Source organism: Rutidosis leptorrhynchoides, chromosome 2 (assembly GCF_046630445.1).
Source record: "Rutidosis leptorrhynchoides isolate AG116_Rl617_1_P2 chromosome 2, CSIRO_AGI_Rlap_v1, whole genome shotgun sequence".
In the NCBI taxonomy this organism is placed as follows: Eukaryota; Viridiplantae; Streptophyta; class Magnoliopsida; order Asterales; family Asteraceae; genus Rutidosis; species Rutidosis leptorrhynchoides.
The window spans coordinates 170153712-170225800 of NC_092334.1; the positions used below are offsets into that span (position 1 = coordinate 170153712).

The window sequence follows — 72089 nt, forward strand, 5'->3', positions numbered from 1 at the left end:
TATGATTTGTATAGATTTGTTAAACATTTCCCGCAGCTAAAAAGATCAAAAATATCGAATCTTGTTTTACCCATAACTTCTTCATTTTAAATCCATTTTGAGTGAATCAAATTGCTATGGTTTCATATTGAACTCTAATTTAAGAATCAAAACAGAAAAATTATAGGTTTATAGATGGAAATTTAAGTTACATGTCAATTACTAAAGAGGTAGTCATTTCCGTCGAAAGAACGACATCTTGATGACCATTTTGAAAAACATACTTTCACTTTGAGTTTAACCAAGATTTTTGGATATAGTTTCATGTTAATATGAAAAATCATTTTCCCAGAAGAACAACTTTTAAATCAAAGTTTATCATAGTTTTTAATTATCCAAACCAAAACAGCCCCCGGTTTCACTACGACGGCGTATATCCGATTTTATGGTGTTCATCGTGTTTCCAGGTTTTAAATCATTAAGTTAGCATATCATATAGATATAGAACATGTATTTAGTTGATTTTAAAAGTCAAGTTAGAAGGATTAACTTTTGTTTGCGAACAAGTTTAGAATTAACTAAACTATGTTCTAGTGATTACAAGTTTAAACCTTCAAATAAGATAGCTTTATATGTATGAATCGAATGATGTTATGAACATCATTACTACCTCAAGTTTTCTGGATAAAACTACTGGAAATGAGAAAAATGGATCTAGCTTCAAAGGATCCTTGGATGGCTTGAAAGTTCTTGAAGCAGAATCATGACACGAAAACAGTTCAAGTAAGATTTTCACTCGAAATAAGATTGTTATAGTTGTAGAAATTGAATCAACGTTTGAATATGAATATTACCTTGAATTAGAAAGATAACCTACTTTAAATAACAAAGGTTCCTTGATCTTAGATGATTACTTGGAATGGATTAGAAAGCTTGGAAGTAAACTTGCAAACTTGGTAGAATTCTTGATTTTTATGAAACTATACTTATGGAATTTATGAAGAACACTTAGAACTTGAAGATGGAACTTGAGAGAGATCAATTAGATGAGGAAAATTGAAGAATGAAAGTGTTTGTAGGTGTTTTTGGTCGTTGGTATATGGATTAGATATAAAGGATATGTAATTTTGTTTTCATGTAAATAAGTCATGAATGATTACTAATATTTTTGTAATTTTATGAGATATTTCATGCTAGTTGCCAAATGATGGTTTCCACATGTGTTAGGTGACTCACATGGGCTGCTAAAATCTGATCATTGGAGTGTATATACCAATAGTACATACATCTAAAAGCTGTGTATTGTACGAGTACGAATACGGGTGCATACGAGTAGAATTGTTGATGAAACTGAACGAGGATGTAATTGTAAGCATTTTTGTTAAGTAGAAGTACTTTGATATATGTCTTGAAGTCTTTCAAAAGTGTAAGAATACATATCAAAACACAACATGTATATACATTCTAATGGAGTCGTTAAGTCTTCGTTAGTCGTTACATGTAAGTGTTGTTTTGAAACCTTTAAGTTAATGATCTCAAATAATGTTGTTAACCCAATATTTATTATATCAAATGAGATGTTAAATTATTATATTATCATGATATTATGATGTATGAATATCTCTTAATATGATATATGCATTAAAATATCGTTACAACGATAATCGTTACATATAAGTCTCGTTTCGTAATTCTTGAGTTAGTAGTCTTGTTTTTAAATATGTAGTTCATTGTTAACACACTTAATGATATATTTAAATATCATTTTATCATGTTAAATATAGTGTATCAATATCTTAATATGATACATAAGTATTTAGTAGACGTTATCATAACGATAATCATTATATATATCATTTCGAGTTTCTTAACTTAGTAATCTCATTTCTTATGTATATCACACATTGTTAATATATTTAGTGAGATACTTACTCATCATAATCTTATTTCAACCATATATATATGTCTATATATACCACAACATGTAGTTTTTACAATTTTGTAACGTTCGTGAATCACCGGTCAACTTGGGTGATCAATTGTCTATATGAAACTTATTTCATTTCATCAAGTCTTAACAAGTTTGATTGCTTAAAATGTTGGAAACATTTAGTCATGTAAATTTCAATCTCAATTAATATATATAAACATGGAAAAGTTCGGGTCACTACAGTACCTACCCGTTAAATAAATTTCGTCCCGAAATTTATAGCTGTTGAAGGTGTTGACGAATCTTCTGGAAAGAGATGCGGGTATTTCTTCTTCATCTGATCTTCATGCTCCCAGGTGAACTCGGGTCCTCTACGAGCATTCCATCGAACTTTAACAATCGGTATCTTATTTTGCTTAAGTCTCTTAACCTCACGATCCATTATTTCGACGGGTTCTTCAATGAATTGAAGTTTTTCATTGATTTGGATTTCGTCCAACGGAATAGTGAGATCTTGTTTAGCAAAACATTTCTTCAAATTCAAGACGTGGAAAGTGTTATGTACAGCCGTGAGTTGTTGAGGTAGCTCCAGTTGGTAAGCTACTGGTCCGACATGATCTATAATCTTGAATGGTCCAATGTACCTTGGATTTAGTTTCCCCCGTTTACCAAATCGAACAACGCCTTTCCAAGGTGAAACCTTAAGCATGACCATTTCTCCAATTTTAAACTCTATATCTTTTCTTTTACTGTCCGCGTAGCTCTTTTGTCGACTCTTTTCTCGGTAGTTTCTTGTATTATCTCTGGACCCGTAATCTGTCTATCCCCCACTTCATTCCAACAAATCGGAGACCTGCACTTTCTACCATAAAGTGCCTCAAACGGCGTCATCTCAATACTAGAATGATAACTGTTGTTGTAGGAAAATTCCGCTAACGGTAGGTGTCGATCCCAACTGTTTCCGAAATCAATAACACATGCTCGTAGCATGTCTTCAAGCGTTTGTATCGTCCTTTCGCTCTGTCCATCAGTTTGTGGATGATAGGCAGTACTCATGTCTAGATGAGTCCCCAATGCTTGTTGCAACGTCTGCCAGAACCTTGAAACAAATCTACCATCCCTATCAGAGATAATAGAGACAGGTATTCCATGTCTGGAGACAACCTCCTTCAAATACAATCACGCCAACTTCTCCATTTTGTCATCTTCTCTCATTGGCAGGAAGTGTGCTGACTTGGTGAGACGATCAACTATTACCCAAATAGTATCATAACCACTTGCAGTCCTTGGCAATTTAGTAATGAAATCCATGGTAATGTTTTCCCATTTCCATTCTGGGATTTCAAGTTGTTGTAGTAGACCTGATGGTTTCTGATGTTCATCTTTGACCTTAGAACACGTCAAACATTCTCCTACATATTTAGCAATATCGGCTTTCATACCCGGCCACCAAAAGTGTTTCTTGAGATCTTTATACATCTTCCCCGCTCCGGGATGTATTGAATATCTGGTTTTATGTGCTTCTTTAAGTACCATTTCTCTCACATCTCCAAACCTTGGTACCCAAATTTTATCAGCCCTATATCGGGTTCCGTTTTCCCGAATATTAAGATGTTTCACTGATCCTTTGGGTATCTCATTCTTCAATTTTCCTTCTTTTACAACCCCCTGTTGCGCCTCCTTTATTTGAGTAGTAAGGTTAGTATGAATAATTATATTCATAGCTTTTACTCGTATAGGTTCTCTGTCCTTTCTACTGAAAGCATCGGCTACCACATTCGCCTTCCCCGGGTGGTATCGAATCTCAAAATCATAATCATTCAACAGTTCAATCCACCTGCGTTGTCTCATATTCAGTTGCTTCTGATTAAATATATGTTGGAGACTTTTGTGGTCGGTATATATAATACTTTTGACTCTATATAAATAATGCCTCCAAGTCTTTAATGCAAAAACAATAGCACCCAATTCCAAATCGTGAGTTGTATAATTTTGCTCGTCAATCTTCAATTATCTAGACGCATAAGCAATCACCTTCGCTCGTTGCATTAATACACAACCGAGACCTTGCTTTGATGCGTCACAATAAATCACAAAATCATCATTCCCTTCAGGCAATGACAATATAGGTGCCGTAGTTAGCTTTTTCTTCAATAACTGAAACGCCTTCTCTTGTTCATCCTTCCATTCAAATTTCTTCCCTTTATGCGTTAATGCAGTCAAGGGTTTTGCTATTTTGGAGAAATCTTGGATGAATCTTCTGTAGTAACCAGCCAATCCTAAAAATTGACGTATATGCTTAGGAGTTTTTGGGGTTTCCCACTTTTCAACGGTTTCGATCTTTGTCGGGTCCACCTGGATACCTTCTTTGTTCACTATGTGACCGAGGAATTGAACTTCTTCCAACCAAAATGCACACTTTGAAAACTTAAAGTACAGTTTTTCTTTCCTCAATACTTCTAGCACTTTTCTCAAATGTTCTTCGTGTTCTTGATCATTCTTTGAGTAAATAAGTATGTCATCGATGAAAACAATGACAAACTTGTCAAGATATGGCCCACACACTCGGTTCATAAGGTCCATGAACACAGCTGGTGCGTTAGTCAATCCAAACGGCATAACCATAAACTCGTAATGACCATAACGTGTCCTAAAAGCAGTTTTTGGAATATCATCCTCCTTTACTCGTATTTGATGATATCCAGAACGTAAATCAATTTTCGAATAAACCGACGAGCCTTGTAGTTGATCAAATAAGTCGTCAATTCTCGGCAGTGGATAACGGTTTTTAATGGTAAGTTTATTCAACTCTCTGTAGTCAATACACAACCTAAATGTACCATCCTTCTTCTTGACAAACAAAACAGGAGCTCCCCACGGTGATGTGCTTGGTCGAATGAAACCACGCTCTAAAAGTTCTTGTAATTGGCTCTGAAGTTCCTTCATTTCACTGGGTGCGAGTCTGTATGGAGCACGAGCTATTGGTGTATCTCCCGGTACAAGGTCTATTTGAAATTCAACGGATCGATGTGGGGGTAATCCCGGTAATTCTTTCGAAAATACATCGGGAAATTCTTTTGCGACGGGAACATCACTGATGTTCTTTTCTTCAGGTTTAACTTCCTCGATGTGTGCTAGAATGACGTAACAACCTTTTCTTATTAGTTTTTGAGCCTTCAAACTACTAATAAGATTTAATTTCGCGTTGTTCTTTTCTCCGTACACCATTAAAGGTTTTCCTTTTTCTTGCATAATGCGAATCGCATTTTTGTAACAAATGACCTCTGCTCTCACCTTTTTCAACCAGTCCATGCCAATTATTACATCAAAACTCCCTAACTCGACTGGTATTAAATCAATTTTAAACGTTTCATCCCCCAGTTTAATTTCTCTCTCCCGACATATATTATCTGCTGAAATTAATTTACCGTTTGCTAATTCGAGTAAAAATTTACTATCCAACGGCGTCAATGGACAACTTAATTTAGCACAAAAATCTCTACTCATATAGCTTCTATCCGCCCCCGAATCAAATAAAATGTAAGCAGATTTATTGTCAATAAGAAACGTACCCGTAACAAGCTCCGGGTCTTCCTGTGCCTCTGCCGCATTAATATTGAAAACTCTTCCGCGGCCTTGTCCATTCGTGTTCTCCTGGTTCGGGCAATTTCTAATAATGTGGCCCGGTTTTCCACATTTATAACAAACTACATTGGCATAACTTTCTCCGACACTACTTGCTCCGCCATTACTCTTTCCGACTCCATTTGTTCCTTTCGTTCTGTTAACCCCTGGTCCGTAGACCTCACACTTCGCCGCGCTATGACCATTTCTTTTACACTTGTTGCAAAATTTGGTGCAGAACCCCGAGTGATACTTTTCACACCTTTGGCATAGCTGCTTCTGATTGTTGTTGTTGTTGCGGTTGTTATTGTTGTTGGGATGATTATTGTAGTTGTTGTTATTGTTGTTGTGCCGTTTGTTGTAGTTGCGATTGATGTTGCGATTGTTGGGATAGTTGTTGTTGTTTTGGTGACTCTTATCACCGTTTTCCTCCCACTTTCTTTTGACTAGCTTCACGTTGGCCTCTTCGGCCGCCTGTTCTTTAATTCTTCCCTCAATCTGGTTCACTAGTTTGTGAGCCATTCTACATGCCTTTTGTATGGAGGCAGGCTCGTGTGAACTTATATCTTCTTGGATTCTCTCCGGTAACCCTTTCACAAACGCATCGATCTTCTCTTCCTCATCTTCAAATGCTCTCGGACACAATAGGCACAATTCTGTGAATCGTCTTTCGTACGAAGTAATATCGAATCCCTGTGTTCGTAACCCTCTAAGTTCTGACTTGAGCTTATTGACCTCGGTTCTGGGACGGTACTTCTCGTTCATCAAGTGCTTGAATGCTGACCACGGTAGCGCGTAAACAGTATCTTATCCCACTTGCTCTAGATAGGTATTCCACCATGTTAACGCAATACCTATGAAGGTATGCGTAGCGTACTTCACTTTGTCTCCTTCAGCACACTTACTTATGACAAACACCGATTCAACTTTCTCGGTCCACCGTTTCAATCTGATTGGTCTTTCGGTCCCATCAAATTCTGAAGGTTTGCAGGCAGTGAATTCCTTGTAGGAGCATCCTACATGATTTCTTGCGCCATTAGCTGTATTGCTAGATTCAGAGTTATTGTTGGTATGTAGCGCGACCTGTACTGCGGCTATGTTTGAAGCAAGAAAGGCACGAAATTCCTCTTCGCTCATATTCAAGGTGTGTCGAGTAGTCGGTGCCATTTCCTTCAAAATAGTCAAATGAAACAAGTTAATCATACAGAATATTAAGAGTAGTCAATAGTATCTCGTAGCATAATATAAACTCATTTATAAAAGCTTTTTCTTCATATTAGCATTTTATAAGTTTAAATTCGGGTACTACCTACCCGTTAAGTTCATACTTAGTAGCTAATATACAATTCAACTACTACAATTCCATATGAAAAACTGATTATAATAATATATCACATACAAATATTTTTCAAACTTACAACTTCGCTACATTACATATAACATGAAATATAGTACACTATGATACAGGACAGTTTTGAAGATAAGTCTAGTTAATACGCAAGTTGTTCAGCAAAGAAAATAAAGACACGTAATTCATAAGTCCAGAAACAAGTCATGCATTCTGGTTTTACTAAGACGACTTCCCATCCTTGGTCTTGTGGAAAATAACCATTATGACCATTGGCTAGGCAGCATGTTGTAATGTCGTCAAAAGGATGAGGGTTTCGTAATGTCCAACAGCCCTGTAATATTCTAAAAACCTAGTTTCTCACCCCAACTACTGAATCCGTCACTTGTGGGAAAGTTTTATTTAAAAGCTGCAATCCAATGTTCTTTTTCTCACTTTGGTAAGAAGCGAACAGCACTGACCCGTAAGCATAACATGCTTCTTTATGTTGCATGTTAGAAGCTCTTTCTAATTCACGAAATCCTATGTTGGGATATGTTGAGTCAAAATAAGTTCTTAACCCGTAGCGTAAAATTGCATTTGGGTTCCCCGCATTTAACGCTTTAAAGAAAACACGGCGTAACTTAAAGTCTCCCCAATGTGATATACCCCACCTATCAAAGGAAAGCCTTTTATAAACTAAGGCATTTCTGGAAAGTCTTTCAAATGTTTGACAGGTTTATTTCGCCATAACTAAATGTGCTGATGAATTCTGACCGACTCTGGACAAGATTTCCTCAATCATATCCTCTGGTAGGTCTTCTAAAATATTCGGTTGTCTACCCTTAACGTCCATTTTGTTTTTATACTGTAAAATAGACAAGGATTAGATTCGTAATAACAAACAATACAAGAAATTTTTACATAGAACATAAAAGTACAAGCACACTACAATACATTTATTACACAACATGCTCACACCCCTCTAATCTGAATCACTGGTTTCTTCTTCTTCGGACTTGGTTCTTTTTCCTAATCTTCTAGGGATATATGATGTTCCTCTAGTACGAGTCATCGTTTTCCACATTGGTTTAGAAAAACCTAGTGGTTTAGAGGTTCCCGGGTTATTGTCACAATATTGAAAATACGGGTGTTGACGGTACATATAAAGTTCATCGGGGTCGGAATCCGATTTCTCTATTTTGATGCCTTTTCCCTTATTATTTTCTTTTGCCTCATTAAATTGGGTCGGGGTAATTTATATAACATCATCGGAATCCTCATCAGGATCCGATTCATCGGAAAATTGGTAATTTTCCCAATATTTTGCTTCCTTAGCGGAAACACCATTGACCATTATTAACTTTGGTCCATTGGTTGAGGATTTTCTTTTATTTGACTGGTTTTCTGTGGTTCCTACTATTCCCCCCTCCGGAACCTCTTCTTCTTCCGGTTCCTCTTTTTCTGATTCCTCTTCTTCCGGTTCCGTTTCCTCTTCTTCCGGTTCTTCGGGAACTTGTGAATCTTGCCAATATATATTTGACTCTTCGTTATTATTAGGTGAGTCAATGGGATTTGTGCTAGAGGTAGACATCTATCACACAATATCAAACATGTTAAGAGATTAATATATCACATAATATTTACATGTTAATAATATATAGTTTCCAACAAAAATGTTAAGCAATCATTTTTAAAGAAAATACGGTCGAAGTCCAGACTCACTAATGCATCCTAAAAAACTCGATAAGACACACTAATGAAAATTTTCTGGTTCTCTAAGACCAACGCTCTGATACCAACTGAAATGTCTCGTTCATATTGATTATAAACGTCCCATATTAATTGATTTCGTTGCGAGGTTTTGACCTCTATATGAGACGTTTTTCAAAGACTGCATTCATTTTTAAAACAACCATAACCTTTATTTTATCAATAAAGGTTTTAAAAACATTGCGTAGATTATCAAATAATGATAATCTAAAATATACTGTTTACACACGACCATTACATAATGGTTTACAATAGAAATATATTACATCGACATATGTTTCTTGAATGCAGTTTTTACACAATATCATACAAACATGGACTCCAAATCTTGTCCTTATTTTAGTATGAAACAGCGAAAGCTCTTAGTATTCACCTGAGAATAAACATGCTTTAAACGTCAACAAAAATGTTGGTGAGTTATAGGTTTAACCTATATATATCAAATCGTAACAATAGACAACAAGATTTCATATTTCAATACACATCCCATACATAGAGATAAAAATCATTCATATGGTGAACACCTGGTAACCGACATTAACAAGATGCATATATAAGAATATCCCCATCATTCCGGGACACCCTTCGGATATGATATAAATTTCGAAGTACTAAAGCATCCGGTACTTTGGATGGGGTTTGTTAGGCCCAATAGATCTATCTTTAGGATTCGCGTCAATTAGGGTGTCTGTTCCCTAATTCTTAGATTACCAGACTTAATAAAAAGGGGCATATTCGATTTCGATAATTCAACCATAGAATGTAGTTTCACGTACTTGTGTCTATTTTGTAAATCATTTATAAAACCTGCATGTATTCTCATCCCAAAAATATTAGATTTTAAAAGTGGGACTATAACTCACTTTCACATATATTTCCTTCCTCGAAAATAAGACTTGGCCACGGATCGATTCACGAACCTATACAAATATGTACATATATATCAAAGTATGATCAAAATATAATTCCAACCATTTTTATTATGTTTTAAAGATTTGAGTGTATTAAGTCAGCTGTCCTCGTTAGTAACCTACAACTAGTTGTCCAAAGTTAGATGTACAGAAATAAATCGATATATATTATCTTGAATCAATCCACGACCCAGTGTATACACGTCTCAGGCTAGATCACAACTCAAAGTATATATATTTTTGGAATCCACCTCAACCCTGTATAGCTAACTCCAACATTACTGCATATAGAGTGTCTATGGTTGTTCCAAATAATATATATACATGGGTCGATATGATATGTCAAAATATTTGCATACGTGTCTATGGTATTCCAAGATTACATAATATATTAGAATACATGTATAATACAATATAAGTTAGCTAGGATATGATTTGTATAGATTTGTTAAACATTTCCCGCAGCTAAAAAGATCAAAAATATCCAATCTTGTTTTACCCATAACTTCTTCATTTTAAATCCGTTTTGAGTGAATCAAATTGATATGGTTTCATATTGAACTCTAATTTAAGAATCCAAACAGAAAAAATTATAGGTTTATAGTCGGAAATTTAAGTTACATGTCAATTACTAAAGAGGTAGTCATTTCCGTCGAAAGAACGACATCTTGATGACCATTTTGGAAAACATACTTTCACTTTGAGTTTAACCAAGATTTTTGGATATAGTTTCATGTTAATATGAAAAATCATTTTCCCAGAAGAACAACGTTTAAATCAAAGTTTATCATAGTTTTTAATTATCCAAACCAAAACAGCCCCCGGTTTCACTACGACGGCGTATATCCGATTTTATGGTGTTCATCGTGTTTCCAGGTTTTAAATCATTAAGTTAGCATATCATATAGATATAGAACATGTGTTTAGTTGATTTTAAAAGTCAAGTTAGAGGGATTAACGTTTGTTTGCGAACAAGTTTAGAATTAACTAAACTATGTTCTAGTGATTACAAGTTTAAACCTTCGAATAAGATAGCTTTATATGTATGAATCGAATGATGTTATGAACATCATTACTACCTCAAGTTTTCTGAATAAAACTACTGGAAATGAGAAAAATGGATCTAGCTTCAAAGGATCCTTGGATGGCTTGAATGTTCTTGAAGCAGAATCATGACACGAAAACAGTTCAAGTAAGATTTTCACTCGAAATAAGATTGTTATAGTTGTAGAAATTGAATCAAAGTTTGAATATGAATATTACCTTGAATTAGAAAGATAACCTACTATAAATAACAAAGGTTACTTGATCTTAGATGATTACTTGGAATGGATTAGAAAGCTTGGAAGTAAACTTGCAAACTTGGTAGTATTCTTGATTTTTATGAAACTATACTTATGGAATTTATGAAGAACACTTAGAACTTGAAGATGGAACTTGAGAGAGATCAATTAGATGAAGAAAATTAAAGAATGAAAGTGTTTGTAGGTGTTTTTGGTCGTTGGTATATGGATTAGATATAAAGGATATGTAATTTTGTTTTCATGTAAATAAGTCATGAATGATTACTAATATTTTTGTAATTTTATGAGATATTTCATTCTAGTTGCCAAATGATGGTTCCCACATGTGTTAGTTGACTCACATGGGCTTCTAAGAGCTGATCATTGGAGTGTATATACCAATAGTACATACATCTAAAAGCTGTGTATTGTACGAGTTCGAATACGGGTGCATACGAGTAGAATTGTTGATGAAACTGAACGAGGATGTAATTGTAAGCATTTTTGTTAAGTAGAAGTACTTTGATATGTGTCTTGAAGTCTTTCAAAAGTGTAAGAATACATATCAAAACACAACATGTATATACATTCTAATGGAGTCGTTAAGTCTTCGTTAGTCGGTACATGTAAGTGTTGTTTGGAAACCTTTAAGTTAACGATCTCAAATAATGTTGTTAACCTAATGTTTATTATATCAAATGAGATGTTAAATTATTATATTATCATGATATTATGATGTATGAATATCTCTTGATATGATATATGCATTAAAATATCGTTACAACGATAATCGTTACATATAAGTCTCGTTTCGTAATTCTTGAGTTAGTAGTCTTGTTTTTACATATGTAGTTCATTGTTAACATACTTAATGATATATTTAAATATCATTTTATCATGTTAAATATAGTGTATCAATATCTTAATATGATACATATGTATTTAGTAGACGTTATCATAACGATAATCGTTATATATATCATTTCGAGTTTCTTAACTTAGTAATCTCATTTCTTATGTGTATCACACATTGTTAATATATTTAGTGAGATACTTACTCATCATAATATTATGTCAACCATATATATATGTCTATATATACCACAACATGTAGTTTTTACAATTTTGTAACGTTCGTGAATCACCGATCAACTTGGGTGATCAATTGTCTATATGAAACTTATTTCATTTAATCAAGTCTTAACAAGTTTGATTGCTTAACATGTTGGAAACATTTAGTCATGTAAATATCAATCTCAATTAATATATATAAACATGGAAAAGTTCGGGTCACTACAACTAATATAGAAGTACAAAATGATAACATAAAGAACACTATGAGAAATTTAAATGACTCTTGTAGTTGTCAAAAACTCTTCATTGTGCCTCTTCATCCTTCTTCCTCATCATCCCGAGCTACCTCGGTAGTCATCACAAATGCTCGGCATTTAGCATCTCCCGTGTTATCCTTTTTCTTTGGGTACTAGTTGCGAAAATGCCCTTTTTCTCCACAGTCATAGCAAGTAGGAACGGTTGTGTTGGCTTTTGTTGCAGGTGTACCAGTTGAAGGAACTTCAACCCTACAAGTCTTGGCTATATGACCAATCTTCTTGCACTTGGTGCACTCAGCCTTGCACCACCCAGAATGGTGTCTCTCACAACGCTTACAATAAGGTTGTTTCCCAGAATAACCTCCTCTTGAATTTTCGGCAACTTTCTTATTTGAACCTTGGTTTGATTCCTGGGTAGGCTCAAATTTCCTTTTTCCTTCACCAGTCTTAGCCTCGGCTTGTTTATTAATCGCGGCCTTTCTCCTCTTAGCCATCATCAAGTTTTGAGCCATAAGTATCACTGCATCTAAGGTCTCTTTACTAGCAGCAATAACATTTCCTTGAATCTCGTCAGGAAGACCTTCTATGTATCGCTCGATCTTCTTTTGTTCAGTGGGCACCATGTCCGGGCACAATGAAACCAACTCTATTAACCTATTGGTATAAGCTTCAATATTGGTACCATTGACCTTCAATTCCCAAAACTCGACCTCTAGCTTTTGGATTTGGTTCCTTGGGCAAAACTTATCAGTCATCATTCTTTTCACAACGGCCGATGGAATAGCATTAGCAGCATCTAGCCCTACAGTTTGGGCATAAGCATTCCACCAAGTCAAAGCAAGACCACTTAGTGTATGAGTGGCATACTTCACTCGGTCGACCTCCGCGCAGTTACAGATGCGAAAGATTGATTCGAGTTTTTCGAACCAACGAGTCAATTCGACCTCTTCTTCATTTCCATTGAAGGATGGAGGCTTACAGTTCTTAAACTCCATGTAGGTGCATGATGTAGGTGGGTTTCCTTGGTTTTTCCCTTGATTATTGTTTCCTTGGGCGGCAGCAAACAGTTGTTGAAATTGTGCGGGACTTAAAGTAACATTTGGAAGAGCGTTAGCACCACAAGTTGGATGAGCCATTGATCTTCAATACACAAAACAGTATTAGTTGAAGAGTTATGGTGCACTAGGTAGTAACACCAATTGATAAGAAAAGGTAGTATGTGTTAGTTAGTGATAATGATGGTGAAGCAAGTGAGTAATTGGGTGTGCGGATAGATCCTTCAGTGTCGGATCCTTCGGTGTCCGAAACGATGACCGGGTGATGACTAGACATCCTAGAGAAGGAGTACTAACTAGATTCTAAAGCACGGTATGACAGCAAAGATATAAGGAGAGCATAGTAAGGCAAGCATAGAAATGAGGATCGCACTTTAAACTAAGGCAAGAATATAGACAAATAAGTAAGGTGCTTAAACTAAGGCAGGAAAGGTTATAGTCCTATAGATTGTTAATGCACCTAACTAGCATATAAGGCACACATAAAATGAAATCCTGGTTATCTATAACAACCTGGCTCTGATACCACTCTGTCATACCCCCAAATAGGGCCGGGGAAAATATGACTTCACAATATCACAACACAAGTATGTATAAACGAGAACAACTCTAAATGAGACGTTTTAGCAAAATTTGAATTTGCAGTGGAAATATAATAATGTTTTACATAATGAAATTCAAATGATAAGTCTAATATGTGGACTCCAATGCAACAGCTAACTAAACATCATAGGGCGGCACACAAGCTAATCTTCACCTGAGATAAACATGCTTAAAATGTCAACATAAAGGTTGAGTGAACATCATAGGTTTAACAATATTAATAAGTTTTAGACCACAAGATTTAGTTCAAAACATCAAAATATTCAATATGCTATGAGTTATAATATCGAACTAAACATTAACCCCTGACACTGTACGGGTGTCGGTAATCATTATTCTGTACCCCCTTGACGATCACGCCAATGGGTAGAGACGTCACTCCCAATAGGTCTACTCACAATAATTAAACTTTCAAAATTTCAATTCCAGCAATTAACGATATTATAGCGGGGATTTGCATGTAACAATAAATACATGTTTAATAAAAGTCTCACGAAGTTGCATATCAAATAGTTTAGGTACTTGTGTCTAAATTGTAAATCATTTAAAAGCAAGCATGTGTCTCACCCTAAAAGTTGTAAAACAGTTAATAAATAGTAAAAAGCGGGGCTATGAAGTTCACCTTAGTAGCAAGTAAGATATTCCACGCAAGAAGTATGAACGGAGTATGTAATCGAAGATCTCAACCTAGAGATATAACGTTTAATTAGTTAATGTCTAATAGACATAAAGTTAGTTTATTAATATAGCAAACTATATTAACAGTGACGGTTTTCAAGAAAAGTTCCTATTTCTCAAAAGTTTCTATTTTTGGAAACCTACTATTTATGGAAAGCTTCCACTTATAGTAAGTTTCTTGTTTAATAAGTTCGGGTTATAATTCTTCACAAAGATTTTGTACAATCTCGCCCAAACTTCGTTGCTATCATGCAAGTCACTCGAATGATCAGTTGTTACCGGGCGCCCAGGATTCTTGACCAGAATCTAAGTCATGGCATTCGAAATCCACAAGCAGTTCCTATTAGGCAACAAGGACCACCCTAGGCCACAAGTAGCGGTGATGTTTGTAGTCTTTGTACGTTATCTTTAATTATAACCTTCACCTTATAAGTGTATATACATAACAAATTATTAATGTACTTATTAATTATATATATATATATATATATATATATATATATATATATATATATATATATATATATATATATATATATATATATATATATTTATATATATATATGATAATATACTTAGTGTAATTAAAGTGTTACCATATAGATAAGTGTATAAGTTATAATAATAATAATAGTAGTAGTATTCTTTAATTAATCAACTATTAAGTAATCTCATTAATACATGTGTTATACATATATCCATTCCTACATGTTACATATACATATAATCTTTATTATTATATTATTTATATGTTTATAGCTATACTATATATGTATATATTTTATGTATGTGTTACATATATATTAGTGTAAAGGTGATACATATATATATACACACATATAACTACTTATCATCTTTGTAATTTCTTATAATATATACATGATACATATACACACTCATACATACATACACATGTACATATACATACATATATACTCATACATATACACGTATGTATACATCTAAATATATACACAAGCATATACCTACCTATATATATGTACATACATACGTATGCATGCATGCATGCACATGTATTATTATTATTATCACTTATTATTCCACCATCAAATATTACTAACCATTATTCATACTCACATAAAATTATAACTTTTTATCATGTTCAAGTCCATGAATCATAATACTTAATCATATTCATCAACCCTAATCTTTTTAATCATAATCATAATCTATTTATCATAATTGTAACCTTATTCATTATCTTTTATTATGAACATGTTCATCATATCTATAAACCTTTATCTATTGTAATTAACAATCTTGATCATAACTATATTCATACTTATAATACATCTTATAATCATTATATTAACTCATTCATTATTCATATTCACCTAACATCAAGATCATACTTATAACATAATACATAATCATTATTATTACCTATTCGAAATTCATAATCAAACCTAATTCATTAATCATAATCATTATTCTTAATATCTAACATATTATTAATACTTCATAATCATACTTAACCTTATTACTTTTAATTTAACAATTTTATTAATCAACAACATAATCTTTTATGATACTTTTAACCTTATTCATACATGATTCATACTTATTAACATAATACTTAACATAACACTTAAAGTAACTTAAGAGATTAAAAGCAAGATTGAATTAGGGTTTAGGTATACCTTTAGAAGGTGAAGATCAAGAACAAGATGATGAATGAAAACTGAAACAGGAACAGATTTAGCAGCAATATCACGATCAAATACGAGTTTCTTGGGCTGTTTTGGTTCGCAGAAACAGCAAGAACACAGTAGCAATTTCGCCCCAAAACATATGGTTTTTCTTGGGTATTCTTTGCTCGACAGAAACAGCAAACAGCAGCACTCCTGGGACTGCTTTGATGGCGAATAACAGAAGGAAAACAAGGGCTGTTGGTAGTCGATTGACAGCTGCAATTAGCAGCCTGTTGGGCTTCGAAAAAGGCAGCAGGAAGTTAACTAAACAGACTGTGAAGGGTGACGAATGAGAGCTGTTTTGAGGGGCTGTTTGCTTGGGGTTTGCAACAACAAAAGGGGTGACTTCGTGGTGGTGGTAGGCTGCAACGATGGCAGCAGGTGGTGGTGTGGGTTGGTTGTTGAAAATCGAAGGTTGGAGGGTGGTGGTTATAGTCGATGGTGGTGTTATTGTGGGGGGTGGGGGGTGGGGGGGGGGGGGTTTAGGCTGCCGAAAATAAGCACAAAAGGGGAAGGTTTGTGTGGTTTTTGGGTATGCAAGCTATGAATGAAAATCAAGAGGACCAAGGTTCCTTTTATAGAATGGCCATTTGAATCCTAATCAAACAAGGTTACTAGGGGATTACTTGGAGATAAAGGAGTAAGATTCAAGAATTAGATTAGAATAGAAATTATTAATTTGAACCCACTTAGGACTAGTTACTTAGTAGACAAGTTTCTCTTCTCCTTTTTTTTTTATAAAAACCGACCCATTTTTATTATATGTATTTTTATTATATTTTTTTCGGCATATTGTACATAAATACATATTTATATTTTTTTTTACTGTAAATATAATATTTATACATTTTATTTTGATCATAATAATAACATTAATAATAATAATAGTTATTAGGGTTTGGGTTTAATATTTAATATTAAATGGTATTAGGGTTTAGTATTTAATGTAGAGGGTTAAGTTTAGGGTTTTAAATAATATTAGGGTTTTAGTATTAAATTAGTCCATTTACTATATCCGGATAACAACTCTAGTTATAATGTACAAACAAACAATGAACCCTAGGGGCATTTCTATCATTTCATGAAGGAAAAATGAGGGTTGTTATACAAAATTTGTCATTTCTTGCTCTAGAGCTCGTTTCTTACCCCAAAACTTACCAAATCAAGTACACTAAACATCAATAAACACAAACTCACAAGATTTTGACACAAACAACATCAAAATCAACCATTTTGACCCCAATTGCACTTTTAATAAACTTAGCACAAAAACTCCATTTTCTTAAAGATTAGAGTTTGAAACACTTTGATTCTTGCCTCAATAGATTATGTAAATCGTAAGGGACAAGATGATACAAAAAATTTGAGCTCTAGAACACAAATTAAGAATCTAAGGTTAGAGATTGAAGAAGAAGAGAATACGGGTGTGTTTGTGAATTTTCTAGAGAGATAGAGAAAATGAGAGAAGAAGGGTTGCACAATACACTTATTTGGGGTTAAAATGCCATACCCCACAATACACGGGTATTTATCAGTTATCTGATAACTTTTGTACTTAATTTAACTGTCATAACGGAGTCCAAATTAATTAAACGGACATGTTTTGTGATCCTTGTCACAAACTAGTTTTAACCAAATAATAAAATAATATTAAACATTTAATTAAAATAAAGGCATAAATAATCTCACAATTATGCCTAAGGGTAAAAAGGTCATCTTACGCCTAGGTCCGATCTGAGGATGTTACAGATAGTTATGAATTGTGCGTGGGAATTGGACTAAAGCCCTTGAATGGCTATGTTTATATGAAGGAAAATCTAACTTAGTTGACTGGAGATCTCAAGATCTGAGTTCAATAGGATAACCTGCTTGTATGAACTGGTGAAGTCACTGTGGGGGAGTTAATTACTAAACTAGCAACCCCTACACCTTTTAAAGGGAGTTTACTAATTAAAGAGTAGACTTCCTAGTTCATTCCTAAAAGTGACAAGTAAGAGGATAAGTGTAACAGACTGAAACCCGGGCTAGTTGTAAGTTGCCTATTTTGCCCTTAGGGTTTGTGCTTAGTCTTAAGTGCTTTTATTTTAATTATTTTATTAGTGTTTTATTATAATTGTGTTGTGACCAGTTTGTGACAAGGGTCACAGAACAGGTTGGTTTATTTAATTTGGACTCCGTTAGGACCGCCTAAGGAGATACGAAAGGTTATCAGATAAGATAACTGGTAAATACCCGTGTGTTGTGGGGTATGGGTTTTAATACCCACTTAAGAGTGTAAACTGCTTCTATTTTCTCATTTCTAGACTTTTCTCAAACAAGTACGTACCAAACTCATCTCATCTCAAACCCTAATTGATCTAAGTCTTAAATTGGATTATGAGGCTTTAAGGATTGATTCATATCATCCTTGTGATCATTTATCCAGGTTTGTTAGCTTGAATTCGTGCTTTAATTCATAGAAATTGGGTTTTGGGTGTAAATGGGTTTTTGATGAATTTTGAGCTTGAATCTTCATATTATGTGTTTGTATGTGTTAATTGATGTTAGAAATAGGTTGTATATATGTTTAGTAGCTTCCATGTGCTTAAAAACGGATCAAAAACACTCAAAAATAGAGTTTTGGGCGAAAAATGCTCAAAATCAGCGTAAGAAGTTCGAAACCCAGTTGCTACAGTATTTTGCTACAGTATTTTACTACAGTACCCGAACTGCTACAGTGTTACTATTTGCTACAGTACCGAGTTGGTACAGTGCTCGAGTTGCTACAGTACCGAGTTGGTACAGTGCTCGAGTTGCTACAGTGCACGAGTTGCTACAGTGTCACTATTTACTACAGTACGAGTTGCTACAGTGTCACTATTTGCTACAGTACCGAGTTGGTACAGTGCTCGAGTTACTACAGTACACGAGTTGCTACAGTGTCACTATTTGCTACAGTACCGAGTTGCTACAGTGTCACTAATTGCTACAGTACTTTTATGAAATTGAAACGGGCGTAACTTTCAAAACGTAACTCCGTTTTTGATGAATAAACTACCGTTAGAATCGTAATAAAGAATACTTTTTAATGGTGAACTTTTAAGAAACTAGATCAAACTATTTTTAGGCTGGAAAAGGAGTTTTAGTGTGTATGTCGTGTTTTGCACGCACCTGTATGCCATTATTGAGTGGAGTCATGATGTAGACTCATAAAATTATGAATATATGGTGTTATGACCTAGTTAATCGTATGAAATGATTATATTATTTATTGGATATGTATATTAACTTTGTTTGTGTTATTCTCAGGTTATAAGGACAAGGAGGAAGCTCAGAAATAATAACTGAGCAGTTGCTGGTAATTGGTGAGTGGGTCTATCTCCGGATAGAGTTTAAGTAGCATATCATGCTACTGTGGTTGACTCTTTTACCATGCATAGTGTAGAAATTGCCATGTTAGAATAATATAGTATGCCTGATGTTGTATGTGAATTATGTGTACACTGTGTGAATGGCACCAGTCGGGCCTAGGGAGACTGGGGACTCGAGACAGTGCCTAGGAGAGGTTAGAGTCCGTATGAGATCAACCGTGCCTAGGGGAGGTTGGGTCCATAGGCTACTGATTGTAGAGTATAGTGTGAATGATGCATCCCCTGCATCTGGATAACTATACTGTGAATTGAGTAGCAGGGACTATCGGTAGACTCAAGTCCGATCAGCTAGGAGTCGTGTGCTCGTACAAGCCGCCGATCCTCGTATTGTCTTATTGTATGTTAGTTGATAGTTAGCATGTGTTGTTGTTAGTATATAGCTTGTGTGTGACTTAAGCTATATCTGTTAGATAGATTCCATTCACTTAGCGGTGCGCTAATCCCCCACATATTCTCCCCTTGCAGGTTTAGGTACTGCCAGTCGGGAAGGGTGCTATTGCAAAAGACATGTTTGACAACCCAACTCTGATGTGGACTTTTGTATAAATAATGTTTTGTGATAACGTAACACCGTTGTGTAAACTTAAACGTAATGACGTGACTTATATTGTGTTTGTTAATAAAGTCTTCCGCTGTGTATTTAAAAAAAAAAAAAATGGCCAGTGTTACAATAAGCCTATAGCTTTTAATGATTCAACTGAGATAACCATGTGTTGTTACTTAGTAGCCACTGAGTGGCAAATCACCTATGTGAGAGAGAAGTGTGGTCGCTTCGAAGGGTATTGTTAGGGCACAATATGTAATGGCTCTCGCAGAACTAGGCAAGTGTTTCAGGACCATAATGAACACGACTATGAGGACTTGACATTGTCAGGGAGAGTCTTGTGTGAAGCGTATTGTCACATACATAAATGGCAGACGAGTTCAAAGACATCACCATCTACTCAGAGCTAGTAGACTAAGTGCGTTTCATGAACGAAGGTTCAAAGGGTAACACCTACCTATCGTATGCAAGATTCAACCGCTGGAAATTTTGTTGAAACATGTGTGTCTTTATCGATTTCAATTCACGTTAGAAAATCTATGCGAAATGAGATTCACACCAACTTTGGATTATATGGTTATGTGGTCGGTGGCTAAGGCTTCATAACAGAATAATATGTATCCAAAAGTGATTTTAAGTGAATGAGATATCCATGCTTAAAGAGATGTAAAATTGAGCAAATATGAATGAGAAATCATGTTATTGGTTATCAATTTAATTCATGTGGGTGATTGTTGAAAATAATATATGCTCGAATGACAATTGATGATGAAATAATTGCAAAGTTATCACTTAATGTAAACTTTTACAAGTAGTAACTTATGTGACGTTTCATATTACATAACATATGAAATTAATTCATAGTTTATTGTAATTAAAATCTAGTTGATTGTGATTAAACATTAACTTTTCACATTCCCTCCTCTATGGTAACTCTATATAATAGATATGATTTTCTATTATCTAGAGAATGGAAATGATGAACATTAGGCTCAAAAGTTAAACACACATATAAAAAGATTAGTTGTCATAAGCTCATTAATTTTTGTTCTAATTTATTGACAAGTTTGGCTAAGTGAGAAACAAGACGTTTGGGTTAGCTTATGAATGACTAGTTAGCAATATTTTCGGGCAAGTGTTCAAGTCCGACAATACTACTGCTTCGTCCGTTGTACCTTGGGAAACAGACGACGTGTAGACGGCGGCACTGTTTTAAGGGAACCGTGTTAAACAGGGCCTCGGCTTCTCTTGGTGAGATGATTCATATATCATTTTGTGTATCCTTTGACTACACCATTTTCAAGGTATGTGAATTTCATTATGTTTGATTTCTTATTTTCATGAATATATATATATATATATATATATATATATATATATATATATATATATATATATATATATATATATATATATATATATATATATATATATATCGGATACGGATGGGCAGCTTCTCTACTCACTGGGGATTTTTTTTCCCCGCTCCAACTTCGAATTCTTGGAAATAATCCCCGATTCTATGATTTAAGGTTAGGAGTTTCATTCTTTGCATGATCCCCAAGCTTCTGATACGAATGAATAAGAGACTGAAGCAGAGTTGAATTACTAATTAGACTATATATATATATATATATATATATATATATATATATATATATATATATATATATATATATATATATTTGGGTACTATTTCCTACAATACTTAGGATATGTCATATTTAAGAAACTAGATGGAGGCCCGGAGTGGCCCACTTTGTTGGGCCAAGTAAATTGGGGGCGGAAAAAGGGAAAAAAGGGGGGGAAATGACTAAAAGACAAAATAACTGAAGTTGTGATGATGTCACTCAATTACTATTCATTATTGTTGGCTATTATAAGAAACTAGTAGAGTGGACCGCGCTTCGCGGCGGTGTGTATTTTTTTTTTAATTTTGTGATATAGTTGCGTTTTTATTGTCTTCCGAAACATCTACATACCATAAAGTGAAAATGATTATACACGATGAACAATAATGATGGCGGTAAAGACTAAAGACCATAATAAGAACTAAAAAAGACTCATACATGCTGATATATATATATATATATATATATATATATATATATATATATATATATATATATATATATATATATATATATATATATACACGGAGGAGTCTCAAAAGTGTCATCATCATCAGTTTCTTTATCATTGTCATCATCATTATCATCTTCTTTAATCTCAGCAAATTCAGTAATATTATCACGCATATCGTTTACTAATTCCAATGCCTTGCTTATCAAATGAAATACAAAGCTTAAATGTTCTTCAAATCACAATTCAGAACGCAAACAATACCTACACATAAGGTGCAACAAAACTATAGTTAGTCAATAGCTAAATAATTCAATTGTAGCAAACATAAATGAAAACAGTGCAAGAGTTACTTGTGACGGGTCCATGTACAACGTCATCAACAACCTATAAACACAATAAACACAATAACACCAAAGAGTACCGGTATATAATTACAACTATCTAGATAATGAGATATACCAAAAATGCCAAAATTATAGCAACAAAGTTCACAACCGGAACTCATGATATCGACTACAAAATTACCTCTGACATCATTAAACGGTTGATACCACATCAATTAAAACTGACATCATTTAGGATGGCATATTTCTTAAAAGTCAAGCTATTGATTAAATTAATTAAGACTAATAAAACCTTGATGTGTTGTCAATAATTGATCCAATGGCCTCTCTTCTGTATAACAGCATCTATCTTTTACTTGGAGATTTCCCAAATGATAGTATGACACTTGAAGATTTGGTACTCCCTGTTCATATTACATCTAATCTAAATATTTAAAGAATGGTAATTATTTTTAAAAACAAAAAAAAACAAAACCGAGCATGTTATTTTTTGTTATTATTATTTTTTTGGGACGATAAAAAAACCGAGCATGTTATAGTCACAAACTTTAACAGCAAGCAGTATTATAACACATGTTATTTATTCAATTGTGCACGGTTCTATATTTTTTGTGATTTCCTTAACTTTGGTGTCTTGAAACGGGAAGAACAGACAAACGCTAATTGTCATGCTGTGTAAGTTATTAGTTCAATGACAGGTCCAACGGGTCAAGTAAAGTTTCAAATGGATAACTTCTTACATGTTGCATCAGATGGGCTCAAAATAGCTTTTCTCCATTTATTTATATATTATTAGTAATTAGTATTAGTATGCTAAAATATGATCATAAACACTATGTTATTGTAAGACCCAAATACTTCATTGTACATATGTGAAATTAAGTTATTCAAGTTGTGGGGTTTTCTTTGTATATTTTAAAAAGAGAAAAGAATTCTGCCCAGGCTATCTGCGCGCCGCGCCATTACAGGCTGACAGCTCATCACTTGCTTTTAAGTTAGATATTTTAAGGGCTTTTTGGTAATTACACTTGGGATCCGACTTTAAGGCTTGGGGTCAGTTGTTGGAGCCTCATTTACTCCATTTTCAACAACCCTTATCACTCCCAATTTATTCTAGAGAGAGAGTAAGATCCTAGTGTGAGAAAGCTCAAAATAAGGAAGAATAAGCTTGAATCGGGTCTAAGTGCAAGCTTTAAAGTTGTTCATCTTCCCTCTAGCTACGTTTTGGTGGTAGTGATATGCTCTAATCTTGATTTCTTGATTTTATTTTGATTAAGTGTTAGGGTTTGGGGTAGATGATGAACTTAAAACCCATTTGTGGGTGAATTGGGGGTTTTGGGTGAAATTGGGTCGAGTAGACTCAAAGATGACTAACTAGAGTTTACAAAGTGTTGAATTGATGTTTATGAACATAAATTAGTTAGTAAATTGCTAGCACACCTATATATATGTAAATGGGCGTTGTGTGGGTTAGTGGATGACCCGAAATGGGCGTGTTGACTTTAAATGGTCAAATGGGTCAAAATGGACCTAAGTTAGTTAATGTTTGTGATTAATGCATAAACCTAGTGTTGAAATGTGTTTTAAACCTATCTTGGCTAATGTTAGGGTTTTGGGCGTGAGTTGACCCAATTTTAGGGTTAAGTGTTCAAATGGGTCAAAATGACCTAGTGATGATGAGTGTTGCGAGTTTGACCAACTTGAATGGATGTTGATTATGTGTACATTGTAATAGGTGTGTTAACTTGAAGTTTCAAGCTTGGTTTATCGATTCATCGAAGGCGTAAGGTGAGTGGAATGATTATACATGTGTGTGTATATAATGTATTTACTTGTGCGAGATTCGATGTGGGTTTCAAGTTCGGGCGATTGATACCACATCGGGTTAATATATGATATGGGCTTTAAGTTCGGGCGATCGATACCATATCATTATGTGTGGGCGTAAAGTGTGTGTTTTAAGTTCGGGCGATCGATACCACATTTTGCGTGACGGGTGGGTTTAAAGTTCGGGCGATCGATACCACTCCGGGGTTAGTGTTATAATTCGTTGTACGCTAACGGTTGTTGGGAACACCGATGGGAAATTCGAAGTACCATTCCTTTGTACTATTGGTTAACCATGGTTATGTGTTGTAGCGTGGCACTTTATATTATTCGAGTTATATATGCTATTTGTTTGTGCTAGCTTGTGATCTTGGTGATTTAGCGTTATACCTTGCGTTGGTACGTCATTTAATTTGCTAGCATGAATGAGGTAATTGTGTATGTGATTGCAAGTAAGTAGGTTATGTATGTATGTGTATAATTATTGCATTCACTAAGCGTTAGCTTACCCCCTCGTTGTTTACCTTTTTAGGTTCCGGCTTAGATAAGGACAACGGTTTTCGCTTGGATTAGTGGCTCGGGGATTATAGCTTTTGGAAGTTCAACCGAGACTTGGGTAGTTTAACCCCAAACACCATGCTCGATGTGTCGTTTGGCATTTAAACTTTTTGTGGTCGAAACTCGCGTTATGTATTAAACTTGTAATTTGGGTCGTGTGGGCCCCACTTCGTAAAACTAATTTTATTAAAGGAACGTGTTAGTTTTACATGTATGAGTATGTGGGTGAAAGCGTTGTCTGATTATGCCGGGAAAAGGTCAAACATTTTCGTGTAACTGACTTCCGGGGACAGCGGGTTGTCCAGGTGATTCTGCGCGCCGCGCGAATACCTGGCGAGCCGTGCCACCAACTGAACAGATTAATTTTTTATTTTATTTCACATTTTACGCGGGTTGTTCGTGGTTTGGTTTGGGTTGTTACAAGTGGTATCAGAGCATGGTCTAAGGGATTTAGGTGACTTGAGATAGGCGCCTAGACTTAGACTTTTGAGTCGTTGAACTATATGCGGGACTTGTAGGATTACGGGTCGGTGCGGGTTTTGATTAGTTCTTTTATGCATAGGTGAACTAAGTATGCTATATATATTGATGTTACTAATCATGTGTTATTGTTTTGAACATCAAGCGAGATGGTTGTGATACGTTTGAGCGTGGCATGACATGTGAGCGTAATAGTGAGTCGCGACCACTATCACGGTTGCAAGTCAAGTCAAGCAAGGACGTGCGACAAGTATTGAGCTAGATGTGGGTTGTGTGTGCGGTTATATGCATAGGTGTATATGTGTATTACTTTGTTGGTGTTGTCTAATCCATTTTAAATCTTTAGAATGAAGACGAGAAATGGAACGGATACGAATGGCGATGGTGGTCCTTCTCATACGGAGGGAGCGGACGAAATGACCACCAAAATAGAGGCCGCTCTAGAAAGCTATGTTTCGATCTCTCGAAAGGTTAAGCAAATACTCGAAGAGTCGGTTTCGGAACAAATTGTCGACATGATTCAAGAACGAATGACTAATGCCGTTAAAGAAGAAGTTGAGAGGAGGTTTCCTAGACCACAAAATGTGGGCGAATTGGAGTTTAGCTATAAGAACTTCTTGGCGACTAAGCCTCCTCACTTTCACGGGGATCCCGACCCCTTGAAAAGTGCGGCTTGGATCTCCGATGTTGAAGGTTGTTTTCGCACGACCGAGTGCCCACCCGAGAAAAAGACTAGGCTTGCTACTAGTTTGTTGAGGTTCCATGCTAAAGATTGGCTCGATGATAAAATTGATATGGTGGGTGATGCGGCCTTTGTGGGGTTGTCTTGGGCGGAGTTTAAGGAGTTTTTCCTCGAATATCGTACGCAAGCGGATCTTTCCAAATTGCGCAACGAGTTAAGGAACATGCGCCAAGGGTCTTTGGACCTAAACACTCTCAAAACCAACTTTCTCGCCAAAGCGCGTTTTTGCCCCGAGTATGTGGGTAACGATCAATTGTTAATGGAAGACTTTCATGCGACCTTTGGAGATAATTTGAAGGGTAAAATTAGTATTGGTCATGTTGAGACTTTTGCAAAGCTTTTGGCGGTGGCGAAGGGGTTTGAAGCGCAAGCTCCGAGTCCGGTTAGATATGCACCAAGTAAAAGAAAGTTCGAAGCTTCTAGTTTTTCGAACAAGAAGAGTAAGGGAGCAACCGAAAGTGTCGGTAGCGTGAAGATGGGTGTTTCTAGTGGTCACATGGTCACATGTTTCAATTGTGGGCAAAAGGGTCACTACTTCCGTGATTGCCCAAAACCGTCTACTAATACAATCACGTGTTTTAATTGTCAAAAAGAAGGGCACCGGAAGTCGGAGTCCCCCGAACTCCGAAATGATCAAGTTAAGAGAATAGAGAAGGCGGCGGGGTCGGCTAGGGGACGTAATTATTTGATGACCAATGACGAAGCCAAGCAATCCAATGAAGTCGTCTCAGGTACTTTCATGGTTAACTCTAGTTCGGCAAGGATTCTATTTGATAGCGGTGCAAATTTATCGTTTGTGTCTCCAAAATTTGTGCCTAAACTTAATAAACCATTAGCTAAGTTAAGTCGTCCGGTAGAAGTCGAAATAGCGGATGGCAAGACGGTGCTAGTGGTTGATGTGTGTAAGGATTGTAATGTTGTGTTTGGTTCCAAGAACTTTAAAATTGATCTCATTCCGATGACTTTGGGTGATTTTGATATCGTGGTTGGTATGGATTGGCTCGATTATAATAGAGCCGATATTGCATGCCATGAGAAGTCTATTCGTGTGAAGACCCCAAGTGGGGAAGAGTTAATTATTCATGGTGATAAGCGTAGAAGACTTGTGCCGATATGCACTTTTGCACGGGCACGTCGTTTCCTTTTTAGTGGTGGCATGGCTTTTCTTGCCCATGTTGTTGATACTCGTGATGAGCCACCACCCATTCGCGAGATTCCGGTGGTTAGTGAATTCGAAGACGTTTTTCCGGATGAGTTACCGGGTGTTCCGGTGGAAAGACAAGTTGAATTTCGCATTGAGTTGGTTCCGGGAGCTACTCCCATTGCTAAAACACCTTATCGTTTAGCGCCGACGGAAATGCAAGAATTGTTAAATCAAACCCAAGAGTTACTTGAGAAGGGTTTTATTCGACCGAGTGCTTCGCCTTGGGGGCGCTCCGGTTTTATTCGTGAAAAAGAAAGACGGAAGTATGCGTATGTGCATTGATTATCGGGAGTTGAACAAAGTGACAATCAAGAACCGTTATCCATTGCCTAGGATTGACGATTTATTTGATCAACTCCAAGGTGCGACATACTTCTCTAAAATTGACCTACGGTCCGGCTATCACCAAATGCGGGTCCGTGAGGAAGATATTGAGAAAACGACTTTTCGTACGCGTTATGGGCATTTTGAGTTTGTAGTTATGCCTTTTGGTCTTACGAATGCACCGGCGGCATTCATGGATCTTATGAACCGAGTGTGCCAACCTATGTTGGACAAGTCGGTAATTGTGTTCATTGACGATATTCTTGTCTACTCTAAGGGTATGAAGGAACACGAACATCATTTACGCGATGTGTTGAAGACACTGAGAAAAGAGAAGTTATATGCTAAGTTCTCGAAATGTGAATTTTGGCTAAGGGAAGTTCAATTCCTTGGCCATATTGTGAACAGTGATGGTATTCAAGTGGATCCGGGGAAGATAGAAACGGTGAAAAGTTGGGGACAACCGACTACGCCTACAGAAATCCGAAGTTTGCTCGGATTGGCCGGTTATTATCGTCAGTTTATCCAAGATTTTTCAAAGATTGCTTCCCCTTTAACTAAGTTGACAAGGAAGAATAGGAAGTTCAATTAGGAGAACGAGCAAGAAATCGCTTTTCAATTGTTGAAAGAGAAATTGTGTCAAGCTCCGGTCTTAGTGTTGCCGGAAGGTGTAGATGATATGACGGTTTATTGTGATGCTTCTTTGAATGGGCTCGGGTGTGTTCTAATGCAACGAGGTAAAGTCATCGCTTACGCCTCTCGTCAATTAAAGGAACACGAAAAGAGATACCCGACTCACGATCTCGAATTAGCGGCGGTGGTCCATGCTTTGAAAATTTGGTGCCATTACTTGTATGGTGTCAAGTGTACGATTTATTCGGATCACAAGAGTTTGAAACATCTTTTTAATCAACGGGATTTGAATTATCGTCAACGTAGATGGATGGATGTAGTGAAAGATTATGATTGTTAAATACTTTACCATCCGGGCAAGGCGAATGTAGTCGCGGATGCGTTAAGTCGAAAGAGTCAACATCCAGCGTTACGATTGGGATTGTTACGTATGATTATTACTAACGATTTCCTTGAAAAACTTGGTGTGATTCAAATAGAGGCTTACGTTCACAACAAGCATGCGGAACGAATTGTGGGGTAATCGGAATTCATTACGATGGGTTCGTGTGGTTTGTTGTCTTTTCAAGAAAGAGTGTGGGTGCCTAAGATGGGTGATTTCCGAAAGGTGCTTCTTGATGAGGCGCACAAGTAGTATTCCATACATCCGGGTGCGACGAAGATGTACCATGATTTGAGGAAAGATTATTGGTGGCCGGGCATGAAACGCGACGTTGTTAAGTAGGTTGAGCAATGCGTCACGTGTTTGCAAGTTAAAGCCGAACACCAAAAGCCGTATGGTAAGTTGCAACCGCTAGAAATTCCGATGTGAAAGTGCGAGCATATTACCATGGATTTTATTACCAAGTTGCCGAAAACGGCAAGAACCCAATTTGACACTATTTGGGTGATTGTCGATAGATTGATGAAGAGTGCATTGTTTCTTCCTATTAAAGAAGCAATTACATCGGAGGCACTCGCGAAGATGTTCATTAAGGAGGTGATATCGAGACACGGCGTTCCCGCGTCTATTGTTTCGGATCGGGACACGCGTTTTACTTCTCGATTTTGGAAGAAGTTTCATGAAGATATGGGTACGAGGGTGAATATGAGCACGACGTACCATCCTCAAACGGACGGTCAAACCGAACGTACGAATCAAACGTTGGAAGATATGTTACGTGCGTGTATTATTGATTTCGGTGGTAGTTGGGATGAACATTTACCTTTGGTGGAATTCTCGTACAACAATAGTTTTCACACTAGTATTGGAATGCCGCCATATGAGATGTTATATGGTAGAAGGTGTCGAACCCCGATTTGTTGGGACGAAGTGGGTCAAAGGGAAGTCGGGAGCACCGAATTGGTATTGGAGACAAATAGTAAAATCGATATGATTCGGGCTCGTTTAAAGGCGGCGCAAGATAGACAAAAATCTTATGTCGATAAACGTAGGCGACCGATCGAGTTTCAAGAAGGTGATATGGTGATGCTTAAGGTTACGCCATGGAAGGGTATTATTCGATTTCGAAAACGGGGAAAGTTAGCTCCTCGGCTTATTGGGCCATTTAAGGTTTTAGTCAGCTATCAAAATGAAACAGATAATATATTAGCATCTGCACACATACTCTAACTTCAACATCAAAGATTTTACAGCATATACTGCAACAATTATTGTAACTGTATACTCTAAAAGCATAACAAATTTGAAATAAATTGGAATTTCAACAAAATGGAGGAAAGAAAAGTACTTGAACAATATTTCATATTGAAAGTTATAACTTAATAAGCACACCCATATAACTTTTTTCCATAACCTCGTGTTCCAAAACAGTGGTTTGAACTCTCACGCCTAAATTATCATATTAAGAAAACCTATAAACTAAATTGGTGCAAACTACTAACAATTACATGAATAACACGTACAGTTAAATCACAATAACATCTGTCGCAACAAATCATCAGGCATGCACGTATTAGATTATGAAATAGAGCTGGAAACTAAAAAATAAAGAACACTAAAACTAAATCGATCATAGGTTACAGAAATTAATTGATAATATAAGTGAGTATCACTTATATGAGCAAGAGAAATCAAAAAAAGCAGAGAACAATCGTACATGTAGGAGAACCCAAAAGGTAAAAAGGGTATAAAAAAAACAAATAATGCCTTGAAATGAAAATGAAATGATCTCATCTGATCAGCGCTAGCAACTGAATTAAAATACCTTATTATAGCAGCAATAGCCTAATCAAACCTGATACATAAGCAAAAGTGCAAAGTTTAGCAATCCAAACTTAAAAACACTAAAAGGAACGAAAAGCAGAAACACAGAAAGGAAGGAAAAGCAGTTAAAAAATAAATAAATAACAAACACTTACAGCTTGATGAAAGCTAAGGTGTAATAACGAATAGCACTGACGACAGTCACGACGGCCCCGTATGGATCGAAACTTTGTCTTCTAAATCCCGAATTGCTGGCACGAAATCAAAATCTCTAAGGTAATATGATAATCGCATGGACAGAAACAACTCAACTGAAACCCCAAAGTGTCGCACAAAATCCCCAAAAAAACAGACAAATTAGGGTTTCATAGGAGATATCGATCGCTGCTAAGTAGATGTCGGTAAGGCGGAGGAAAGTTGCAGGCATCAATTTAGGGTTTCATAAGAAGACCAAGGATGAACAATCCAGCAGAGAATATGGAAACTCCATAAAGAAATTAATAGGTGGGAGGAAGTATCTTGATTGAGAAGGGAAGGGTCCAGAGTCTTCTTATAAAAAAAAAAAAAAAATTACTTTTATACTGTTTACGGGAATTAGTATATAATATAGTATATAGTATAGTATAATATAAGGGAGATGATCCTTACACATCTTAAATTGATCCATACACACCATTTTATAGAATATACCTATTTTACCCTTGATTTAACTTTTTTGGTCAACCCCTGCCATTTCACTCCACCTGTAAGCCTTGTCTCTAATATTTATATCCACACCCTCTAATCTCTACCTATTACACATAAAAATTAAATTGATAATCTCTTATCGTATGAATTACATACATATACATATTGTTTCACATATAGATATATGGAGTATTTATTTATTTTTGCTTTTATTCAAAACCCCAAAATCACATAATTATTGAATTAATTTAAATCAATTCAACTCTAGTTAAAACATTGGTGAATGGAATTAAATTAGTTCTTGAAAACGAGCAGATGCTAATGATTTGAAATAAAACGCATGTAACATAACGCAGGTGCAATTACTAAAGAGGGTGTGGCAATGGAGTTACAGTGAACTGATATTTATTTTTCTTGGATCTATTCTTTTAGTCAAAGGTGTGTATTTATTTTTATGCGTATGTATTAATCAAACACAAAGGCACGGGGTGTGATTAGCAGTAGGGATGAGGGGCCAAATGTTAAAATGGAGTTAAGGGTAAAATAGGTATATTACATTAAATGGTGTGTATGGATCAATATTGAGTGTGTGAGGATCACCTCCCATAATATAATGTAATGTAATATAATATAATATAATATAATATAATGTCATAGTATGGTCAATTAGACATATGCATTATATTATAAATTGTACTAATTTTAATATACGTATGACATGCCATGCTATGGTCAATCAGACGATGTATATAAAATCAGTTAACAATATGAATATGTACGTTGACTATAATCCAGTGTGCTTGAAGTTTGCCGGTAGATACTAATGGGGTGTGCATCATTTAGTTTCAAACCGAATAAATCTAATATCGAATCGAATCCAAACAAACAAAAAACAAACCGAATTTTCTAAACGGTTTTCGGATCGATTGAAACCGAAACCGAAACCGAATTCGTAATTCGGTTTTTGGTTTGGTTTTTGGTTTTGAAAATTTAAAATTCGGTTAACCGAAAACCGAATTAAAAATCGAATTCTAAATAATAACATATTAAAACATATTTATATTTATTATATTTATATTTATATTTATATTATATTTGTTGTATTATTTTATTTTTATTAGACAATAAACATGTTATATACTATGTATATTTAAATTAAATCTACAACCGTTATTCTTATTTTTATATGTAAGTAATTATGTTGGTTAGGATTTTTATTTTTAGCGATTTTCGGTTTTAACAGAAACCAAACCGAAATTAAATTCGGTTTTCGGTTCGATTTTGGTTTCAATTTTGATATTTGAATTTGATTTCGATTTGGTTTTCGGTTTTAATTTTATAAGTTTCAAAACTGAAAAAAAACCGAACCGAATAAATCGAAAAATCAAAAACCGAACTGATGAACACCCTAGATACTATGGAAGAATGCAAATCATAAGGTTTCAAATTACAAAAGTTGAACAACAAAACGGTTAGAAACTTGTTTATTAAATGAGCCTTCCAGAATTTTAATATCAACTAGTCACATACATTAATACATACAACAACAACAACAACAACAACAACAACAACAACAACAAAACCCAATACCACATAAGTGGTGTATGGGGGAGGTGAGATGTAGACAATACTTCCCCTATTCGAGAATAAAGACAAGTGTGCTACAAAAAGAAGTAAGAGTTGTAATGATAGAGGTGGGATTCCTATAATTAGCAAGAGTAAATATCATCATATGACTACTAGTAATGACAAATTCGATGATCATGATTTTGTGACAAAGGTGGTGACCAAAGAATTAGACCCACCGTTGCCCGTGGTGAAATGTTGTCGTCGAGATCAAGAAGTGAGCATAAATCTATGGAAGAGACGTGGCTTTGAAATGAAAACTTTGCAGATTCAACCAATTCGATCAGTCGAATAATTGGCAACCATAAGACATATGTTATGAGGCAACCATATTGCATGTAATTTTAAGACAATACAAGATATTAGCTTTATTTTGTAATATATAAAGTTACTTCAGTTTACACTATGCAGGCAATATTATTAAAAAAAATTAAAAATAAAAAAAAATAAAAAATAAAGAAAAAGGAAGAAGATGGAAACAACTTTTGATACAAGTCATATAACAAACCACACGCTATGTTCCAAAGCTAGAATACATGTGCACGTGAAAACAGATCGAAAGTATGTAATAATTCCCAGAAAAAACACAATACATTTGATAATTTAATAGATTTTCAATATCCAAAATTCCAAATCATAAACGTACATGATCACCAATATATATTGGTTACACTTTTTACATGGATAAAATTACTTAATAGTAATCTTAAAATTACATGCAATATGGTTGCCTCATAACATATGTCTTATGGTTGCCAATTATTCGACTGATCGAATTGGTTGAATCTGCAAAGTTTTCATTTCAAAGCCACGTCTCTTCCATAGATTTATGCTCACTTCTTGATCTCGACGACAACATTTCACCACGGGCAACGGTGGGTCTAATTCTTTGGTCACCACCTTTGTCACAAAATCATGATCATCGAATTTGTCATTACTAGTAGTCATATGATGATATTTACTCTTGCTAATTATAGGAATCCCACCTCTATAATTACAACTCTTACTTCTTTTTGTAGCACACTTGTCATAATTTGTCATAGATGTTGGAAGCTTTGACGAGCCCAACACACCCACTATAGAGGACCTAGATTATACTCACTCACTAGACCAACACTTTGACGTTGGTTAGCCTTTAATTTTATGAATCCTTAGTGCACAATAATATTTAGGCGACAGTGTCGACCATATATCATTTAGGCGGTATAACCGACCATGTATCACTTAGGCGGCATAGCCGACCATATAATAAGAACAACAAAAGTGCACTAAGAACTTAAACACAAACTAAGGCTTGATCGGGAAACTTAACAAAAACACTTATATTAAATTACAATTACAATATTACTTACAAGCTTTCTCTTCTCTACTTTCGCTAACGCACACTCTTCTTCTCTTCTTCACTACTCACTTCTTATTTCACTCTCACAACTTACACACAAATAAAATCACCACCCATATTTATACTACTCCATGGAAACTTCTACACACTAGATTTTTCCATGGATAAATATCTAGATATTTTTACCACATAAAAATATCTAGATTTTTTACATTTTAACATCTAGATTTTTCCTCATTAATATCTAGATATTTCTTTTACATTTTAATATCTAGATATTTACATATATACATCTACTAATACCAAATTTGCATTGTATTTTAACACTCCCCCTCAATGCAAATTTTCTTCCAACGATGTCTTGCAGACCATTCCAAGTGCTTCTCTGAATTTTGTAAACTTCGGTTTACTTAGGCTCTTGGTGAATATATCTGCAACCTGTTCATCTGTCTTTGTTGGCACCATCTTGATCTCCCCTTCAAGGACCTTCTCGCGAGCATAGTGATAGTGCACTTCTATATGTTTTGTTCTCGCATGAAAAACTGGATTTTCTGCTAGACGTATAGCTGATAAGTTATCGCAGAAAAGCTTTACTTGATAATCTGTTGATTGATGAAGATCTTCCATTAGCTGCTTCAACCAAGTAATTTCTTGTGTTGCTGATGCTGCCGATCGATATTCTGCTTCGGTGCTTGATAAGGATACAGTTGGTTGTCTCTTGCTGCACCATGATATTACTCCCGATCCAAGACTAAACATGTATCCAGTTGTTGATCGTCGTGTATCATAGTCTCCAGCGTAATCAGCGTCACAATATCCAGTCACGTGACATTCTTTTGTTTTCTTGTACAAAATGCCAAAGTAATAGTGCCTTTAACATACCTTAAGATGCGTCGTACAACATCAAGGTGAGGCTTCTTTGGATTGCTCATGTATCGACTAACCACTCCAACTGCATAAGATATGTCTGGCCGGCTTAGTGTGAGATAAATAAGACTTCCGACCATCTTTCAATACATGGTAACATCTTGAAGACTTTTTCCTTCATCTGCTCGTAGTTTTGTGTTCGGATCCATCGGAGTTGAGATAGGTTTGCAATTAAGCATTCTGTACTTTTGTAAAAGATCTCGCGCATATTTCTGTTGTCCCAGAAATAAACCTTCTCTTTTCTGCTCTATTTCGAGTCCAAGAAAATGTTTGAGTTCTCCAAGCTCCTTCATATGAAATCTGATAGACAGATTCTCTCTTGTTCTTTGGATCTCCTCATAGTGATCTCCCGTGATGATTAAGTCATCCACATATATCTTGAGAAGTCATCAATGAATGTCACCATATATTTCATACCTCCAAGTGATGTTTGTTTCACTGGTCCGAAGACATCTGAGTGTATTAGCTCTAGAGGTGTCTTGGACTGATGCGCTGACTCCTTGAATGGCAATTGGTGAGCTTTGCCAAATTGACATCCAGCACATATTGTATCTGTTCGGATATCAATTTGAGGAAGCCCATTTACTATGCGTTTCACCATCATCTCCTTTAACTTATTGTATCCCACATGCCCAAGACGTTCATGCCACAGATCAGCCGTCTCATTCTTTCGAGTCTTATCCACATATGCTGTTTCAGCAGATAGTACATAGACCGACTCTATTCTTTTTCCTTGCATAATTGGATTGCCAACCACCTTCACTCTCTTGAATACAGACACATCTTCTGGTCCAAAGAGCACATAATTTCCTTCTGCTGTCAATTGTGGTACTGACAGTAAATTCTTCTTTAGGCCAGGAACAAGATACACCTTCTCGAGTTGGAGCTTATGAGAGTCACCTTCACTTGGAATTATTGTCTTTCCAATGTGAGACATAGACAACCTTGAATTGTTGGCTGTCAACACGACTCTTTTTCCTTTGTAATCCTCCATTTCTTGCAGCTTCGTCTCATCATTGGTCATATGATTTGAGCACCCAGAATCGATGATCCAATCATCTTTGTAGTTTATTTTTGACTTTAAAGTTGTTGTAAGAGCTTGATCATCTATGTCAGCTTCAACAGAGAGTCCAGCTTCTGCATCCCATGTTTCCTCATTAATGGATGCTTCGAATGTGACCTCTTTCTTCTCATCTCTTGCGGCGGCCACATTTCCTTCGAAAGTTCGCCTTCTGGGGAATCTACAATCTCAAGCAAAATGACCCTTCTTGCCACAATTGAAGCATTCACCATTCTTTCTCTTATCATTTTCCCCGTATTGTTAGCGATGATCTCTTCTTCTTTGTTGAGCTCCCCCTGAAGTGTTGCCTTTTGATTTTGGGTGACCCTTCCACCCATATGTCTTACTTTCTTTCATCGCCTCTTGTCTTCGAGATGTTGCTTTCTTCTTATTGGTGAAGAATGCCTCTTCTTCGCCTTTTATGCTTACTTCACTCATCTGCTTGGCTAATGCTTCTTGGTTAGCCAATAAATTCTCCAACTCTATTAATGATGGTTGAGTAGGCCATCCTCTCACAGCGGCTATAAATCCATTATACTCGGACCTTAAGCCATGGATGATAATTCTCTTCATCCTTGCATCACTCACTTTCTCTTCAGGAGCAAGTTGAGATATCTCACGGCAGATAGATTTCACCTTGGTGAAATACTGAGAAATAGACAGACTTCCTTGTGAGATACCCGCGAGCTCATTTTCCAAGAGCTGGAGGCGTGCTTCATTCTTCTTTGAAAATAATTTTTCAAAAGTTTCCCAAGCTGCCTTTGGTGTTTTCTCGTCACGGATGTGCTCCAATAGATCCTCCTCGATTGTAGTCTTCAATATAAATAAAGCCTTCCCGGCCTTGTTGTTCCATTTTCTAAAGGCTTCGGCATTTTCTTTCGGTGGAGGCGTTGTGTCACTGCCAGCAACTATTTCCCATAAATCCTGTCCTTGTAGGTAGGATTCTATGCAAGTCCGCCAATAACCATAGTTGTGGTTATTGAGACTCTTGATTCCACTGCTCGTACTTGCAAGATCTGCCATCATGACGTCCAACGTTCAATAAGCTTGGTCCATGACCGATGAGCTTTCACAGTTCCTAATTGTGCTCCGACAGAATCTCCCTTAGAGCCTTGGTGAAAACAAGTCGATGTAAACGTCCAACGTTTACCGATTTCCTCCACTTGAAATGGTCCCGAACGACCCGCTCTGATACCAATTGTTGGAAGCTTTGACGAGCCCAACACACACACTATAGAGGACCTAGGTTATACTCACTCACTAGACCAACACTTTGACGTTGGTTAGCCTTTAATTTTATGAATCCTTAGTGCACAATAATATTTAGGCGACAGTGTCGACCATATATCATTTAGGCGGTATAACCGACCATGTATCACTTAGGCGGCAGAGCCGACCATATAATAAGAACAACAAAAGTGCACTAAGAACTTAAACACAAACTAAGGCTTGATCGGGAAACTTAACAAAAACACTTATATTAAATTACAATTACAATATTACTTACAAGCTTTCTCTTCTCTACTTTCGCTAACGCACACTCTTCTTCTCTTCTTCACTACTCACTTCTTATTTCACTCTCACAACTTACACACAAATAAAATCACCACCCATATTTATACTACTCCATGAAAACTTCTACACACTAGATTTTTTCATGGATAAATATCTAGATATTTTTACCACATAAAAATATCTAGATTTTTTACATTTTAACATCTAGATTTTTCTTCATTAATATCTAGATATTTCTTTTACATTTTAATATCTAGATATTTACATATATACATCTACTAATACCAAATTTACATTGTATTTTAACACACGATACAAACCATGAGCTATAAGGTAAGGTGTAACGTAAACTTTGTTAAGAAATAGTATCAAATAGATACCTCATGTGACAAATGATCCAGTAAGAATGTAAGATTACCATAAATATCAATGAGAATTTTTTACATACATATCGTATACTATTAACACGCTTACCATCCATGCTATATGTCGATCAGATTAACAATCCCGACCATTTTGCTAACTAATGACGTCTGTAAACAAAGAAAATATCAGTTGGTTTTAATAACCAAAAATACTACTCCGTATAACTTAGGCGAGATTATTTGTTAAGGGAATAAAATACTAACCAACTGACACCCCAAAATTAATCACTTTTGAAACGGTATCAGTGAAATCAACAAAACTAAAGCGTCTGGGTTGCCCATTCCATTGGTTCGCCCGCTTAACAAATGATGTGCCGAATGTGCACGTGAACTTATAATCATGCTCCCAATGAATTGTCTTATAAAAGCTTGTTTTCACCAACACATACATTTTCTGATGACTTAATTACCATCTTTAAGACAACAAATTTTCCCTTAAGGTTGCTCCTACTGATTTTGTCACCCTAAAAATGAAATATGTACATAAAGATACCCTTAGCTAGAATCATTGTAGAGATCCTTTTCAATACAAAGCGAATACAATAAATGTGTTATGTTTTACATATTAGAAAAACGCATACCCTTTATTCGATTTGGTTAGTTTAAAGAATCCCTGAAATAACGGGAACCGATTTGTAATCAATTGTAATGCATTTAAATTGTTTTATCAAGATAAGAAGGAAAAAGATTTTGGCTTCAGATAATCGGTGTCTCGATAATATCTTTAGACCATTTTCTCCGGGGCGTCACTTTTAGGGGAGGGCGTCAGACAAGGTGGCACAAAGTGACGGCAACTGACGAAAATAACGGGGCGTCAGTTTTAACGGTATAGGAATGTCAGTCACGATTCCGACAGAAAAAATAGGCGTCAGTTTTTGTTTGGACCAATCAAATTCCACCAAATAAATTTATAATTATTTATTTATTTATTTATTTTATCCCCAACATCCAATACATTTTACCAAATCGGCCACCGCAAATTTAACACTCAAAAAAGTGGCTCCCCTTTATTTACTTTCACTCAATGACCTTGCCACATCACCAAATCGGCCACCACAAATTTAACACTAAAAAAAGTGGCTCCTCTTTATTTACTTTCACTCAATGACCTTGCCACGTCACCCAAAAAGTGTACCTGCTGCCTTTGATATCACCGCCACGGTTAGAAATGGTCTTAGAATACAAAACATCAAATAAGGAAGCATTAAAATTAAGGGAACATATTTGGTTTTTTTTTTTCATCTCACAAAAATCAAATATGGATAATATAGGATTGATGATAAAATCTTTATTTTGGTAAAATTCCAATGACCAGACCAAATTAATACATACAAAAAATGTGGTTGTACTACAGTTCTTTATCTTATTCCATCACAGATTCCGATGCTAAAAATAAAACAGATGTAGAATTAGCGATATATAAACCTGAGTTGCGAATTGCAGTAACTGGTAGGTGTAACGACGTTGTCATCGTCATTATTAAACTATATGTAAAATCATACTTTACAAATTGGAGAGAAGATGATTTAATGTTTGAATTCTCAATTTAACTTTGAAATCGATTGGGTGTGAAGACAGATGACAAAACCCTAATTTTTCATGAGGGAGATTTGCGATTTTGAGAGCATGAAGTTTGTGAGCTTAAAAAACGTAAAGGCGAGCTTATGGTGCCAAGGTGAGATTAAAAGATGTAAAATTAAAGTGCGGTGGCAAGACGTGTGCAAACCGAAAGAGGAGGGTGGTTTGGGTATTAAGAAGTTGAAATCATGGAACATCGCTCTTATGACTTCTCTGGTTTGGCGTTTGTTGACTTGTAAACATTCGTTATGGGTCAAGTGGATTCATATATACAAGTTTCCCTCTCATAATTTATGGATGATACCGATCATAGCTGGTGCTTCATGGAGTTAGCGAAAACTGTTGTAAATCAAACCAGCTTTTCGTCAACACTTTAGGTACCAAATGGGTAATGTCAATAGTGTTTCTGCTATGCTTGACATTTGGTGTTCCCTGGGTCCACATTAGTCGGGATTGTTCAAATGGATGATATAACAGAGTTTAATTTAATATGTGCCTATTTTAATGATATTGTTTTTAATGATGGTTTTTCTTCGCCAAATGGCTGGGATAAAAAATACCTTATTCTCACGTTAATCCTTGTGTCGACTCTTACAAATGAAGCTGATTTATTACGGTGGATAGGAGTTGATGGCTCGCTTAACAGCTTTTGAGTTTCTCAGGTTTGGGATATGATTAGACCGCACGGGGTTGAAGTTGAATGGTTTCGAGTAGCTTGGTTCGCTCAATGCATCCCGAAACATGCTTTTGTGTTGTGGCTCTTGATGGGCGAAAGGCTTAAAACGCAAGACAGATTGAAGCCATTGTACACGAGAAATAACCCGGTGTTGAGTTGCTCGCTGTTTGATGGATGCATGGACACACATGCGCGATTATTTTTCTAATGTACGTTCTCATCTCAGATTTGGTGTCGGGTTCGAAAGCTTATTCAGCTTCAGATTAAATGTTCCGATTGGAAGGGTTATGTCCAAAGTTTGTATCAGGTGGCTAATCGGAATTGTGTGAGGGTGTTGGTGGCTAAGATTTGTTTGGCAGCTACGGTATATTTTGTTTGGCAAGAGCGGAACGGTCGGTAGTTGGGGAAGACACACCGGTCGGTGGACCAAATGTTTGAATTGATCAAGTATAATGTTCGGTTAGAACTAATGACTATTTGCCTCAAAAACTCAATTCGTGCAAAGGAGGTGAAGGAAGATTGGCACATTAGATAGTTGTTTATTTGTTGTGTCTTTTTTTTAGTTATTGATTGTATAGTTGATAGCTAGTAGGTCGTTTACTAGGTTTCAAGACTCTCTTCAAGCAATCTCCCATTGTAGCATTCGATTGTTATTTAATAATATTTGTCGGGTAACCGTTTACTCAAAAAATAGTGGTGATTTTTTATACCCTTAGCATGAATGTTGTGAATTTTATCTGCGAATGAAATGAAGTTTGCTTTTCTAATAACTAGGAGGTAATGCCCGTGCGTTGCATGATTTGTCTCAAATTTCACTATTTTGAAATTCGCGTTCCGAATGATTAGAGTCATGACGTAAGTTGATTGAAAACATATTAGCCTTGAAGTGAAAGTTGATATTGGTTCCATTATGCAAGTGGTTAAGTAGAATTTTGTGTATATGTTTTATTTGCCACTATGAAAATCTACACATGTGGGTCATATGTACTAACCATGAAACTATATATAAACTTAGTTTACTAAATGTGATTAAATGAGTTAATAAATGATGCTAAAATACATTATAAGACTTACATATTGTAGGACGATTCATAATATTAATACATATATTACCTTTACAATTACCATTAAATTTTAGAAGGTATCTCTTTATGACTTCATATGTGACAATAAGTGGATACATAATAATTGGAGTACATAAAAAATCTAAATATAAACATGAACCGTTACGTATTACTACACCACACAATATAAAACTCGTGAATGAAATAAAATTGGAGGTTTATAACATTAAATAACAATTGATATAAAATTAACAATTATTTATTAAGTATTATAATAATGATATGTAACACCACCAAGAGTAGTACACCATATAAACTTTTTAATAACTGTTATTTTTTTATTTTTCTTAATTTAACTTTATTTATAAACATTCATTCATAATAAATAAAATTTATGTCATTAATTATATGATTAGTTTCAATTTTGTCATTTTCCATATCATAATTTTGTCATAAATTTAAATTATATGATTAGTTTCTTCTTTTCATCTTAAAAAAAATCGAGAATACATCATTAGTAATATGCTGTAATCTTTTGTATGATTGATTTGGAAAAATGAAAAAATAAAGATAACATATTTATAAGTTAAAAAATAACTTACTATACTTAGAAGATGAAAGGTTTATATATTTATTAATCATTAATTACTTCAAATTTATATATGACGTTTTTATTTCATATAATCTTTATTTACTTTGGTATACTAAAAGTCTATTTTTTAATAACTGAAACATGACTTATATGAAAAATTGAAATCGACAAAATATCTATGTTTCCAATAATTGCAAAAAGAACAAGGTTAAGTTATTTGATTCAAGGTTAATTTAATTATTCTCACAAGTTTTCCCTTAATTTATTCTCATGTGACATTCAACGCGCAAATACAAATACATATAATGAAATAATGAAACTAAGGAGGACTTTGACAATAAATCTACCCAAGAAAAAATAAATAAATATAGGTAAAATAAAATGCCATCGTATATTTTGATGTCATTTGTACAGCTTGCATGCAATACAACCTTATAGTTATATCATATAACCTTATTCATTTACCGCCAACACCAATTAACTAAATGCTACCAATTCGTACCCATTTAGTCCTACTCGGAACTCCATCATATACAATCGACAACTGATAGTACCCCGGTGGTGCCACCTCAGCACTCACCGGAGCTAAACAAACAACTCCATAATTATCCTTAAACTTTTTCTGTATCTCCAAAACATTCAATACCAATAACCTCTGATTCATCGAAAAAGAATGAGTTGTAAACGATGGCGCCATCATTGTCACATAAACCTTCTCATTTTCCAATTCTTTCCCATTTGCCCTAAGTCGAAAATCAAAAACTATTTTTTGTTCATACACCAAATTCTCCCCCGTTTTAATCCCAGTTATATTCGGTCTTAACTTCGATCCAAATAAATAAGGCGGGGAAAATGCTTCGACACTTAACTCAGTCGGAAAAAGCGCTGAAAAATTATAATTCGAATTCGGATTACTCCCGCCAACAATGACTCGACCATCCGATAACAAATGAGCACTAGAATGATACATTCGGGGAATTGTAGTGGGGTTCATTTTATGGAAGGACTTTGAGCCCGGGTTATATAAAACTGGGTTCAGCACCGGTTCTCTTGCTAGGTCCCACCCAGCTGCCCCACGTGCGGCACCATTTATAATTAAAACATCACCCGTATGTAGCAATAACATGTCCCCCATAATTCGGGCCAAGGGCATTTCTGTCATTTCCCATTGCGGATAAACATCGTTTAATCTCAACCGTCCACACGTTTTTGTACCCGCTACAAAATTGTTTGCAAAAGCTTTATCAATTGCGTCGGGCACAGTTCCGCCGCAAACGAAAACTTCCACTACCGGAGGAGAGGTTTTCGTAGTACCGAAAAGATTTAGTGGAAGCAAAACCGATGAACCGGTGCTCGGATAGTTACGAGAAACATCACCGGGCATGACTGGATACTTCCGTACCACCTTGTTATGCACGTAATCTAGTAATATTGCTCGATCGTTTGCGAAAATGAATAAGTTTCCGTCCGTGTTGAGATGGATAAACGGGTAGAGATTGTTTGGGAACGGGTCGGATCTTAGTGTCTCTCGTAGAAATGGAAGTTGGTACTGAACTGCAAATGTGAAATATTCATTCGTTACAAAAATGCATACAAATAAGTAACGGATAGTTGTCACAATTAATGTATAGAAGTGTCACGAATTTAGTATAGATTTCATTTCAATTGATATGCTAAAACAACCTAATATTTTCACTTACATTAAAGATTGAGTATATTTTATGAGTTTTATTTTTTATTTTATTTTATTTTATTTTTTTTTTTTTTTTTTTTAATAAAGCAATACTTTTAGGTCTCCCAATTGGCTCGTCGATGAAACAATCCAAAGCATGGGACCCGGTATTTGAAAAGTTCAGCAAAAGACTAGCCGACTGGAAAGCTAAGTCTCTCTCGTTTGGAGGAAGGCTCACATTAATCAAATCGGTATTATCTAGCCTACCTCTTTATTTCTTTTCTTTGTATTCGGCCCCTTCTTGTGTCATTGATAAATTGGAGGGTTTGAGGCGTCGGTTCTTTTGGGGCGGGTCGACCGATGTCTCCAAAATGGCATGGATTAAATGGGACACTTGTCTTAGGCCTCGGGATTTTGGTGGGTTAGATATTGCCCCTTTGATCATAAAAAATCGTGCATTGCTTGCAAAATGGTGGTGGCGTTTTAAATCTGAAAGTGGGTCACTGTGGGTGTCTATTATAAAAAGTATTTATGGGGAGGAGGGAGGACTTAGCACCTCTCTTTCTCTTCCACCGAATCGACTTTCGGCAACATGGGCGGGCATTCTTAAGGTGGGTAAAAGTTTATATAATTTTGAACGCGCTTTTGCCAACTCAATTAAAAAAAGAATTGTAGACGGTTCAAGCACTAGTTTTTGGGAAGAAAGATGGTTGGGTGATGAGTTACTAAAAGATAAATTTAATAGATTATATCGGCTTGAAACAAACAAAAACGCTACAATCCGGGACCGTGTCCGATGGGAGGGTAATGATACTCATACGTTTTGGTGTTGGTCACGCAATATCTCGGGGAGATTGAGTGGTGACCTCACCAATCTTACTAACATTCTATCTAGTTTTGTCCCGTGTAGATCAGGTCTTGAAGAATGGGCATGGGCATGGAGCAATGATGGTTCGTTTTCGGTGAGGAGGCTTACAGACATTCTGATTAGGGCGGAACTGGCTAATCAAACTTCGGATGCAAAGACTCTTCGTAATAACCTTGTCCCTCTCAAGGTCGAGTTGTTTATATGGCGAGCTAGATGGAAACGGATACCTACTAGGGTAGAGTTGGATAAGCGTGGAATGGATTTAGGGACGATTCGTTGTCCCGTATGTGACGATGGACTTGAGACAGTAGAACATTCTATCATCTTATGTAACTTTGCCCTAGACATTTGGAAACGCGTTTTCGACTGGTGGAATCTGGGCCCATTTACTAACATGAGCATCAATGAATCTTTTTTAGGGAATGGCTACTCTTTTAACTCTGCAATGGGCAAACAACTATGGCAAGCCACTGAGTGGGTAACCGGTTACATGATATGGAATAGCAGGAATGCTACCACTTTTTCTAAAGCGAAAACCACGAGCGCTATGGTGTTTAAAGAAATACAAATTAAAAGCTTCGAATGGTTCTCCAACAGAATTAAAGTTACAAACATAGAATGGGATCCGTGGATCGAAAATCCGCGTGGGTATGACTCGATTGCCTTACAAACTAGGAGATCCGGCATTGGCTAACAGATATACCCCCCTGTAGGTTTTTTGCCTCACTCCCGGAGTAGTCGTTTTAGAGGAGAGAAATTGGGTTGGTTCGGGATGCTTTGTCGTTGAATTGCCAACACTGTATTTCGTTCCATCTCAGCTTGTTTTCTCAAGTCAAATCTCCTCTTAAATGATAATGAACGGACCACGGCGTTTTCCTACGACAACGGGGGGCATATATCATGTCGTGGTGACCTCATTTTATCGTTTTCCTAGTTATAAATGTCGTTTTGACTTGGTCGTTCTGAACGATCTTTCTGATTGTAAATTTGTATTAACTTTCATATATAATAAAATCTTTACTTTGCCGTTAAAAAAAAAAAATAAAGCAATACTTTAAAGTATGATGGTAAGTTTTTTTTTTTAAGAAAAAATTATAATATGTTTTTGTTTAGAGACAATTAAATTAAGACGAGGAAGTAATTCAATATTTAATGATACCGTGTATATTTATTAAGATTCTACATCAACTTTTCATTCTTATTTGTAAACTTAGCAGTAACCAACATGGATTTTCATTATTCAAAACCTGAACATATATAATTATTATGTCGTTAATAATAATATGGGGACTAAATAAAGTTGGTACTTATATTAATACATGGATGGAGGTTAATATTTATTGACTTTTGAGAGACCTAACAGAAGTAATGTAACCCTAACAAAATTAATTTTATTTTTGATATAATTTATTATTTTCATTTGATAAATTATCTTCACCAAGTTAGTTGATATTCTTTACATTATTTTTGAGTTACATTCTAACTCAAAATTACATTTAAGTTATTGCATTTTTACATTTCTTTCCATCGTTTTATTCTCCTTTTATATGCATCCCATTTTCCGTTAAAAAAATAAATGTAAAATGAGTCATCAGGATTATCGAGTTTTTTTAATGAAAAGAAAATAATAATAATAAAGTAATAAAAGAAGAATAAGTCATTCTAACTTATTATTTGATTTAAAGAAAAAGGAAATAAACAGAAATAGAATGATATAGTAATTTCTTTTTCTATGGGTAATTTCCTTTCAAAATTTTGTTGACTACAAAGGAAAGGAAAAAAGAATATGTGTCAATAACAACTAATATAACCTAACAAAATCTCACGCAATTTTCTTTCCATACTTTATGATGATTCTAACTTGATAATTATCTTAATCAAGTTAATCATTTTCCTTTCATTTGATTTATTTTCCTTCATTTTCCATTAACTCGAGAATACGTGTACTATATTTAAGTTACGGAGTATTTTATATTACTTTCATTTTTATCCTCTCTTTAATTCCTTTGTGTATGATTCTTTTTCACTTATAAAACTCGAGAACATATATAATTAACAACATTTCTTACCAGAATTTGGACCCTTTGGGATGAACTCATACGTAAACTGTCGTCTACCTCCAACTACAATCACTTTCCCATCGGCTAACAATTGGTTAGAAGCATACCATCTAGGCGAAACGAGCCCATTTCGATTTTCAACCCAATCACAATCGTCACAAGGATTAAACGTCCTAACAACGCGTTCACCCGCATTGTTCCCACCGGACTGAATTAACACGCCATTAGGCAACAAGGAACCCGAAGAACACCAAGTGTCGGACAAAATAGTAAGCGGACGAACTCTACGTTTTGCAGGATAAAATTCGACAGAATGAGCGTAACAATCTAGATTTGAAGGGCATTTTTTGGCTGGAAAAGTAATATTTGAAGGACCAAAATCAGTTCGATCGAAAGTAATGATTCGATCATTTGGTAGTAAGGCCATATGCATGGCGGAAACACCAATGCTGCTCTTTAAAAGCTTCCATTTTCCTTTGGTTAAATCAGGTTCTGATGAAGAGCCAGACACTGTTAATAGTAATAATATTATGATCAGCACAAGTGCCATTAATTTATAAGGTGGGATTGAATTGGTGTTTTTGAGAATGAAGTGAGCAAGAAAGAGTGAGGGGATATATAAATATTAAATAATAAGTACTGTAATATATATATGAATTTATGAAATAGAAAAGGTTGGCATTTTGTATATAGATAGTCAAGAAAAGTAAATGGTTTGTTGGGTTAGTAATGAAGGCTCTTAATGTGCTTTCATCACCGGTTTGGCTGGTTCTTTGAAGTAGTTCTTGAAATCATATATGAAAATAAATGATCACTGCACTTTAAGGAGTCATATTTCATTGTCAACTTTTCTACAAGATGTATAATTCGATAATTGACAACAATCGGTTCATATGTACACTAACTCTAGGTTTATGGTCTACACATACTGAAGAAATATGATCATCTCCTTGAGTATTTCACTAGCTAGTAAACAAACTCGATGATAGGAAATAGTAAAACATAACATAAAAGTTAAAATTTCAAATAAATTAATGTAATATAATTTTTATCGTTGATAATAAAAAATATAATTTTAATTTTAATTTGATGCATATAAAAGATATAAAAGATTCATATTTTGAAATGTTGTAATTAAGGTAATCAGTGTCGAGTGTCTCATTCAAATGGCCGTCAACTCATCAATTGGATGACGTGTCAGCCACATCATTATTGAAATTTACGATACATTGAGACTGTACCGTGAATATCAATGGTGTTATGATGTGGTGATGTTAATGGTGTAGCCAAAAACGTTATGTTAGGTATAATCTTAGCCTCATATATCAGTTAATTTCCATTGAAGTTTATTCGGATAGAGCAATTGTTTGGTATGTAAACACTACGATGTTCTGAAATTTAAATTTAAATGCTTTTAAAGTAATGTGATCAAACGCACCTTAAATATCATTCAAAATCTTGGAACATATGATACAAAAAAAAAATGTCATAAAGTTTTGTACATTGGTTCAAACAGTTAAAGATAAAATATTTGATTGCGTATTGACATAATTAGAAAAATAGGAGGGGTCTACAAAAAGAATAGTACATTGGATATACACTGAGAGAGTCGATAAAACACCGATGAAATTGAGGACTTTTTCTTGAAGCCTTGGTGTCGGTGAAAACAGAATGAGTCCTTTATGGTTTAAAGTTGTCCTTTTACCTACTCTTTTCATTTGTTTACTCATAAGAAAATTTATCTTTGTTTTAGAGTACTCCCAACAATCAAGCCAATATCCCGTCTCTGGCTCGGGTCCTTTTTAGCACTGGTGGCACCATCTGGTCTTTTACTAGCCAATTTACACGTGGTGGTTCAAGTCGTTGAATGACAGATGCTTGGACGAGTCTTGTGCAACAATTTTATTGTGCATACATCCACAAAAATTGTATTTTGTATTAATAAATTATTTTAGTGGATCCTAATTTATGTGAAGAGGTACGTCATAGTTAAAAGTGAAATATCTTGAGTGTGTGATAAAAGAAAATACTGCGGCGACGCTAATGTAACAGTGTCTTAATAAAAAATACTCCCTCCGTCCCATTATAAGTGTACACTTACTTTTTGCACACAGTTTTAGGAAATTCCACTAACTTCATTCTGCACCAATCAGAAATCTTCTCTCTCCAAAATAACCTCTTCTCATTGGTTAAGAGTACAATATGGACACTTGTAATGGGACATTCCAAAATGAAAATGTGGACACTTGTGGTGAGACGGAAGGAGTATGTGCTTTATGGTTGGGAGTGGTAATGTTAAATTCACCATAATATATAGTCCAATTAACTTATCAAATAACTAATTAATGTATTAGAATTAGAATGAAAAAGAGCTAAGATCATGAACACATTGTAATATATATCGGACATAGCAAGAACAATTTTTGGATTATAATTACAGCATGCTATAGTCAAATTAACTTATTAAGAGGGTGTTTGGGAAAGGCATTTGGTTGTGACTATTCGATTATCGCGTTTTCAAAACACAAAACACAAATAATCAAATAATTGTGTTTGCCAAGTATTACTCCGAAATCGATTTGTTGCGATGTTGGGCCTTTAAAACACAGTTTTTAGAGAAGTGACAACTTCCTTAATGCATGAAAACGCCATTTTGATATATACAAGAAGATAAAAAAAAATACCCTACGTACTCTCATTCTTATTGGATATTAGTTATACTTTACTCCTATTTCTTTTTCTGTATATATTTCTTTTTTCATACAAATTCAACATACATTGGATTGAACGCTACCATCAGACAATTACATTACATTTAAAATAAGGAGTACTATATTTACATTATTGTGTAGACACTATATGTCAACCTTGATATAATATATAGAGTATTTAATAATAGATTGAACAATTCATACATTATGTTTATTATGAGTATCTTAAATCTTTACATTTTTTATTTTTTCAAAAGAATATCCATGTTGGTAATTTTACATTTAAGTTATCAAATTATTCGATTTTGCCCGAATAAAAAAAACTGATTATCTGATATTAAACAGCATAATCAAATTCAAACATCATTCAGTAAAATCACATATTGATACAACTGATTATTTGATTATGATTATCTAGAACGCATAATTAATTTTTAAAACATAAATCCAAACACCCTTTGAATAATTAATGTATTAGAATTAGAGTGAAAAAAGAGCTAATTTATCTTATAACCGAACGACATTTTGAGAAGGAAAAAAGGACAAGCTAGTCGTTTTAATGAAGAAAAATGGTCAAGCATGAGAACGTGAAAAAAATGATTTCCTTCTATTATAGAAGGATATTCAGATGCAAGTTGGATTACCAACGTTGAAGATCATTGCTCTACAACGGGTTGAATATTCTTACTTGGTGGAGGAGCAATTTCATGGGCATCGAAGAAACAAACGTGTATTACTACTTCAACCATGGAATCTGGATTTGTAGCTTTTGGCAGCGACCGATAATGAAGCTGAATTGTTACGGAATTTAATCGATGAGATTTCTTTGTGGCCTAAGCCTATCTCTCATATACGTATTCATTGTGATAGTCCTTCAACTTTGGCTAAGGCGTATAACCAAATGTATAATGAAAAGTATAGACACTTGGGTGTTAGACATAGCATGATTCAAGAATTGATCGCCAGTCTACTTGGGTGTGATTTTGTTGACATTGTGAGGTCACAGCAAAATTTGGCCGATCATATGACCAAAAGATTAGCAAGGGACTTAGTGCACAAGTCGGCTATTGGTGTGTGATTGAAGTCCATGTAGATCTTTTAAAGTGGGATACTCAATTCCCTTCTAGTACAACGCTAGGAGATGAATTCAATGCGAAAAGCTTACTTTTTAAAGTTTGGAACACATGTAAATATGTCCTCAAGGTATGTGTCTGGAACTGCAAGATAAAGTTAGGTTGAAGTTTAACACTTCTTAACAGTGTTTTTTTTTGAAAAATTGCATTACAGGAGCAAGATTAAAGAAAAATACCTATATGGACATGAAGTTTTGCCACTTCAAGAAAGCTTGAAACTTAGTTTTTGATGTGTTCATGAATGAATTGGGACACATGGCTTGTAAAGTGTCAGGTTTAATTATCGAAAGTGCGAAACCGAGGTGTATATTATCTTCACGTTTTCATATGGATTGTTGGGTTCAAACGTTTCGAGCACCATGATTTTCAAAATCTTGAAATGTGTAATATACTCGGTGGAAATTCAATTCCTAGAACATTTCCATTGATGCATTTGTTTGACTGTTTGTTTAGACTTTAGTAAATCAAAGATAACACAATGGGGGGGGGGGGATTTATTACCCTCTATTGGGGAGCCACTCTAGTCATTCATAGGAAAATTTCTCGCTAATCTAAAAAAAAACAATCTTTGTCCAACTAGTGTCTATAATACTTGCTTCACCACTGTATCGACCACTCTAGAACCACTCTAAAACCAGTTACTGATAAGTTATTATCCCGATGATAAAATTCTTGTAAATTTTTTTTTTTTTTTTTTTTTTTTTTTGCAAGTCCTCGAGTTGCTAGCCACATATGATACGATAGAACTCTAGTAGTTTCTGACTTTATTTATACCATTTCCATCCCACCAAAACATGTGTATATGAAAATAGATAATCTTGTCCCGTTCTACTTACGGTAATATCTCCCCTTATATTTTTTAGAATTTCAATTGCGCATGGGGTGGGTTGACGAAGTCCCGTTAGTCATGTGGGATCTCCAGACCACACCGAAGAGAAGCAACGGGGAAACACCATTTAGCCTATCATATTGAACAGATGCAGTGCTTCCGCCTGAAATTCAATTTTTGACTGACAGAACTGCCAATCTTAAAGACAATGCAGAAAATATTCGAGTAAACTTAGACTTACTAGAGTAACGAAGAGAATCAGCGTTAACTTGCGAAGCCTCCTATAAGTAGGTGATAGAGAAGTATTACAATAAACGAGTCAAACCATCTACCTTCAAGACTACGTCGTTGATAACGCCCAAATTATACATATCTTTACAAACAATTTAAGGCGTTATCTTGGAATTTAAACATCGTTATTAATACTTTTATATCAAAAAGTGAATAATTCTTGTAAAACGTTATTTTTATGTGTTTATTTAGTGAATATGATTAAACAGGACAAAAAAGCAGAATATGAGCTGGAGCCGCTGGATGGGAGACACAAGAGCCGCCGGCTAGACCACCAATAACTGTCAGCTAGATATGCCAAATGACGGTTTCTTGTGCTTAAAGAACAAGTTAAACGCGTAAAAATTGTTAACCTACATACCTAACCCCAGCTAAATCCATCTTAGCCGCCGGCTAGACTGTATATTTGCGTCCTATAAATAGAGGTCGAATTATGTTGTTTTGTATGTACATTCAGTTTTAGGGTTTAGCTACGAAAAGTTACGCATTCTTTTATTTTTTTAAATGAACTTTCAAGTTGCAATCATCATATTTTCAAGTTAATTCAAGTCTATTTCATTCAATTAAGGTACCTTTACTTTTGTATTCCCGTTTCTCTTTAATTATGTTTCAATTATTGTTCATTTGTTTCTGTTCATCTACCACTATGAACTAAACGTTCATAGTGGTTACTAGTACGGAAACTAAAAATTATCTGGAATTCAAGATGAATCCGCCGACTAAGATAATCTAGCTGCTGGCAGGGACAACCTTAGCGGACGTTGGGTTGCTTAGAGCCGCCTACTTCCTGCTTCAATTTGTACAATTTCTGATTTTTCCATAACTGTATAATTATGTTTCTGTAATTGTTTGTTTATCTTTTTATTTTTTCCATGTTCTAGATCTTTATTCGCATGCTTAATGATTAGGTAATAAGAACTAGGATTAACTAGTAATTAATTCTAAGTGTTCTTTTACTCGATTAATCTAACTTTTAAGATTAATCACATGAAACAAAGTATTTAGATTGCATGGAATTTAGATAAATATCATGTGTAGTAATAAATTAGATAAACCTTTATTACACTCATATAATAAATTCATTATTGATTAGCTTAATCGAAGAACCCTAGTTTATGTGAATTCAATTGTTAATTTCATGAAAACTTAGTCAAAAGATTGATTTGTAGCTAGTAACTTTAATTGATTTGATTAGATTTATCAGCTTATCTAATTGTCAACCTGATTAATTGTTGCCTTATTCCACACCATGAGATTAAGAAGACATTTATCATGTGATTATTTGAATACTATAAGTTAGGATATTAACTTTGATCACCCACTTAGTTAATATATGCTTTAAGTCATACTTTGTGAACTTATGTGATATTTAGCTTAACCTTTTAGGGTTAATAATTGTCTATGATTGTAATATTGCTATTTATTAATATGAATAATGAAACTATCTAATAATGAATACCTCCTAATCTACAAGTCCAAGTAACCACTTTCTTTTAATATATTTTAATTCATATTCTATCTTTCTTAAGATAGTCTTATCAAAGTTAAAAGAAGATCATCTTCAATAATAATAACTACTTTTAATTCTCTAAAAAGAATTAGAATAAAGGCAACTTATATCTGCTACCCGTATTCTCTTGGGACGAGTCCTTAACTTACTAATTACTATACTACCTTGATCGGGTTCTGTTGCTCATAAGGGTGTTAAATTGAAAGGTAAATTAAGATAATATAAATTTAAAAGTGGAAATAAAGCTAAGCACTATAAGCACACACTTTACACACATCAATTTTTGGCGCTGCAGCTGGGGATTGCGGTAAAAAAAAATATATTGAATTTATTTTTGGTTTATCGATGTTTTTTGACGAATGGTGTCTAAGAATCCTTAGGCGGTAGTTTGCTGGATTTTCCGATTTAAAGGGTCCTGCCTACGTACCTATTGTTGCCTGGTCATTACAAATTGAAAGATTGTTAGATTGAAAGCTTATCTAAATATTTATTGTTAGCGATAAATGTTGTTATTATAAATATCATATATTATATTTTATAACTAAATTAACTAATTAATCTTATTTACTCATCTATAATTCTCAATCTCAAACTCTTAATTCAATACTTATATCTCCCGTTTAAATTAATCCTCTAACTCTAAATCCATCAGTTTGATTAAGAGCCTAATTCTTAAATCTTCAAAATAATAAATCTCTAAAGTCCCAGGAACTAAAATTAAAATAAACATCTTAGAATACTATTCTAAATATTTATTTTATTTGTCATATTTAATATGACCACTCGCTCTAAGAAACCAATTTTATAGAGAAAATTGTCAGATCCTAAAAAACTAGTATCCATAGCTAAACAAAGAATTAAAGATTCACTTGTAAAGAAATTAAACTTCAAGGAAGGAGAACCTTCTTTTCGATCTTCGCCACCTCCAACTCCCGATTCTAATCGTTTGGGAACTCTTTTTGATTCAGACTCTGAAATGGGAGATAATAATAACAATTCAGTGGAGGCTCTGGTGAAGGCTAATCGTCAAGGTCTAGGGCAGTCAATTTCTCAACCGGAAATTAGGGAACAATTCGAAATTAAGGGTCCTATTCTGCACTCAATTAGGGATAATTAGTTTAGGGGTACTGAGAAAGAAGATGCAAATGATCATCTACGCCAGTTTAAGGAAATTTGTAATCTGTTTAAAATTAATGGAGTTGATGATGAAGTTATCTATTTAAGGTTGTTTCCACGGTCTCTTAAAGATAATGCTAAGGATTGGCTAAACTCTTTACCGGAGGGGGAAATCATTGACTGGATGCTATGCTTGATAAATTCCTGACTAAGTTCTTTCCTATTTCTAAAACTGTTACTCTTCAAATGAAAATTACTAACTTTAGACAAAAGAATAATTTGACGTTATATGCTGCTTGTGTTTAGTTGGGTCAACTATTAAGAATGTGTCCGCAACATGGGTTAACTACTTCTCAAATTGTTACTATTTTTTACAAAGGGTGTGATATAGCAACTAGAAGGGAAATAGACACCTCAGTTGAGGGTAACATTATGAGCAAAACTGGTGATGAAGCCCATACGTTAATTGATAAGTTGGCTGCTCATTTGCATGAATGGCACCAAGATCTCAAAGTTTCTCGTTCTGTTAGTGCTATATGCTATGATTCGGAAGATGCTGAGTTAGGGAGCTTAAGCAGACAAATGGAAAACCTTACTTAAGTGATGCATGTAATGAAAGTAGGTTGTGAAAAATGCAACGGTCTACATTTAACTAAAGATTGTGTTAAAAGTTTGACTATGGAGCAAAATGAAAATGTTTCTTATGCTGGTCAAAATTTTCAAAATGGGAACCCCAAATTTCGCCAAATCAACAATTATTAAACTCCTTATCCGAATACTTTTAAGAATCCTCCAGGTTTCTATCCAATTAGAGCACCCTTCATACCAAGCTATCCTTCCACTAATCAACTAGGAAAATGTACAACTCTGGAAGAAAAAATCCTTACATTTATCAAAAACCGAAAAACCTAGAGCGTAATGTTACTAAGCTTTTTCAACTGGTGAAAGGAAAAAGTTCTTCTAGTTCTGAGAAACCTAAGCAAGTTTAAATTGAGAAGGTTAATGCAGTTAGTACTTATGTTCATGAATGGGGAAGTGATGATGAAGTGAATGTTAAGGAATAAGTTTCTAAAGCTAATGAGTATGAATGGTATAGTAATTTTGTGGAAAAAGATCCTTAAGAGGAAGATGAGCCAATGACTGAGTTTAGAAAGTTTGTTTAGTGATTGAGAAAGAGCCATTAGGTAGAGATCAGATTCATAAGTTGGTAAGTCTAAAGGATACGATGTGATGTGAGAATATGAGATGACTGAGGAGGAATTATCTAAAGAAATAGATGAAATGAATGGAAAAGCTTGTAACACTGAAAATAAGTTAGACACAAATAAGTTGGAAGTTAAGTCTGAGGTAATAGATGTTTATGATGATGAATACGATAAGATTTCTGATGAGTAAGAAGATGAAAACTTACCAAAGTTGCTAAAGTTGTTGAAAGGTCATGATCCGCTAGATTGTATTCATCCATGTGAGTTCATTATAAGTTTTGATGAATTTCAAGATGCTAAGAATAAAGTAAAGTTTTTGGTTAGTAAAGATAAGCATATTAGGAAAGAATTCTAAGAAGCTAATGGTGTTTGTATGTCTGATTCGAGTAAAATTCCAACAAATTCCTTTTCTGAATTTCCTATTATTCATCCTGGTCCAGGGGAGCTTCATATCCCTTGCATCATTCGAGGTCCAATTCCTATATGTGCTTTGGCAGACAATGGTTCAAGTGTCAATGTAATGCCGTTTAAATTATATTATCGTTTAGGATTTCCACCTCTCGAACCTATCAAAGTGTGACGATCGCTCCAAATCCATATGGACGAACACGTCATTCATTGATTTCATTGCGAGGTATTTGACCTCTATATGATACGTTTTATAAACATTGCATTCTTTTGAAAAGGCACACCATAAATGAATATTTAAATCAAAGGTTTTCGACATCTGATGATTTCTACATATAGACAATCACCATAAATAATAGTTTACAACAGTACTTCCGTTGACAATGCAGTCAAAATAAGATACATGGTGATGATTTGGTGAATGCAACGTTTCCTTGAAAAATATGTCATGTAAGACTCCATGCACATAGCTTGTCTAACATCTAAGCAAACAGCGGAAGACTTCTAGAAACTTGAGAATAAACATGCTTAAAAGTGATAACACAAAGGTTGGTGAGTTCATAGTTTTAATGTTGCACATAATCTGTATATAAAGGTGGATCACAAAATTTTAGTTGTTCAATCCAGAAACGTTTATCAAAATATTCTACGAAATTGAGCACCCTGGTAACTAAACTTAACTTATATATAATTTGTACCCTTTGTATAATCATCTTAATAATACACGCAAACCAATGTGTACGCTTCTCAAATAGCATACGTCCGTTAAAAGGCTAGTGCTCTAGCTCGGACGGGGATATCAAGCCCTATGGATCCATATATAACTACTCGCGCCCACCAGTTCTTATAACTGGCAGTTACTAGTTACCAAAGCTAAGGGATTTTCGGTTCAAACTCAGTGTAGAATTTAGTATGTACTTGTATCCGTTGCGTTTAAAATAAAGTGCATGTATTCTCAGCCCAAAAATATATATTGCAAAAGCATTTAAAAAGGGAGCAAATGAAACTCACCTTAGCAGCATATAAAGTCGTTCACCAAAATGTGATCGAAACTCGGATTACCAAATAACCGTAGATCTCAACCTAGAGAACATATGTTGGTCAATAAATGTCTATCAAGCTAGGTCAGGTCATAGTGTATCACAATCCTAATGCTCGAGATCGACATACAAAAGTTATCCAAAGTCGTTTCAAAAAGTCAATTTTAACAATAGTTCAACAAAACGAGACGTACCTTAATTAAGGATTCATTTACTCGGTTGGTAATATTCAAAAAAACCAATTTATCAATCTCGTAAACAAGTTGTTTAAATCTTAATTGCAGATTCAAAAGCAATTTCAATTAACGTCAATCATAATTCAGTTGATCATATCTTTTAATCCATTCATCGAAATTATTCGATATCTAAATGAAAAGTTATTGATTTTTCGCCAGCTTTCCGAAAACATGTATATCATATACCTTTTACCAGTAATATATGTATTTAATTCGTGATTCATTATAAACTGTTTAACGACGAAATTTAGTATACAAGCATGTATAAATATATATTCGAGCACTAGACATGGATACACTATTAATATATAATAGATAAGATATAAATGCTTACGTATCAATATTGTGATTCAATATTGTAGGAAAGTATGTAGACGTAACGGAGATGATAAACACTAGATTTGATTCAAAAATATACCCCCGAACATTACCCATAACCTCCTTGGCAATAACCCATAATTTCCTTAGCTTTAACCCGTTTGAGAACTCGTTTTGAAAGTTACACGCTCATGACCACGTCGTAATATTTTATGTATAATACTAATAATAACACTAATATTACAAATAATAATATTAGGATTAATAATAATAATAATAATAATAATAATAATAATAATAATAATAATAATAATAATAATAATAATAATAATAATTTAAATAATACGGAGTAAAAAGAATGAGGAAAGAAACAGAATAGATCGAGCTATTTATACTTGTTTGCTGAATCTGATGCCCATGCGATCGCATGGGCTTTCAGTGCAAATGCCATGCGATCGCATGGCCCGTCTGGACAGCTCACTTTCATTTGTTTTCTTGCATGTCGACATATTATTTAATTATATATATAATATATTTAATTTATATAATTAATTATATATTATATTAAATTCACATGCATAGTTGACTTGTAATTTTTGTTCCGATAAGTCGTACGTTGTCACTCGACTTATGTCTCGATTCCAGTTTTTCGAACGCCCTTTCGTACGCTGAGAAAACTAGTACTTTTCGTTTCGTGACTCATACCTTTGTCAAAATATAAACTTAATCATTGATAACTATGTCACTCTAAGTGTAGCTTTAATCAATTAAGTGTTTTGGTTATTTGCTTCTATAAATCATCGTCTCGTAGTATATACATACACACATATATATATATATATATATATATTTATTTATTTTGAAATAGTGTTTTACTGTAGCAATTCACTGTAGCAAAGTCAATTTCACTGTAGCAAATAGTGATTTTCGAAGACAATGTAGCATTTTGGGTACTGTAGCAATTTGAAAATACTGTAGCAAATTAGTGTTTTACTGGTTCATCTTAAACGCTTTAGTTAACTTATCTAAATATCAATCGAATCAATAAATGAATGTTACTATCGTTTACTAAATAACTTAAAATTATATATATGTATATATCTTTTTAATATACATAAATCAGTTTTTAAATACACATTGGAAGTTATTTATAATTAATTTTAATAATAAATATTTCAACTTATCATATATATTCAAATAAATATTTAAACCAATCAGTTTAATGTACGGTATCAAACAATTAATACATCGTTACATTTTCAAGTTATAGTATATATGTATCTATTTACATATAATTGTTCGCAAATCGTCAAAAACAACCGAAGGGTATTTAAATATATAAAAGTAGTCCAAAAATTTTGAGATTCAGTTTTACAGACTTTGCTTATTGTGTCAGAAATGTTAATCATATAAAGATTAAGTTTAAATTTGGTCAAAAATTTCCGGGTTGTCACAGTACCTACCCGTTAAAGAAATTTCGTCCCGAAATTTGAGTGAGGTCGTCATGGCTGACAATAAAAATGTTTTCATGACAAATATGAGTTGGTAAATAGAATTTTATCACCATTGAATAATACGGATAAAACAATCCGATTACTCGAATCGTATGTGAGAAGTTATCGTAATTGAGTGAAATGGAGAATAGAGATTCGTCTTATCTCTTGATGTAGTGACGATTGATTTCCGGAATTTAAGGAATAGAAAATCTTCATAATTTAAATAAGATTTGATTTTTCAGAATTTGCGGAAATTAGGATTTTTTTTTTATATGCGTAATCTGCCTCTATTGCTGCGTCCGATATTTTGCTATAAATTGACCTCTTCCGTTTCATTATTTTCACTACTCCTATATCTTCTTCCTCATTTCATACTTTCAAAAGATTGTGAAATGCTTCATCCAGTTCTGATTCTTGATATACTCCTAACTTTCATATCTGTCATTCTTCTTTTTCATCTACCACCAGAGGAAATTACTTTCTTCTACCATTACCTTGGGGTTATAGTGTTTTTCATTCTCCCGTGTCTTTATATTGCTATACGCATTGATATAAACGGTTTGTAATATATGTGTTATTGTCAGGCTTTATATTTTCCCTTATATTTAGGAGCTCCATGCTTTTGTTTTTCCTTCCCGACTTCAAGTCAAGCGAATAATGGTCCAGAATTCGTAGGTATGAATTTCGAAATGAACATAATTAATATTCTAAGAAAGAAACGGTAATGGCACAATCTGACTTGTCAAATTACCAGAATACCTGGAAAAGACCAAATCATCAAGAAAAGTATTTTCTTGATATATTTAGAGATTAAATAAAATGAAAGAGTTATGTAACATGGTTCATGATGAGGGTGTGATCTGTGAACTTTTATCACGTTCCATTAGAAACTCAGCATGACTTACTGTAATATAATCACGTTGATCAAGTGTCATTATATTATACTAATTCATGCTTCAGTTCCCAACACTACTTCAAAACATTAAATTTTTCGAATTTTTCAGATGTTAGAAACTAAAATAGTTTCGTTTATGTTATAACACAGATAGCGCGAAGAGATGAAATGATTTCAAATAAGAATGGTTGTGAAAATATCTTCAGAAATATCGAGGATATTTATAATGAAAGATATGATGATATCTTAGAATATCTAATATCAGAGGATGATGAAGAATATTGTCCGCAAAGGTTTTAGAGTAAGGAGCAAGGTATTTACTAAGGATTTCAGCAGACACTGAATCATTTGGATTCCTTGAAGGTAGGTTCAGTCTTTGTGATTTATCCACAGCCTTCTTCATACTTTGCTCAATCCGTTTTCCAGTTCCAAACCTTCTCTTTTTCTCAGCTTTACCACCATACTATTCTTTATCATCAAACTTTTGACTGTTAAGGTCGTTTACAGTTTTTGCTGCTTCACCAGCATTTTTCAAAATTTGGAGAACTAATTCTCAGTTTAGGGTGTTTTTCAGAATCTTCACATTCGAAGTGTGTAAATCTAGGAGATAGACGTTATATGTACACATATAGCTGTTGGCATAGACATGCTGCGAGATTTCAAAATACTGATTGCTAATTCCTGATGATTGGTATGGTAATTCTCGTTACAAGATGCAGATGAGTAAATGATAGGGTTTCAATGAGTATAATGATTTTTTTAGAAAGTTAAAGATCAATGATGTTGCTGGTAAGTTTACTGCTAATGTGGCGAGATATAAAAGGTTCCTCGGTAACAATGACGAAGGACATACTTATATATCAAAGTTATAATAAGGCTTATTCGAATGAATAATTGAAGTTGATTTGTTGGAGCTGTGACAAAACTGTCTATGTTGAAAAGGGTTTGAAAAGTTATTTTTGCTAATAAATGCCAAAGGGTCTGACATGATTACGTGTTAAACTATGACTTTGGTTTCGAGAGTTTTTCAGGTGCATAACTGTGGGTGACATGTGGTTGGATCATCATCTAGATGGTTCATTGTTTGAAGTGTTTTTCAGAAATTTCGGACGGTTTGTACACAGATTGTAATCGTTAATATACATATGATGTTCTAGCACAGTTTTGAAATCAAAGTATAGCTTTGAAAGATGTAGGGATCTAAGAATGATGTCACCGGTTCAGAGTTATGACTTGGATTCTGATCCGTCAATATTAGAATATGTAATTGAATTTGTATGAAAACGATTGTATATCGTTGTGAGCATAGTTAATAATTTTTGAATCAAAGTTGAAGAATGTACAGTATAACATATTAATTGTGAACTTACATATTTCTAGGGAATTACCTACCCGTTAAAGATTTCACAAGTAATATTTTGTACAAAAGAATTTTTATTACCGTCTTTATGAAAATATATGTATGTATATTTTCTTCAGATGTAATACAGATTTGATGAGTTAATATTATATTAAGCTCATTTGATTTTTGACTTGAATTAGAAATGAATAATCTCTAAAACATTAAATATTTAATAATCTTTACGGAGTATTTCACTAATGTAATCAATACTCAGTTTTATTGATATTTTCTCAGTGAATCATGTTGGTGCTCATGGAACTCTTGCTAACTTCGCAAGGTACGAATGATGTTTTATAGAAAGTTTTGAATACATCGAAGATGAAAGTATAAAATCAACCATATAATTGAATAATATACTTAGTTTATTATGAAATGAAATTCATTGAGTTGAAAACAGAGATTGTAGTTAACGATGGTTAAGTCATTAACGAAGGATGTACATCATAGCATATTAGTAATATGAACTAACCAACTAGTACCTACCAGTTAAGATTCACACGTAATAGCTTAGTACGAAAAGATTTATTTTGATTTCAAAATTCATATATATTAAATATACATAAAATTTCTTCAGGGGAAATGAGTTAATACTTCATCGGTTATTGTTGCTGGTATTTTTTTGTAACTACGATGCGTATGACGTTGATGTTCAAGGTACATATTGTGATATTGAGGCTTGCGGTGCGGATGTTATTGGTGGTGGTAATGGTACTGTTAGTGTTGTTGTCGGTGGTACTGTTGATGCCGGTGATTCTGCTGGTGCTTGTAACCTTTGCACCATATTCTCCAAAGCCATTACCCGAGCACGAAGCTCGTTGACTTCTTCTACTACACCGGGATGATTGGAGGTTCGGACGAGCGGATGAATAAGATCCAGAATTTAAGAGAGTATATGATCATGATGAGATATTCTGGAGATGAGAGAGAAAATGGTATTACGAACAGGTTCGCCGGTAAGTGCTTCAGGTTCTTCGCCAAGAGGGCAATGTGGTGGATGGAAGGGATCGCCTTCTTCTTCTCTCCAATGATTAAGTAGGCTACGAACCCATCCCCAATTCATCCAGAATAGGTGATGGCTAATTGGTTGATCCATTCCGGTTACACTGCCTTCGGAGTTCAGGTGAATATCCATATCAGAATAGCTGTCGGAGTTTAAGGGATTTGAACTAGATACGTGATCCATCTTATATAATCAGGGAATTGATTTTTGATATAAGATAGATTATAGAATTTATATTGGTACTCTTCAATACATAATTTACATATGTATATATAATACCAAAATCCCGTGAATTACGGAGAAATTTTCGGAAGATGTCAGGAAAAGTTTACAGTAACAGATACGCTAAGATATGAATTTTTGTCTATACACTACTTATGCAATAAATGCAGGAAAACGTATCTAGACTTTAAGAATGATAAGCATGTAATTTCCGACAAGAAATGATAAGCAAAAATTTTGACATGCAAACACAGTCGAAGTCCAAATTTACGAATGTATCCTAACAACTATCAGTTAGACACATTAATGCAAGACCTGGTTCACTAGGACCAACGCTCTGATACCAACTGTGCCGATCGCTCCAAATCCATATGGATGAACACGTCATTCATTGATTTCATTGCGAGGTATTTGACCTCTATATGATACATTTTATAAACATTGCATTCTTTTGAAAAGGCACACCATAAATGAATATTTAAATCAAAGGTTTTCGACATCTGATGATTTCTACATATAGACAATCACCATAAATAATAGTTTACAACAGTACTTCCGTTGACAATGCAGTCAAAATAAGATACATGGTGATGATTTGGTGAATGCAACGTTTCCTTGAAATATATGTCATGTACGACTCCATGCACATAGCTTGTCTAACATCTAAGCAAACAGCGGAAGACTTCTAGAAACCTGAGAATAAACATGCTTAAAAGTGTCAACACAAAGGTTGGTGAGTTTATAGTTTTAATGTTGCGCATAATCTGTATATAAAGGTGGATCACAAAATTTTAGTTGTTCAATCCAGAAACGTTTATCAAAATATTCTACGAAATTGAGCACCCTGGTAACTAAACTTAACGTATATATAATTTGTACCCTTTGTATAATCATCTTAATAATACACGCAAACCAACGTGTACGCTTCTCAAATAGCATACGTCCGTTAAAAGGCTAGTGCTCTAGCTCGGACGGGGATATCAAGCCCTATGGATCCATATATAACTACTCGCGCCCACCAGTTCTTATAACTGGCAGCTACTAGTTACCAAAGCTAAGGGATTTTCGGTTCAAACTCAGTGTAGAATTTAGTATGTACTTGTATCCATTGAGTTTAAAATAAAGTGCATGTATTCTCAGCCCAAAAATATATATTGCAAAAGCATTTAAAAAGGGAGCAAATGAAACTCACATTAGCAGCATATAAAGTCGTTCACCAAAATGTGATCGAAACTCGGATTACCAAATAACCGTAGATCTCAACCTAGAGAACATATGTTGGTCAATAAATGTCTATCAAGCTAGGTCAGGTCATAGTGTATCACAATCCTAATGCTCGAGATCGACATACAAAAGTTATCCAAAGTCGTTTCAAAAAGTCAATTTTGACAATAGTTCAACAAAACGAGACGTACCTTATTTAAGGATTCATTTACTCGGTTGGTAATATTCAAAAAAACCAATTTATCAATCTCGTAAACAAGTTGTTTAAATCTTAATTGCAGATTCAAAAGCAATTTCAATTAACGTCAATCATAATTCAGTTGATCATATCTTTTAATCCATTCATCGAATTTATTCGATATCTAAATGAAAAGTTATTGATTTTTCGCCAGCTTTCCGAAAACATGTATATCATATACCTTTTACCAGCAATATATGTATTTAATTTATGATTCATTATAAACTGTTTAACGAAGAAATTTAGTATACAAGCATGTATAAATATATATTCGAGCACTAGACATGGATACACTATTAATATATAATAGATAAGATATAAATGCTTACGTATCAATATTGTGATTCAATATTTTAGGAAAGTACGTAGACGTAACGGAGATGATAAACACTAGATTTGATTCAAAAATATACCCCCGAACATTACCCATAACCTCCTTGGCAATAACCCATAATTTCCTTAGCTTTAACCCGTTTGAGAACTCGTTTTGAAAGTTACACGCTCATGACCTCGTCGTAATATTTTATGTATAATACTAATAATAACACTAATATTACAAATAATAATATTAGGATTATTAATAATAATAATAATAATAATAATAATAATAATAATAATAATAATAATAATAATAATAATAATAATAATAATAATAATTTAAATAATACGGAGTAAAAAGAATGAGGAAAGAAACAGAATAGATCGAGCTATTTATACATGTTTGCTGAATCTGATGCCCATGCGATCGCAAGGGCTTTCAGTGCAAATGCCATGCGATCGCATGGCCCATCTGGACAGCTCACTTTCGTTTGTTTTCTTGCTTGTCGACATATTATTTAATTATATATATAATATATTTAATTTATATAATTAATTATATATTATATTAAATTCACATGCATAGTTGACTTGTAATTTTTGTTCCGATAAGTCGTACGTTGTCACTCGACTTATGTCTCGGTTCCAGTTTTTCGAACACCCTTTCGTACGCTGAGAAAACTAGTACTTTTCGTTTCGTGACTCATACCTTTGTCAAAATATAAACTTAATCATTGATAACTATGTCACTCTAAGTGTAGCTTTAATCAATTAAGTGTTTTGGTTATTTGCTTCTATAAATCATCGTCTCGTAGTATATACATACACATATATATATATATATATATATATATATATATATATATATATATATATTTATTTTTAAATAGCGTTTTACTGTAGCAATTCACTGTAGCAAAGTCAATTTCACTGTAGCAAATAGTGATTTTCGAAGACAATGTAGCATTTTGGGTACTGTAGCAATTTGAAAATACTGTAGCTAATTAGTGTTTTACTGGTTCATCTTAAACGCTTTAGTTAACTTATCTAAATATCAATCGAATCAATAAATGAATGTTACTATCGTTTACTAAATAACTTGAAATTATATATATGTATATATCTTTTTAATATACATAAATCAGTTTTTAAATACACATTGGAAGTTATTTATAATTAATTTTAATAATAAATATTTCAACTTATCATATATATTCAAATAGATATTTAAACCAATCAGTTTAATATACGGTATCAAACAATTAATACATCGTTACATTTTCAAGTTATAGTGTATATGTATCTATTTACATATAATTGTTCACGAATCGTCGAAAACAACCGAAGGGTATTTAAATATATAAAAGTAGTCCAAAAATTTTGAGATTCAGTTTTACAGACTTTGCTTATCGTGTCAGAAATGTTAATCATACAAAGATTAAGTTTAAATTTGGTCAAAAATTTCCGGGTTGTCACACAAAGCATAGTAAAATTGAACGACCTTTGGGTAGTTGAAGTTAAAGTAGGATTTACTAATTTTCTGGTTCATTTTATTGTCATGGATATGAACGAAGATCCTATTACTCCTCTCCTTTTGGGTATACCTTTCCTATCCACTGCTCGTGCTAATATAGAATATCGTGATAACACCATTATAATTCGTTAAAGAAATTATGTTGAAATCATTCCAAATGTTCCAAGAGAAACTCTTTATAGAAAACCCAATCGAATGATTAGGGATAAGTGTGGGGAGGAAAGTGATGAGACCGTTAACTTCTCAGATTATTATCGTTATAAGAAGGAGGTTACTATAAGAGAAGTTATCTAGGAATTCATGAAGGAGCTACATAAAGTTAGTGAAAAAAAATAAGAAAACAGATTAGTGAACTTCAGTTGGAATACGAAGAAGCATCTTCTAAGAATAACATGGCTGTTTTGAAAGTGATGAGGGACATTAAGTTGCTTAAAAAGAAAGAGGATGAAGAAGGAAGTGCGGCTGGTAAGCACTGTGAGCTTAAGGAGTAAAAGATTTGGGAATTAAGTTGCATAACTGACTCTATAATCAAAACTATCTATCTATCGTATTTTTTTTCTTTAGGAATATGTGTTTAATTGTTACAAAAGTGATGCTTTAGTGTTTATGTCTATGAACAGCTATGTTCCTATGTGTGTGAATTTCATTAATAGAATTTATGGTTTGTTTCATATATATTGTGCTATTTACATTTCTTTTGAGTTCGTATCTCTTAAAATTTCTATCTTTAAAGCTACAACTATGTGATTGTCTTGCTATCCTAAATCAAGTAATATCATTCTTCTCCTTTTACTAATATTGTCTTTTCATTGATTTAATATAGTCTAATTTTATGCAAGTGAGGACATTGCATAAACTTAAGTGTGGGAAGAAAGTGAAATATTCACTTTATTAAATACCAAGATAAAATTTAAAAATTGGAAGAAAATAAAAAAATTCCTAAATAAATAATGAATAATATGGATAAATATCAAAATTCTTGTCGTAAGTAAAAATTTTGTGAGGTAACAGACTTTGAAAAGATAAAGTTTGTAAAATCTTAGTAAAGTAATGTAAATGATAAATGAATATTTAGGATTTTAATTTTTTTTACACCAACTTTAAGCCAGTCAGCAAAGTCATTAGCACTTGAATACACAACCAAATATATAGTGCATTAGAAATAATGTCTGAATACATATCCAAATATATAGAGTGCCCACAAAACTTCAAATAGTTACCATTAGAAACTTTAGCTTTTAGTTGAAAACCAAATAAAAACCTAATTCTCATTCCTACTCTTATTTTTAGGTTTTTAATATTAAAATTGTAATCTTACTTTATCTTGTTTAGTTTTTGTTCTAACACTTATTTTACAAAGAGATAATTGGTTTAAATTAGACTTTCAATTATAATTAGCTATTATATTTTAATGTTTGTGGCTTTTTAACTAAGCCCTGACCCAAAATGGTTTCTAAGGTTCCACAATGATTCAACGATTTACTCATTTATATTAAATGCATAATAATACTAATTAGCATCACCATCATCCTATCATTTATATCATGTTGATCATTGCTTAAAAATCATATCTCAAGAAACATGATATTCAACGCTATTCTTTTGAAGAATATTACACTCATATATGAGATGAAAAAAATGATGAGTATGTCAAATATTGTGAAACAATTGCAAACTTATAGTCACTACCATATGGCATAATAAGCATGGACCACTGAAGGCATAAAAAGATCGTTCTCATTGCGCTTAAATGGTACATTCTTCGAATCATTTCTACCATTCATAGAATAATCTTAACTTAATCTTTATGTACTTTAATATTAATTTAGACAAGGTTATGAGTTTGACTTAGTAGAAAAGTTAAAGTAGACAAATACACAAACATAGATACAATCTTAGCTATAATTGACGCTCTGATTGAAACTTAAAAATTAATTGTAAGATTATGTTAGATTTATCTTTGTATGAATCAGTGTCAAGTTACGAATACTAAACCTTATAAAGTTTAATTGATTTAATATTCCTAACCGCTTTTAAACTAAATTTATTCGTGTCATGACTACCCTGATAAACCAAATCCGCAAACTTCCCAAGTTTATATTTCTTTTGATACGTTATTAAAGGTGAAAGTAAGAATGATTTCTTCAAAAGAATAAAGAAAATTCTTATAAATTAAAGTCTTAATCTTCTCTTAAATTTTAAATTAAAGTATTACTTACTTGAGGACAATTAAGGTTTAAATGTGGGGAATTTGATAACATCCAAATTATACACATTTTTACAAACAATTTAAGGCGTTATCTTGGTATATAAACATCATTATTAATACTTTTATATCAAAAATTGAATAAATTTTGTAAAAAGGTATTTTTGATGTGTTTGTTTAGTGAATGTTTGTAAACATGACAAAAAAGAAAGAAAATCAGCTGGAGTCGCCGGCTGGTAGACACCAAAGCCGTCGACTAGAGTGAAAAGTTCCAGAAAATCAAGCCAGAAATCGAAGAACTTGGAGCCCAAGAAAAATACACTGGAGCTTCCGGCTAACCACATGCAGTCACCGACTGAATCTTTATTTCTTATACGTAATGCCCAAGTCAGAGATACATAAGGAAACAAATATGCATCGAATATTCGACACAAGAGCCGCCGACTGGACCACCAATAGCCGCCGACTAGATATGCAGAATGGCGTTTTCTTGTGTTTGAAGAACAAGTTAAACACGTAAAGATTGTTAACCAATATACTTAGCCACCAGCTAGATCCATTTAGCCTCCGGCTCAGCTGTATTTTTGAGTCTTGTAAATAGAGGACGAATTATGCTATTTTGTATGTACATTTAGTTTTAGGGTTTAGCTATGAATATTTATGTATTTTTTTTATTCTTTTAAGTTTACTTTCAAGTTTTAATCATCATCTTTTCAAGTTAATTCAAGTCTATTTCATTCAATTAACGTATATTTACTTTTGTATTCCCGTTACCCTTTAATTATGTTTCAAATATTGTTCTTTTGTTTTCGTTCGTCTACCACTATGAACTAAATGTTCACAGTGATTACTAGGACGGAAACTAAAAATTATCTGGAATTCAAGATGAAGCCGCCGGCTGAGATAATCTTAGCTGCCGGCTGGGATAACTTTATCCAACGGCTAGGTTGCTTAGAACCGCTGGCTTCCTGCTTCAATTTGTACAGTTTCTGGTTTTTCCAAAACTGTATAATTATATTTATGTAATTATTGTTTTATTTATTTATTGCTGCCATATTTTAGATCTTCATTCGCATGCTTATTGATTAGGTAATAAGAACTAGGATTAACTAGTAATTAATTCTAAGTATTCTTTTACTCTATTCATCTAACTCTTAAGATTAATCACATCAAACAAAGTATTTGGATTGCACTAAATTTAGCTAAAGATCATTTGTAGTAATAAATTAGATAAACATTGATTATGCTCGTATAATAATTTCATTATTGATAGGCTTAATCAAAGAACCCTAATTTATGTGAATACAATTGCTAATTGCATAAAAACTTAGTCAAAAGATTGATTAGTAGCTAGTAACTTTAACTGATCTGATTAAGTTTATCAGCTTATCTAATTGTCAGCCTGATTAATTGTTGCCTTAGTTCACGCCACAAAATTAAGAAGACATTTATCATGTGATTATTTGAATACCATAAGTTCGGATATTAACTTTGAACACCCACTTAGTTAATATATGCTTTAAGTCCTACTTTGTGAATTTTATGTGGTATTTAGCTTAACCTTTCAGGGATAATAATTTGTCTATGATTTTGATTTTGCTATTTATTAAAATGAGTAATGAAACTATCTAATAATGAATCCCTCATAATCTACAAGTCGAAGTAACCACTTTCTTTTAATAAATTTTAATTCAATTTAAATCATATTCTATCTTTCTTAAAATAGTCTTATCAAAGTTTAAACAACATAATCTACAATAACAATAACTATTTTTAATTCTCTAATAAGAACTAGAATAAAGAAAACTTATATCTGCTACCCGTAGTCTCTTGAGACGAATTCTTAACTTAGTAATTACTATACTACCATGATCGGGTTTTGTTGCTTGTAAGAGTGTTAAAGTGAAAGGTAAATTAAGATAATATAAATTTAAAATTGAAATAAAGCTTAGAACCATAAACACACACTTTACACACATATGTCCTTCGTCTAACTATCACCAGCAAAGTGAAGTACTAGGGGATAATAGGTACTAACTAGGAAGGACCTTATGTAATTTCAAAGGTACTCGGCAATGGATGCTATAAACTGGAAGCAACAATGGGGAAGCCGATTCCACGAGCCTGGAACAGATCGATCCTCCGAAGGTTCTAATATAGAACCTTACTTATGTTTACCTTGTTTTGTAGTTGAAGTAAATGTAAAAGTAATCAAAGTCTTTACACTTCCTACCGAATGCTTAATAAACTTCCTACACCTTTTGATAAATACTTGTCTTATTAACGTAGAATTTTATAAACTTCCTACACCTTTTGATAAATACTTGTCTTATTAACGTAGAATTTTATTTTACAAAGAAAATAAGGAATACCAAATTGTGTCCCAAAAGTAAGTGGCACAAAAATATCATTCCCACTTAAGAGGAACATTAATGAAATTGATAACGGAGTAATATCTCTACAATGTTCATAAATATAAAGATATAGTTGAGTAAATTCCTATGCATTGGATAAAGTTGCAAGCATCTTCGAATAAGTTCGAAGAAAGAAACAACCAACATATCTCCAAAAACATATCCTTAATTAAAGGAATACAAACTAAGAAATGATCACAATTGAAAACAAAAACCTAAAAAAGGAAGAGTAAACAAACCCACCTTAGTAGGTACACGTACCATGGTATAATAAAAAATAAATATAAAGCATACAAGCCATATTTGTCATAAAAAGACACAACCTGTCTACAGGCTTAATATCGAGAATTAAGATTACAAACATAGTCCAAAAAGGGCAACAAAGCCTAATAACATACACTGTTCAAAAAGTAAGCATGCCTAGCATACAAACATAACATATATTATTCAAAACGGCAACAAAGCCAAACAAACTACATAACCATCATTCAAAAGAGGGACTACCTTCAGAATTAGTGTAACAACCCCAATCCGTTTAACCAAAAACGGAGTATACATTTTTTTTTTATTTGTTAGGTCCCAATAGCATCCAAGTACACAACCATTTTAAAATAGTTTTTCGTATACAATTTATCATAATAACACGTTAACGTTTTATCTCGACTCTTGGTTTACAAATGACATCATACATCCTTACGAGAATGTATTTCACATACAAGGTTTGACTCGACACAACCAAACAATACGACCTCAAAACATTTATTCAACACCACGGTTAAGACACATTAGCACAACCCGATACCAAGAGCATAATCCCGAGGATCTATCAAATCCCCAATCCACATCCGTATCCGAAAGCTACCCCCATCGAGCCCAAGAGCTGCTACGCATTTAGTCTAACAACTTGCTAGATTCACAATCGCAATACCTGTAAAAAGGTAAACAATGAGAGGGGTAAGCAAACGCTTAGTGAATGCAATAATTATACATATACATATATAATCTACTTACTTGCAATCACTTACACAATTACCGCATACACGCTAGCAATATAATTAGCATACCATCGCAAAGTATAACGCTAAATCTCCAATACGCAAGCTAGCACATACAATAGCATATAACTAGAACAACATAATATGCTACACTACAACACATAACCATGGTTAACCAATCGTACATGGGAATGGTACTCGCGAAAGACCATCGGTGTTCGTAACAACCGTTAGTGCACTTAACACGTCGTACACTAACCCCACGGGTGGCATCTTAATACGTCGATACTTCACCCCGGGTGGTGTCTTAACACGTCGACACTTCACCCCGAGTGGTGTCTTAACACGTCGACACTTCACTCGTCATATTACTTGGAGTGGCATCTTAACACATCGATACTTTACCCCGGGTGTCATCTTAACACATCGATACTTCACTCCGTTACATTTCTTAGAGTGGCATCTTAACACGTCGATACTTCACTGTTCATAATTCTCGGAGTGGTGTCTTAGCACATCGATACTTCACTCGTCACGTGAAATGTGGTGTCTTAACACGTCGACACTTCACATCTCACGCTACACAAGTAAATACATTATATACATACACGCATAATTATTCCACTCACCTCATGAACTCGAGCATTACAAACCATGCGAAATCTCCACCAAACGCAACCGAGCAAGCTTTTA

General features: G+C 34.2%; 1 protein-coding gene across 1 annotated transcript; it reads right to left on the bottom strand.

Moving 5' to 3' along the window:
- Positions 1-42536: 42536 nt before the first annotated feature.
- Positions 42537-47205, bottom strand: LOC139888420 (aldehyde oxidase GLOX1-like). Its single transcript, XM_071871428.1, has 2 exons — positions 46653-47205; positions 42537-43609 (listed from the first exon to the last, which is right to left on the bottom strand). Exons 1-2 carry the CDS (start codon positions 47203-47205, stop codon positions 42537-42539), a joined length of 1626 nt encoding a protein of 541 aa, XP_071727529.1.
- Between the last annotated feature and the right edge of the window lie 24884 nt (positions 47206-72089).

Bases quoted from the DNA above. Each gene is read 5' to 3' on its own strand.
- LOC139888420 (XM_071871428.1), bottom strand. From the start codon at position 47,205: ATGGCACTTGTGCTGATCATAATATTATTACTATTAACAGTGTCTGGC. The intron at 43,610-46,652 runs GTTAATTATATA...TCACATTTGCAG, and splicing joins AAATTCTGGTAAGAAATGTT to TTCAGTACCAACTTCCATTT.